This window comes from Notechis scutatus, chromosome Z, assembly GCF_049901735.1.
Source record: "Notechis scutatus isolate UNSWTSFEM ecotype Mainland chromosome Z, rNotScu1.2, whole genome shotgun sequence".
In the NCBI taxonomy this organism is placed as follows: Eukaryota; Metazoa; Chordata; class Lepidosauria; order Squamata; family Elapidae; genus Notechis; species Notechis scutatus.
Window position 1 is genome coordinate 79,452,664 of NC_142025.1, and position 71,343 is coordinate 79,524,006.

The 71,343-nt window shown below is 36.0% G+C and overlaps 1 protein-coding gene across 8 annotated transcripts; it reads right to left on the minus strand.

The window, feature by feature from the left end:
- Nucleotides 1–1,724: 1,724 nt before the first annotated feature.
- On the minus strand, nucleotides 1,725–56,287 carry CEP72 (centrosomal protein 72). 8 transcript variants are annotated; one of them, XM_087947652.1, is made up of 14 exons: nucleotides 55,846–56,283; nucleotides 52,206–52,330; nucleotides 51,265–51,457; nucleotides 46,258–46,372; nucleotides 38,109–38,287; nucleotides 36,497–36,588; nucleotides 34,568–34,619; nucleotides 30,735–30,826; nucleotides 24,140–24,272; nucleotides 21,882–22,084; nucleotides 20,369–20,495; nucleotides 18,051–18,156; nucleotides 11,251–11,278; nucleotides 1,897–2,018 (listed from the first exon to the last, which is right to left on the minus strand). In XM_087947652.1, the coding sequence occupies exons 1-13, from the start codon at nucleotides 55,946–55,948 to the stop codon at nucleotides 11,269–11,271; spliced, it is 1,530 nt and encodes a 509-aa protein (XP_087803778.1). In that variant the 5' UTR covers nucleotides 55,949–56,283; the 3' UTR covers nucleotides 1,897–2,018; nucleotides 11,251–11,268. The 8 variants fall into 8 exon arrangements, 7 of the variants coding, with proteins under 7 accessions (XP_087803774.1, XP_087803777.1, XP_026534146.1 ...); XR_015746011.1 differs by lacking the exon at nucleotides 11,251–11,278 and adding an exon at nucleotides 2,141–2,539 and having other exon boundaries at nucleotides 1,949–2,018; XM_087947648.1 differs by lacking the exon at nucleotides 11,251–11,278 and having other exon boundaries at nucleotides 1,725–2,018; nucleotides 21,882–22,057; nucleotides 55,846–56,284.
- Nucleotides 56,288–71,343: the final 15,056 nt, after the last annotated feature.

Here is a 71,343-nt window from a genome sequence, read left to right on the forward strand (position 1 = left end):
ATTTTCTCTTTTTCTCCCTTATTCTGTTATTGTGACTTTAACTTTTTCTGTTATTTGCTTTCCTTTTCATTTTCTCTGCCTAATTTAAAGTTTATCAGCTGTTATTATTGCTTTTAAAACTTTTGATAAAAATTATGTTTATTAAAATTACCTATGATTCTACAAATAGTCTTCAACTTACAGCCACAATTGAGCCCAAAATTTATGCTGCTAAGTGAGAAATTTGCCTGATTTATGACTTTTTTTGTCACATTTGTTAAGTAAATCACTGCAGTTATTAAATTAGTAACATGGTTGCTAAATGAATCTGATTTCTCCATTGACTTTGCTGTCAGAAGATTGCAAAAGGTGATCACATGACTTCAAGACATTGCAACCATCATAAATGTGAGTCAATTGTCAAATATCCAAATGTAAATTACATGACCATTAGGATGCTGCAACAGTCATAAGTTGGAAAATGGTCATAAGTCCTTTTTTCAGTGCTGTTGTAACTTCGAATGATCACTAAGTGAACTGTTGTAAGTCGAGGACTACCTCTACTTCAAACAGATTCATAAATATACTTGAACAGGTTTTTTAATGTTATTTTTAAGATTAAAAAGTAAAAAAAAAATCCCATCCAAGAATGCACAGAAGGATTTCAAATTAAACATAGGTATGAATTGTTTTATGAGATAATGGCAACTTCAAATCTCGACAAATAAATGTTCTGTCTTACATATTGGCAAAAAAAAATCAGAAAATAAAATACTAGCTAAATAGTCAAGACCTTGTTGAGGATCCAAACTTTGTCAAGGACCTTGGAGTACTCATCTCAAATGATCTAAGTGCTAGAGCCCACTGTAACTACATAGCCAAAAAGGCATTAAGAGTTGTTAATCTAATCCTACGTAGCTTCTTCTCTGGTAATATCACACTACTAACTAGAGCATAAAAAACATTTGCTAGACCTATACTTGAATACAGCTCATCAGTCTGGAATCCATATCATGTATCTGATATTAACACAATTGAAAAAGTCCAGAAATATTTGACAAGAAAAGTTCTCCGCTCCTCAACTCATTGCAGAATACCTTATGCACCAGACTTGAAATTCTACACCTAGAAAACCTAGAAATACGCCGCCTCCAGTCCGATCTAAAGATAGTATATAAAATCATACATTGCAATGTCCTACCTGCAAATGAATACTTCAGCTTTAATCATAGCAATATAAGAGCACACAATAGATACAAACTCAAGGTTAACTGCACCAAACTTGGCTGCAGAAAATACAACTTCAGCAACAGAGTGGTCAATGTTTAGAATACTCTGACTCTATGGTTTCTTCCCCAAACCCCAAAAACTTTAACCTTAGACTGTCTACTATTGACCTCACCCCCTTCCTAAGAGGCCTGTAGGGGGCGTGCATAAGCACACCAATCGTGCCTACCGTCCCTGTCCTATTGTTTTTTATTTTTCTTATAAGTATCTATCTCGTATTCAAAACTATATTTATTCTTATACCTGTATCTTGTAAGCGATTGACAAATCAAATAAATACTAAATACTAAAATATCGTATAACAATTTCAGTATTGTATCCATTGTATTACTAGTGTATGATAATTACAACTCTATCAATAATATGTGTAAAAATCATGATCCATATCTGAAAAATCTTTAAGGTGAATATCAATCCCCATAAGAGAACATTTGTTACTGAAATCTGCATTAAAATAATGCAATATTTTTAATAATCTAGTAAAATAAATGATATTTAATAACAACATAACATATCCTTCACAATTAAAGTCTTTTTCATGTCTATCACAACAATATTTATCATTTAGACATTCTTTACTCAAAATTTCTTTTATTATTATTATTCTCATTGTTTATGATTTAGAAGATAGAGTATCCATTGTTTTCTTTAACTGATTGTAGTTGCAATGTAGTTGCTCTATCTCAGCTTTATGTTTTAGATTCAATTCATTTAATTGTTTTAAGAGATGTTCATTGGTAGAAATCAATGTTCTGCAAAAAATAAAAACATCAAGTTTGATTTAACTGACATATTCCATTAGAAAATAAATTCGAGGCATGAAACCTACTGGGAAGAACAACCCTTTGCAATTAAAGCTTTGCAACATACTTACTGTAGATCACAGAATTGTAGTGATATAAGGGCCTGTGAAGATATTCTAGTCTAACCACCTGTGCTGGACAGAAATCCTCAAATTATCTCACACAAATGGCTGTCCAATTATTTTCAAAATCTCCAGTGAGGGAGCATCACTGCTCCAGGAACCAAATTTTTCCATAGTTTCATAGTTCTACTATTAGGAAGTTTCTTCTTAGTTCAAGTTTAAAATTTCTACTCATTGTTCTATCTTCTGGCACTACGGAGAACGAGTCCACACCATTCCAGTATGACAGTACTGCAAGTATTGGAAGACTGCTACTTAGGCTTTTCTTCTTAGACACAGAATCAAAGAATCACAGGGCTGGAGGGAACCTTGACAATCTAGTCCAACCCCCTGCCCAAGGCTGGAGTCCTTTTTTTAAAAAAAATTTTTGAACAAAACAATTAAAAATATTGAACATAGTGAAGTCAGTTTGACATAACTTTTGGTCAGTATCGTGTATATATATATATATATATATATATATATATATATATATATATATATATATATATATATATATATATATATATATTCCTATATACAGTTATTCAAATATATACATATGTACATTTGTTCGCTCATATATTATATTTTCCAACATCATTGGTCCTGTTTTCATCTGATACATTCATTTACCCTCTCAGCAACTCCTTTCCCAATGTAAGACCTTCCTTTCTGCTCCTACCAGTGATAGAATCTATCCCAAATTGCGTAAAATGCTGACTCATCTTTATTTTTCATTTCTAAAGTTAGCTTGTCCATTTCAACACATATCAAGATTTTGTTTATTACTTTGTCTTCACTCAGTATGTTTGACTCTTTTCAGTTCTGGGCAAATGCTATCCTGGCTGCAGTAATAATATGTATAATCAAATATAGCTCATCCTTATTGTAATTTTTTGACATGATTCCTAATAGAAAGCATTCTGGTACATGATCTAATTTAAAGCCCAACATTTCCTCTAACCACTTCCCCATCCTGAGCCAAAACTCTTGTGCTTTTTTGCAGCTCCACCAAGCATGGTAATACATTTCCCGTTCCACTGAGCATTTCCAACAATTTGGGGACTGGCTTTTATACATCTTAGCTAACCTGGATGGTGGAAAATGCCATCAATAAAACAGTTTGAGCAAATTTTCCTTATATGCAGTGGCCATGGTAATCTTTTTACTTCTTTCCCTTATTGGTGGCCAGATTGATTATAAGAAACATTTGATTCCGCTCCACACAGCTGGGTTAAGAAATGCTTAGACATTTTTGGAATTAGCAGCAACATCCAGAAATTCCCAAAGATTTCTATGAAGCTATGGCAAACTAAGTTGATAGCCTGTGGAGAACAGGCATGATATTCCGCTCTGAAAAAAAAATCGGGGCCGGCCAAAAGAGACCCCCTGCCGCGCGCCCAGGGAGCGCCCGCTGCTTTCCCTCACCAGGGCCGGGCGGTGGCGTGTTGCACGGAGGCTGGTCTGTGGCTGGCCCAGCTCCCTTTCCTGCCGCTCAGTGGCCTCCGCCGCACCGCCCGGGCTCCGCTCAGGTATCCGGCTGGGGATGTCAGGAGTTGCTACCGCCGGCGCAGCTCACACGGCTCAGTCCCGCGTTGCCTCGGGAAGGAAAGGCAAAACCAGGAGCCGCTGCTGCCGTTGCAAAGCGCTGCCGCGGCTCTTCCTTTTTGCCTTTCCCTTCCTGAGGCAACGCGGGACTGGAGTCACAGCGAGCCGCGCCAGCAACTCCTGACTCGGGGCCTCTGAGGGAGGGGAAGGAGGAAAAGAAGGTGGGGGGGAAAGGGGGATTCCCAAAAAAATCAGAATTCCGATTTTAATCAGAAGAATATCATGCCTGGGAGAAGAACTTGGTGAAGTTGAAATCAAATGAGGAATCTTCTAAGATGACCTCATTATCATCTCTGTTATTTGTACTTTTGATGGCGCCACCAACAAGCATTTTGAACAAAGTTACTTTGGCTATGAATTGGCAAAAAAAAAAGTTGAAAAATTCCCATTTGCTCTACATGGATAATTTAAAACTGTTTGGAAAAACAAAAGCTGAATGGAGCTCACTGCTGAAAAGTTTAGCAGAGACATTGAGATGCACTTTAGCATTGACAAATATGCAACAATTGCTATTAAGGCAGAAAAAAAATTGTTGAAGATGATGGATTCGAACATGATAATGAATAATTGATAAAAGCAGTAACACCAAAATAAGGGTACAAGTACTTTGGAGATTTGGAAGCTTCTGACCTGTTGCACAACCCAGTCAAGGAAGCGACTTCAACAAAATAAAATAAAACGAGTCTGGAAAATTTTGAGATCAAAGCTACATGGAGGAAATATCATAAAGGCAATTAACACAGTGCCTTGGCAGTGCCTGTAATACGATACTCAGCTGGAACAATTGATTGGACTCAGCTAGAACTTGATAACGTAGTTTGAAAGATAAGAAAACTAATGACAACGCACTATGCTCTGCACCCAAAAAGTGATATTGATTGATTGTACTTGCCTAGATCTCAGAATGGCAGAAGACTCTTACAGATGAAACAAAGAAGAAGAAAAATGGCTTAAATGATTACATAAGGAAGCAAAAGAGCCTCTGCTGAACAAGGTGAACAAGAGAAAACTCTTGAAAATGTAAGATTGAAGGCAGAATATCGAAAGGAAACAATCGAACATCATATTTCTAACTGGAAAAAGAAGTGTATGCACAGTCAATACTGAAGGACGTTGAAGGAAAGGCAGAAACAAAGCTAACATGGAGATGGTTGTGATAAGGGGTGCTGAAGAAAGAAACTGAAGGCTTCATTTTGGCTGCCCAAGAACAATCCCTAGAGACCAATTCCATGAAAGCAAAAATTCAACATGTTACTAACAATAGTAAACGCCGCTTACGCAACAAGAAAAAATGAAACAATGGATCACCTTATTAGTGCAGCAAAATGATTTAATCATCTGAGTTCCTCTTCTTTACACTTTTTCCAAAGTCTCAACATCTGGGCAATCAAAACTGGATGTAGTATTCCAGGTATTCCAGGTGTGGTCTTACGAAGGCTTTAAAAAGCGGTACTACTATTTCATGTGATTTTCATTCTATGCCTCTGTTTATATAACCATTGTATTAGCTTTTTTGGCTCTGCTGCACACTGCTGACTCATGTGTAAGTGATCATCCACTAGGACTCCAAGGTCCCCTCACATTATTTTTGAGCCAGTTTTCACCTAATCTGTACTTGTACCTTTGGTTTTTCTTACTGTTATGATATGTACAGAATAATCCTTGAGTAACAAGGATATGCACATGGAAAGGTTTATGAGAGTAGTTACGAATAATTATTCAGCCACACACAGACACACTAAATTGAGTTAAAATTTACTTTAAGAAATAGCACAGTCCAATAAACGGTCCAGATCATATACGTTTAACAGTCAAAGAATATTCAATTACAAAGTCTTCTTACCGGTTGCCTTTGTCATTTATGCTGTGCTTATACTTTGATATCTTTGTTTACTGTAAATGACAAAGGCAATTGGTAAGAAGATTTTGTAGTTGTAATTAATGCTTGTTAGGGATATACACCCTAGCAGAACGTGCAACGGCAGTTAGTCAGGCAGGCAGATATGTGAGATAAACGTTGTTGTAGCTTACATTCAGTAAAACAGATACACTGTGCCAGTTAAATAGTTTTTATTCCAGTCAGAGTTATAGCATAGTCAAACAGTCCATATATCATACACTAGTTCAGTCCATCCGGGGATTAATCAGTTGCAAAGTCCAGTGTTGAAAAAGAGGTCAGTAAACTTACAAATAATCAGTCCAGTAATATATCTCTTTTTGCAGTAGAGATATGAAGAAAGTCAAACCTCTTTTCTTCGTTCAGCAATAGCAGGGAAAACACGCAGTTATCACCATCAATCCATCATTGTCAGCAATCCAGTAAAAGCCAGCAAACAGTGAGCTCTCTTGCTCCCTCTTATGGTGATTTTACAACCGCACCCAAAATACATGTTTTACAGTTAAAGTGATACACACACTTAAACTCACTAACATAGTTTATATATATTATTTTACCCAAACTAAGTTAGGTAACCATGTTATTCCTAACATTCTCCCCTTTTGGGTAATATAATAACATATATATCTATTTACAACTTTAACCCATAGTTTTCACAACTTTCCTTGTGCTTTACTGGACCTTGGGCTTTTGTAAACTGATCAGCAATATTTTCCTCAGTCATGCAATATTCCAGTCTTATTAAACCATTTTTTATAGATTGCCTTACATTCAAATATCTAAATCAGTATGCTTAGATCTCGTTTTTACAGCAATATTTGTAGCCAACCGTATGGCTGCTTGATTGTCCTCATACACTACAATGGCATCATTAACAGTTATTCCCATATCTAATAACAACTGTTTATACAGAATTAAATCAGTACATAATAAAAATAGACATGAAAATTCTGCTTCCATTGTGGACATACTTATGTGTTGCTGTCTAATTGACCTCCAACCAATCAGTGCTTTACCTAATAGTATAGCCATACCTGAAGTTGATTTCCTAGTGTTTATGTCTGTTGCAAAACTTGCATCAGCATATGCACTTAAAATCAAATCATCTTTTGGCTCCAAATACAATGCATAGTGCATTGTCTTTTTAAGATACCTTAATATACGCTTTAGCGCTTGCCAGTGACGTTCAGTGGGTTCAGCGTTGAATCTTGCCAATTGATTAACGCCATATGCAATGTCTGGCCTTGACCAATTACTAATATACGATAAATTACCAATTAATGACTGATAAATAGTCTTATCGAATTTTGAACTTTGAGCATCAGTTCGGCAAAATTCCTGATTCATTGGAGTTTTTGCCAGCTTACAAAGTTCCATTTTATATGTTTTTAGCAATTGGTAAATTTTATCTTCTTGAGATATCTTATAGCCACTCTTGGTTTTGTTTATTGTCAATCCTAGATATTGTCTTATCTCTCCTAATTGCTTTAATTTTATCCTCTTACCTAATAATGATATTATTTCAGTAGCTTCATTATTAGTCTTTGTAATGAAAGCAATATCATCTGTAAACAACAATAATAATGATACTGTTCCATTAGTCTCTCTCTTAAATAAACATGGATCAGCTAAACCTGCTTTAAACCCTATATTGTTTAACTCCTTAACAATATATTGGTTCCATTCATAACAGATTGTTTTAATCCATAGAGACTCTTTTTAAGTTTCCAACAGTCATTATTAGTTTTATTATCCTTAATACCTACTGGTTTCCTTAAATATATAGTGTGCTGCAATGGTGCATGCAGATAGGCAGTTTCTACATCTAAATGATTTATGATATAGTTTTTCTTAGCTGCCCACACTAAAGCTGCTCTCAGGGTTGTTGCCTTTAAATTCGGTGCAAATACTTCATCATAATCACATGCAGTTTGATTAAATCCTTGAGCTACCAACCTAGCCTTATGGGTAACAGTCCCATTTTTACCAGTTTTTAATTTAAATATCCATTTGCAGCCAATGGACTTTTCACCTGGAGGTAATTTGGCATTTTCATAAACATCCATTTGTTTTAATGAATTTAATTCTTTCTCCATTGCTTTTTGCCAATTTTCCTGTTCCTTTGCAGGATACATCCTAAGTTCTTCAACAGTAGTTGGAACTTTACTAACTTGGCAAACTACACTTGCTTGGTACCTGTCAGGTGGTCTGGTTACACGTGTAGAACATCTAGGTATTACAGGGCTTACAGGTGGACTTTCATGTACTACCTGTTCCTGGTTATCTATTTCTTCCTCTTCTGGTATTTCTTCCTGTTCTGGTCCTATATGCTCTTCCTGTACTTCCTCTTCAATTGCGCTCTTCTTATTACTGATTTGTACTGGTCTTTTGTAGGTTTCTATAATTACTTCCTTATTTGAATCTTGATCCAGTTTTTCCCAACCTAGTTTGAATCTTGATCCAGTTTTTCCCATCAAGGAATTGTGCACTAGCACTACAGTAAACTCTAGATGTATCTTTTTCCCAGAATCTGTATGATTTGTGATTAGATTCATAACCTACAAAGAATAACCTTTTAGCCCTATGCTGCCCCTTTTTTCTCAGTTGTGTAGGGATATGCACCCATGCTGGTGCTCCAAATGTGTGCATGTAGCTTAGGTCAGGTTTTCTACCATGCCAATGTGTGAATGGTAATTCACCAGTTGTTGAGTTAACAACATTATTCAATATATGATTGCCACACATTATTGCTTCTCCCCACAAAGTTTCAGGTAATCCTGAATCTGACAGCATAGTACGAGCCATTGCTTGTATTGTTTGGCCTCGTCTTTCTATAAAGGCATTATGTTGTGGCCTATATGGTGCAGACTTTTTATGTCCAACACCTGCCATCTTCAGTCTATTTTGGAATTTATTGTTTATAAATTCCGTACCATTATCAGTTATAAGAGTTACTAATTTCCTTTAAGTTTTTCTTTCTGCAAATTTAAGCCAATTAAAGAAATTTTGATATGTTTCCGTTTTACTCTTCATTAGATAACAGAAACCATATCTGGAATAATGGTCCATTATACTTAGTATATAACGAGCACCTCCCACACTTGGTTTTTTAGGACCTATAATATCAGCAAATACGACCTCTAGAGGCTCTTTTGTTTTAAATCCATTAATTCTATTTGCTGGTATTACCTTGCTTTTTTCTTGACTACAAGCATTGCAGTGCAAATACTTACTGCAAGGCTTTAGTTTTATACCTTTAGACAATTCTACCGTTTGCTTAAGCATTTTAAAATTTATATGCCCTAAACGTCTGTGTAACAAATGTATGCATTCATCATGAGGTTTAACGTTATTATAAACTGTGTTAGCTACCTCTAATGAATTATCATTTAACACATACAATTCACCTTTTAAAGTTGCAGTCACTTTTTTACCTTCCTTTTCTATTATGCAGTTTTCTCCCCTAAAGGTAACTACATAACCTAGTTTAACCAAAACTCTAACCGAAAGCAAATTAAACTTAAGTTGTGGTACATATAACATTTTTACATTTTCTTTTATGCAAGAACAATGTGCTATACCTTCACCTTTAGCTTTCAGTTTCCAGCCATTAGCTAACGATATCTGCTGTGAACTTGTGGACATCTTAACAAATTTTTTCTTATCTTTCGTTATGCAGTGCGATGCTCCACTATCTACAACCCATAAATTATTATTCACAGTTTCGTTGCTATACATGGCTAACTCAAAGCATTTTTTATCCTTTTGATGCCTTTTAGCATTCTGGCTGGCTTTTTGGCTTTTTGCTTTCTTGCAGAATCTAGCCAAATGTCCTTTTCCTCCACAATTAAAACATTTTCTAATTGTATAGGCTGACGAAGATATTTTCTCTTCTTCTTGGGGTTGTTTTTCCCTTCTGAGTTGATCCCTTTCAAGCCTTCTCCTGGCTTCTTCAATTAATCTGCCAGTAATGTTGGTTAATGTAAGATTATCTTTTGGCAGTACTTCAAGTGAAGTTACATAGTCATCATAGCTCTCATCTAGTGAAGACAAAATTATATAAACTTGATGTAGTACTGTGAAGATAAGTTCTTTTTCATGCAGTTCCTGAAAAATTCTCTTCATAGTGTTTATATGACTCAGCATGTCTCCACATCTTCAAAAGAAGTGTTCTGAACAGTTTTCGTGTAAGATTTATATGTGCTCCTACACTGTCTCGAACATAAATCTTCTTTAAATTCTCCCAACATTTCGCAGCTGTTTCTTCTCCACGAATATGGACAAGCTGCTGGTCAGAGAGTGTCAGTCCTATTATACAGAGAGCTTGCTCATTCTTCAGTTGATATTCTTGTATTTTCTGGGCTTCATCCTCATTTTCCGGATCCCATGCATCTACTTCTGGTGGGTTTTGTATTATATTCCACAAACCTTCTCTGCGTAGAAGTAGGCTGCATTTCATAGACCATGAAACATAGTTTGTTCCATCCAGTTTGGATATTAGAGACAAACTTGGTAAATTGACTTGTGCCATCTTTCTCTGGATATTAAACTATAATTAATAAAACACAGCTGTCTGTTTACAGTATTGTGTAACTACACAAACTCTCACTTTATATAAGCCTGATATATCCTGGTTAGTTTGACTGTGCAGCTGGGCCCATAACCAGTGTTAGGGATATACACCCTAGCAGAACGTGCAACGGCAGTTAGTCAGGCAGGCAGATATGTGAGATAAACGTTGTTGTAGCTTACATTCAGTAAAACAGATACACTGTGCCAGTTAAATAGTTTTTATTCCAGTCAGAGTTATAGCATAGTCAAACAGTCCATATATCATACACTAGTTCAGTCCATCCGGGGATTAATCAGTTGCAAAGTCCAGTGTCGAAAAAGAGGTCAGTAAACTTACAAATAATCAGTCCAGTAATATATCTCTTTTTGCAGTAGAGATATGAAGAAAATCAAACCTTTTTTCTTCGTTCAGCAATAGCAGGGAAAACACGCAGTTATCACCATCAATCCATCATTGTCAGCAATCCAGTAAAAGCCAGCAAACAGTGAGCTCTCTTGCTCCCTCTTATGGTGATTTTACAACCACACCCAAAATACATGTTTTACAGTTAAAGTGATACACACACTTAAACTCACTAACATAGTTTATATACATTATTTTACCCAAACTAAGTTAGGTAACCATGTTATTCCTAACAATGCTAACTCAGTTTATGAGAATAAAAAGCCTCATGATGTATGTATTCATCTGCTCCATAGACATATGGCACATATAAATTTCAAAATGCTAAAGAAAACTGTTGAGTTATCTAATGGTATAAAATTAAAACCTTGTACAAAATATTTAAATTGCAATGCTTGCAATCAAGAAAAAAGCAACGTAACTCCTGAAAATAGGGTAAATGGATTTAAAACCAGTGAACCATTAGAGGTTGTTTTTGCTGATATTATTGGACCTAAGAAACCTAGTTTAGGTGGAGCCTGTTACATATTAAGTATAATTGATAATTTTTCCAGCTATGATTTTTGTTATTTAATGAAAAGAAAGATAGAAACATACCAGCATTTTGTAAACTGATTAAAATTTGCTGAAAGGAAAAAGAAAAAGAAAGTTATTAGCTTAGTAACAGATAATGGTACTGAATTTACCAATAGAAAATTTGAAGCCATGTTACAGAAAGCTGACATTGAACATAATGTTCTGCTCCTTATAGACCACAACATAACTCATATATTGAATGGTTTATCAGAGAAACTTTGGGGTGATGCAATAATGTGTGCTAACCATGTTTTGAATAACGTAGTGAATTCAACGACTGGTGAATTACCATTTACTCGCTGGAATGGAAAAAAGTCAGATCTCAGTTATTTACATACATTTGGAACCCCCAGCATGGGTTCATATTCCCACGCAAGTAAGGCAGAAGGGACAACATAGAGCGAGACAATTATATTTTGTAGGTTATGAAGCTAATCATAGATCATTTAGATTTTGGGAGCCATGTACTACTAATGTATATTGTAGTGCAAGTGCTAAATTTCTGGAGCATGTTGGCTGGAGAAAGCTTGAAAAGGAATATAATAAGGAACAGGATAGTGTTGTTGTTGAGACTCCATTGTTTACCGATAATCCTAATAATAATAATATTGATGATAAGATAGTGGAGGAATCCTCAATGGAGGAATCAATAGAAGAACTCTATGACTATAGAAGACAAGGATTTGATAGAGGAGGTAAAGGAAGAGGACATGCCAACAACATGTACTGAGTTGCCTAGGAGGTCAACTAGGGAAAGACGTCCACCTGACAGATTTCAAGCAAGCATTGTATGTCAGGTTAATACAGAACCTTCTAACTTCAATGAAATAAAACTGTATCCTACAAAGGATCAGGTAGCTTGGCAGGAAGCTATGAATAGGGAGTTAAAATCATGAGGATCTAAAGTTACCACCAGGTGAGCGTGCAATAGGTTGCAAATGGGTGTATAAGGTAAAGACTGGTGTGGATGGGACTATTACCCATGAAGCAAGATTAGTTGCTCAAGGATTTGCTCAGTCAGATAAGGACTATGGTGAAGTGTTTGCACCCAGTCTGAAAGCAAATACATTGAGAGCAGCATTAGTTTGGGCAGCTAAGAATATATGTAAAATAAACCATGTAGATGTTGAAATTGCATATCTACATGTACCTTTACAACATACCATTTATATGAAAAAGCCATTAGGTTTAAAGGATGATGGAAAAACTCATTATTGGAAATTAAAGAAAAGTCTTTATGGTCTAAAGCAATCCGGTTATGAATGGAATAAATGTATTGTAAAGAAATTAGTTTCAATAGGTTTTGAAGCTGGTATAGCTGATCTTTGTTTGTTCTGAAGATAAAAAGATGGTTTAATTTCTCTATTACTGTTATTTATGGATGACATAGCAATTATAACTAAAACTGAACAAGAAGCAAATGATATTGTTTATAGATTACAGAAAAAGTTCAGGATTAGAAATTTAGGGGAAATGAAGCATTATTTGGGTCTTGATATAGTGAAAACGAATAAAGGGTTTAAAATTTCGCAAGCCAAGAAGATTAGCCAATGATTAAAATGCTATAACATGGAGCATTGTAAATCTGCTAAGACACCAATGAGTAAGGAATTTACACATAGTGATATTAAAAATCCTATGCTTGATAAGGAAATATATCAATCCTTAATCGGTAGTCTATCATATCTGGGTAATTGGTCTAGACCAGATATATCGTAATGTGTAAACCAATTGGCTAGGTATAACGCTGAACCAAATGAAAGGCATTGGCAAACAGCTAAGCGAATAATTAGGTTTTTAAAACACACAATCCATTATTCATTATATTTAGAATCAAGTAATGAATTAGTGTTAACTGCATATGCTGATGCAAGTTTTGCTACTGATATAATGACTTGTAAGTCAACATCAGGTATAGTGGTAATGTTGGATAATGCTTTAATAGGATGGAAGTCTATTAGGCAACAACATATTAGATTATCCACTATGGAAGCGGAATTCTCATGTTTATCATTAATGTGTATAGAATTGATATATTATGAACAATTGTTGAAGGATATTGGAATTACTGTACGTGATCCATTTATTGTTTATGAAGACAATCAATCTGCAATTAATATGGCTACTAATTTAGCTGTTAAAACAAGGTCTAAACATACTGATTTGAGATATTTGAACGTTAGACAGTGTGTTCAGAATAAATTAATTCAGTTAGACTACTGCATGACTGAACATAATATTGCGGATCATTTCATGAAAACTCAAAGTGCAATTAAGCATAAAGAGTGTTATGAGAATTATGGTTTAAAGATGTAATGTATTATATATTGACCAACCCAAAGGACTTTAAATGTTTAAATGTTAGGAATTATTGGTTTATATATTGCCAATCCAACTAATTGATGGACAGCCACCAATTAGTTGGGTTGGCAATATATAAACCAACAATGTATGTTTGTAGCTTTAAAACAAAATCACTGTATTAATTTATACTATATTCCAATTGGTTGATTATATTGCAAATTACCATAAGAGGGAGCTAGAGATCAGAGCTTGCTCTCTCTGACATTCTGTCTCTCTGACATTCTGTCTCTCTGACATTCTGTTCCTATCTAAGGTTCTCTGTTGTATTTATACTGTGCTTATATTTTGATAACTTTGTTTACTGTAAATGACAAAGGCAACCGGTAAGAAGATTTTGTAATTGGATATTCCTTGGACTGTTAAACGTATATGACCTGGACCATTTATTGGACTGTGCTATTTCTTAAAGTAAACTTTAGGTCAATTTAGTATATCTGTGTGTGGCTGAATAATTATTCTTAACTACTCTCATAAATGTTTTCATGTGCATATCCTTGTTACTCAAGGGTTATTCTGTAAATATCATAACATTTACCCATATGTAAAACCTTGTTTTTCTTCACATTAAATTTTATTTTGTTGGATAATGTTCATTGTTCAAGTCTGTCAAGATCTTTTTAGATTCTTGTCTTCTAGAGCAGGGGTCTTTAAACTTGACAGCTTTAAGACTTGTGGACTTCAACTCCCAGAAATCCTCCTCCAGTCATGTTAGCTTAGGAATTCTGGGAGTTGAAGTCCTCAAGTCTTAAACGTGCCAAGTTTGAAGACCTTTGTTCTAGAGTGTTGGCTATTCCTGCCAGTTTAGTGTCATCTGCAATTTTGATGAATTCCCCTTCTATTCCCTCATCTAAGTCATTTATGAAGATATTGAAGAATACTGGGCCTAAGACGAAACCTGCTTACTTTCCTCCACGTAGATGTAGTACCATTAAGGACTACTCAATGAGTATGGTTTGTCAGCCAGTTACAAATCCATCTGATAGTGATGCTGTCTATCCCACTTTTTTGTAGCTTACCAAAGTGGTAAGTGGTCTACTTTGTCAAATGCCTTACTGAAGTCTAATTATACTATGCCAATAGTATTTTGCTGGTCTACTAATTTAGTTGCTTTGTCAAAGAATAAAATAAAATTGGTTTGGCATTATCTGTTTTTAACAAACCTATGCTGGCTAGTAGTTTTAACTTTATTTGTTTTTAGAGTTGATGTAGTTCCCATCTTCAAAAAAGGGGGAAAAAACAGACCCAGGAAACTATAGACCAATCAGCCTAACATCAATACCCGGGAAGATACTGGAAAAGATAATTAAAAAAAAAAACAGATCTGCCAACATCTAGAAACAAGTAAAGTAATAACTAGCAGTCAGCATGGGTTTGTTAAGAACAGATCGTGCCAAACCAATCTTATTTCATTCTTCAATATAGTGACTAAATTAGTAGACCAGCAAAATACTGTGGACATAATCTATTTAGATTTCAGCAAGGCATTTGACAAAGTAGACCACAACTTAATTCTTAGTAAGCTAGAAAAAAGTGGAATAGATAGCACCACCACTAGATGGACTCGCAACTGGCTGACAAACCGTACTCAATGAGTAGTCCTTAATGGGTCAAAGTCTACATGGAGGGAAGTATGCAGTGGGGTGCCACAAGGTTCTGTCTTAGGCCCAGTACTCTTCAATATCTTCATTAACGACTTAGATGAGGGAGTAGAAGGAGAACTTACCAAATTTGCAGATGATACTAAGCAGGCAGGAATAGCTAACACCCAAGAAGATAGGTTTAAGATCCAGATGGATCTTGACAGACTAGAACACTGGGCCGTATCTAACAAAATGAAATTCAATGTAGAGAAAAGTAAAGTCCTACCACTTAGGCAAGAAAAACCAAAAGAACACATATAGACTGGGTGAAACCAGGCTCAATAGCAGTAACTGTGAGAGGGATCTTGGAGTCTTAGTGGACAACCAGCTAAATATAAGCCAGCAGTGTGCAGCAGCAGCCAAAAAAGCTAATGCAATCCTAAATTGCATTAACAGAGGGATACAATCGAGATCAAGTGAGGTACTAATACCACTCTATAAAGCCTTAGTAAGACTACACCTAGAGTACTGCATCCAGTTTTGGTCACCACATTATAAAAGAGATGTTGAGACTCTAGAAAAAGTGCATAGAAGAGCAACCAGGATGATTAGGGGACTGGAGACTAAGGCATATGAAGAACGGTTACAGGAACTGGGCTTGGCTAGTCAAGTGAAGAGAAGGACCAGGGGAGACATGATAGCTGTCTTCCAATATTTGAGGGGCTTCCACAGAGAGGAAGGGGTCAATCTATTTTCTAAAGTGCCTGTAGGCCACACAAGGAACAATGTATGGAAACTGAACAAGGAGAGATTTAACCTGGAAATAAGGAGAAACTTTCTGACAGTGAGACCAATCAACCAATGGAACAGCTTGCCCTTGGAAGTTGTGGGAGCGTCATCACTTGAGACCTTCAAGAAGAGATTGGACTGCTATTTGTAAGAAATGGTGTAGGGTCTCCCGCTTGGGCAGGGGGTTCGACTAGATGACCTTTTAGGTACCTTCCAATTCTGTTTATCTGTCTGTCTCTGTCTCTGTCTCTGTCTCTCTCTCCCTCTCTCCCCCTCCCTCTCTCTCTCCTCAGTAATCTCAGGAAGAAGAGGCACTGGTGAGTTTTCTTAATCAGACTAGTGGTGTTAATCTGCCAGGACAAGCCCTCAGAGGGGTGGATCCCCAGGAACTTGAAGCTGGTGACACATTCTCCCATTCATGTATATAGGAGAGTGTGTGTGACCATTCTTTTTCCTGAAGTCCACAATGAGCTCTTTGGTCTTGTTAGTATTAAGTAATAAGTTATTGTCAGCGCACCACGTAGCTAGGCACTGCACCTCCTCCCTATAGTATCTTTTTGTATGAAGACTGATGCAAATAATGAGTTAAGCAGCTCTGCTTTCTCTCTAGTCTGTTACTTCCTTGCCATCTTCTCTCTTTAATACACCAACTGTTTCCTTGACATTTTTCTTGTTACTTATATGTTGAAAGAAAGTTTGTTTTTATTATCTTTGACTTTTGTTGCAAGTCTTTGTTCATTCTGTGCCTTTCCTGACTTCATCTTTGCAGATTTAGGCTATCTGTTGATATTCTACCTTAATTATATGTCCCTCTTTCCATTTTTTGTACTTATCCTTTTTGTCTTTCAGTTTATCAGATGCTGGTTTCTTCTTGGATTTTTTGTTTTTCTTTTTCTTCCCTAGCTGTTCATAATCTGTTATTGATTTCAAATTCATTGTTGTGTCATTGGTCCTCATGTGTAGGAGAATAAAGAGGTAGTAATCTGTGGGGTTGATTGTTTCAGTAAGGTACTCAGTTACATTTTAATTTTTGCTCCAGGGATTCTGTGATATCACTTAGTTTTTGGCAGTGCTTGTCTTCAAAGCTGGTGTATTAATATAGAGGTACTCCTGACTGAATGTAATAGGAACAGGTAAGAATAGAAAGAGCGGATTTGCCATTTTCTTTATCGTTATGTTGTATATTTTATCCTTTTGACTGCATTGTGTTGCTTCATTTTTGGGCTATGAATTGCTCAAAGTCAATTGGAAATGAGCGACAGCTAAGTTAAATAAAGTAAATAAATAAATAATTTTGCGTGGATGGAACTGAAGAATGTGGTGAGATCCCTGGGATGCAAAAATACTGTTAAATTTATTTATTTTATTCAGCGTCTGGCAAATACATGGACTTACAGTAGTTCAAATGTTAATGTCCAGTCCCCCCAGCCATTCAAGGACAGAGTGGTCTATGTTGAAAAAAAATCAGACATTGGACCGATATAAGCTGTTGATGGACATTCGGATACAATGTGATGGATATTTTGACCACAGTCACATTAAGAGGTAGAGACAAGACCCCACTTAAACAATGAGTCCTGACAGACACCATGTTGGGTATGGATCCTGTTCAGAGTTGACCAATGCTGGCAAGGAAGGTCAAAACTGGCATATTTTATTTAGGATCATCTATGTAACTGCCTGTATCTGAGTGTTCAGCAGCTCATTTGGCTTTCCACTGAATGTTGATGTCAAAGTTGTTAGACAGCTATTGAATGAGTGCCAGAGAGGGCTTTCTGGATTTAAGCCTGCCAACTGATAGATGAGGAAGATCAGTGTGCACAGGAAGAAATAGATTTCTCATAATTTGGTTGTACTCCTTCACTAAGGCTTCCTGCCTTCATAGAGGTAGTGATGCAATGTGACTCAAGACGGGGATAATTAATTAGGGGATAAGTAATTAGGAGTAGATTTTATGCAGCCGCTTATGATCCTCATTGTATCATTTAGTCTAGCATTGATCTTGCTAGTGTGGCAGCTATTAAGCCAATACTGTTAAATATTAGCATATAAGAGCAAAATTTGGGATTCAGTATCAGCTATCCTTACCTATGGCTTTCCTGTAACATCTCTGTCAGTTCTCGCATCTTGTTAAAATTTTGGAGATGTTTCTTCATACTAGCATTCTCATCAAGTAAAAGTTGGTCTTCAAAATCTAATGCAAGAGTAAAAAAAAAAAGAACTTGATTTACAAACACACAAATATTACGCATGGAATAGTTGGAAAACTAAAAAGGAAACAAACATGAAAAAGATTATGAGTTTGTTTATGAATTTCCACTTTTTATTTTTCTCCAAGCCAATTCACACAGGTAGTCATCTGGGTATGTACCAAGACTAGCCTGTGGTATATCTGACTTTTAGAAGAATCAACTGTATCATATGATATAGTACCATTTCCATTGATCAGCTATTCTGATCTTGACAGAATTAAATTCTGGTCACCAGGATACAAAACAATATTGAGACCATAGAAAGAGTGCAGAGAAGAACAAAAAGATCATAAGTGGTCAGGAGGCTAAACCGTAACAAATTTCAATTTAGTTTTTGTTCTTGGATACAAAGTGTGTTTTCCTAATCATTTGTGCCTACAATAAATAGAAAATAACTACTGTTCCACAAAAATTTTGCTTCTATGATCAGAGCACTGATATTTTAAATTTATCTGTTTTCAAGAACATTCTCAATTCACATTCAATACTGAGTAGATTTCTAGAATATTATGGAACTGTGAGAACTGTCCAAGATTTTATAGAATTTGCCAGAATTTCTAGAACTTTCTGGAATTTCCTAGAACTTTCTAACACTTTCTAGGAGTATCCAAAGAAATATAAAAGTACAGGTGTTACACCAACATTTTTGCTTGTCTAATTGCTGAGTAAGAGAATTGTGAATATTAATATTTTATTTAAAGGGCATCAAGAAGTTGTTTGCACCCAGCAGATGCATTTTGCTATGTGTATGGACAATTTATCAAGACAAGAGTGAAAAAAGTAGTCTTCGAAAACATCTGTTAAGATGTGTGAGGCCTACAAGGCATACTTTGGCATGCCTGCCAGGGATCAAGACAAGTCCTGGGCACCTCATTTCACATGCAAACACTGCAAAAAAAAAAAAAAAGAAGTAGAAGTGTTGAAGATAAGATGAAGAATTGCTGCTTACTAGATAAAATGCCAGTGATTTATTACCATTTTAAATAGTTGCAATTAAGAAAATTTTCACTGTTTTCAATGTTCTAGGAAAATACAGACTACAATATATATTTTATTCCCCATGGCAATATCTTGCACAATATTAGGTAATGTGTGAAATAGCAATTGTTAAAAAATTATATAATTCTGCTATGTTTACAGGCTGAATGGAGAAAAAAAAAAGAGAGCCATGAAGCTTGTTATTCCAAGAATTTGATGGGAACCAACTGACCACTCAAACAACTGCTACTTCTACATGGTGAACCCTTCCAATCATTAAACTGGCAAGAGTGCATTTCCTGTCATGTATCCATCCATTGTCCCGAGCACTATCCTGAGCTCCCTGGTACCATCCCTTCAGAGAGGAATCAGCCATCTTCAAGAGAGAGAAGCAACTCAGACAGCAAGAAAGACATTGCAGATACAGATTATAATTTCACAGATGCATCTGAGGAGAGAAAGTCATACTTCCTCAACCACAAAAATCACAAAATCAAAATTTTGTGATAAATATAGCCATTTTTGCATAGGCTTTAGATATAAACAATTGAAATATAACACTGATAAACTGGGAACAAAAATTGTGTTACAGTTATTACAGTGTTATATTTTCTAGGATCTTCCCGAGTATTGATGTTAGACTGATTGGTCTATAGTTTCTTTTCCCCGTTTTTTGAAGATGGGAACCACATCAATGGTTTTCCAATCCTCTGGTAGTTCCTCGGTGCTCCGGGATCTTTGAACGGTTTAATGGTTTTGAGATCACTTCTGCCAGCTGCTTCAAAACTCTGGGATGCATTAGTATATTTCCTTGATAATAAATTCTTGTTAACATTGATATTCAAAACATATATAATCAATTTTGACAATGTCAATGGAAAATGAAATTTTTCCTTAGATGAAGGGATTCTATGAGATCACAACTTTAGATAGATCCCATCTTTCAGGAACTCAAAGTAGAAGCAAAGCTTCAACAAACTGAACTTGTTACTTTGACTCTGACTTTTTAAACAAAGAAAAGATATTTACTTATTTCTATTTCTATGATACATTCAATATTAGTAAAACTAGCAATATGGTTTGTATTTTAGTATATATAGATAAAGGCTATAATTAATTTTAACTATAACCAGACAGTGAAAAGTTAATTGGAACAAACATTTTCCTAGAATTTACCAGTAATCTGTAATGATGCTGTATCAGCAGTATCTGAAATATGAATGCTTTCTTCCATTTTGAATTTATCAGCTTTTAAGCCTTCTTTTTCTTTCAGTAACTTATTTAAATGTTGTTTCAGTACACCCTAAGGTTAGGAGAGTAAAGAAAACAGATGAACACAATTAAATTAAAATTTTGTGACTAGTTAGAAAAACAAGCTGAAAATGAAAGAATCAAATTTAATAGAAATAAGTGAAAAAGTCTTCATTTAGGAAACAAAATTAAAATAAATATATTGGGCCTGCTTTATAGTTCAGTCCCATGAGACAAAGGAAACAAATTCCATGTTGATTGGCTGTCGCTGCTGCCTTCATGTCCCAATCCCTGAAACCGCTCATTCAAACTAGCAGCAAGCAGAAGGGCCATCCAGGTTGGGACCAAATGAGGCCTGCAGGGATGCTGGCCTCGTGGCAAGAAAGTGGCTGACTTTTACTCACTTTTACTGGCAAGGTTATTTTCCTTAGCTCTTGCATTGTTATAGTTTTACTACCATCTAAGTAAAAGATGGCCCAATTTTGCACATGGGCCAGCCTATTCTGGAATTCTGAAGATCTTTGAAAAAATAAAAGAGCGATTGGAAATGGGGTGGGGAGAAGCAATTGGCATCTGGGAGTTTAGCAAAGCAAGGCCAGTACCTGTGGAGACCCGCAGGGCAGGATGGGGAAAGAGGAAGCAACTATTGGGACACCCAACCAATCGCTCAGGATTAAACCAAAATGCACTGCGCAGCGCTCCCAGGTACCTCAAAATGTTTTTTTCCCCTATTGTTGCGGGGATGGGGGAAAAGCTGGAGCGACTCAGATGCCATTGTTGGAGATGGCGCTGGCGAGAGAGGCATCAGTGCTGGCGGGAATCGTGGAAGCTATGGAGGCCCGAGAAGCATCTGAAACACTGCCGGTGGACATCCACACTGCCGCCGCCCGCCCGCTGACCCGGGTCTGCAGCAAAGGCACTTGGCAGGTGTAGGGAGTCCTCCGCGCTCCGCCATGATCAGCCGTTAGGAGCGGTTGGTGGCGAGGCGTGGCTGCCCATGGGGCGCTTCTAACGGCAAGTCCCCTTGCCCTTCCTCCCCATTTCGCATGTTTTAAAATAGGCCTAAATTTGGGGGAGGGGCTTAATTTCATTTTATGCTTAGAAAACATGTGGGACTTCCTATTGGGGGGGGGCGTATTGTTGGAGAAACATGGTGTGTGTGTGTGTGTGTGTTTAAAAAGTTGGGTTTTGTGTTTATGGATTATATTAAATATTTGTAACTTTACATACCTGAAAATATTTGGAACATGTTGAAATAAAGTACAATTAAAACTTAGGCATGCTTAAGAAAAATGAACTGATGAAGGGTTAATAAGTTCTATTAAATTCCTGCCCTAGCATAGGATTATTAGTAATAGTATAATTACAATTAAATACACATCAATTCTCTCACACAAAAAGTTTTAAAGTATTAAAGAAAATACTATATTCTGCTCACCATATCTTTCTTAGTTTTGCTCAACTCTGACTTTAGATTTTTAATCCTGATGCTATATTGTGTCTCTTGTTGAGATAAACACTGTTGTAAGGCTTCTTTCTCTAAGATAAGTTTATTCACCTCTTCATTCTCTGTTGAAGAATGTTTCTCTTGACCTGCTGGCAGAGATTTCTGAACTGCAGACAAAACCATTTCCGCTTGAGCTGAGATGTAAAGAAATTTATCTAAGTCTATAATTAGCAAGAACAGAAAATTAAACAAAATAAAGTGCCTTCATAAAATACTGGATGTTAGAAAATTCATTTTCCGATTCTGTTGGATTGTTATAGATAGCGTGTCTTACTGTATATTATTCCAGCAAAAAATAGAACTGAGTTTTGATTGAAGTACCACTTTAAAATCAGTAAGCTGATTGCAAGATCAGTCAAGATCATTTGATAATAAACGTTAGTATTGATACTATTATTTTTCAGGAAAAGATTGGGTACTCTTATTAGCATTTGCATGTCTGAAGTAATTAATGTAGACAAAGAAAAACATTTACTTTACCAAAAAAAAACACCTCATAGGTAATTAAGGTTACCTAGGTCCAGACCTATATAATAAGCCACCAGTTCCACAGACTGGGCTTGAGAAATAAAAGGGGTGCTAAACCTTGGAAACATAAGGAGCCTTGTTGATAAAGGACAGCAGCAATTTAAAGAGCGCTGTGAAGAATACAGTCATCAAGCCAGAGACAGTCTGGTAAAAAGTCCATCCCAGATCATCTGGATTAGGAGCTGAATGGACTGAGCCCTCCAGCAAGGTACTATGTCTATGATCAGGATACAAGACCAGCAGTTCCCAATATGGCTACTGCACGGTAAGAGTCTTTCTTCTCTCTTGCCGACAATCTGCTGATGTTCTCTGGCAGTGCTCCTCCCTGGATTTGAATGGGAGCACTTAGGAATGACCCAAGACAGGCATGGACCCACCTGGGGAGGGGAATCTTGAAGATTCTAGTTCCCCATGGGAAGGGTTGGAAAGTCCCAGGGCTTTCCTCCTTTCCTTCCTCATCCTCCTTTTCAGCAGTTTGTTTTCTAAGGAAGTCTGAGTATTAACTTTCACTTTTTGAGTGTATTGTTTTATTATGCTTTTTGTCCTTAAAAGTTCTAGCTGTTCTTTTTTTTGTTTCCCTTTCATTTATGCTGCTGCTTAGAATAACTTCTGCTTTCCTCATAAGGAAAAATGGCATGTTTTGAGACGGTGAAATGCTTTCACTTGATTTACATCAGACTTTCACCACAGGATTTTTGCATTTTTTTATATTTGCAAAATATTCTGAGTTTATTTCATTTGAATTTTTCTTTCAAATGGGTGAAATATCTAGAAATACTTCTGATTCAGTGTTCTTTTTCTTTGTTCTCTGATCAAGTTACACAGAGCAACAAGTTATCTCATTACAGACAAGCAGTGGTAGTTGAAATATGAGAAAATACCTTCTGGAAACATGCAATTTTTAGTTGAGAGCTTTTTTAAAAAGTTTGATGAGATGATAATGGTTGTGGAAAATATGCAGAGGCATGTAGCTTTGAACAAGTTAGATTCACAAAAGGATACTGATATGAAAGTTGCAGACCAAAGGGATATAGACCCCTTGATTGAAGGGACTGATGGTAATATGCCTCACTCGAAATTACATGTCATTGCTCTCCCACCCCCAAGCCATCAAATCCAAATTGTATCTCCCACTGTGAGCTGTGCTAGAGATAACTAGTCAGGTTTTTGGTCACCATGCTGGCTATCAACTCATAAACAGACTGGAATAGAAGATTAAAGACCCATGTAATCCCATAAACCCAGAGAACTCTACTGCCAATCCACCCATGGCCTTAAAACAATTAGAGAGATTGTTATGAGAGGCTGTATTCTAGCCTCAGTTTTGATTCTCAGCCCACCTTCACAAACATGGAATTAAAATTGGCTATCTACTGAACAGCAGTCCTGTAAGACATTTGGAATATTTGATAAAAATAGTTATACTTTTGCATAGGCATCCCAGTTGGATGTCTCAACATTATGAATAGAAATTGCCTATTATTAAAAAGAATGACCGTCATCTGATAAGTGATATTCAACTTGTTATTTGCTGGGCACCCTTGCCTTGAAGGGTGATAATCTCAAATAACTTAGTTGTTAAAAGCAGAAGTAACCACATCATCAGAGAAAAGTAATCAAATCATCAGAGAGGGTAATTGAATTCCAGCATTCATTCTTACCTAAAAAAATCTCATTGTAATGGAGTGATTTGGAACCATTCCAGTATTTGTCAACCAAGTCAAGTAAACATTGCATGGGTGTTGCGTCATATACATTTTTATTTATCAAATGGGTTGTTCCTTGAGGTAGTGCCTTAAATGAAACAAATATATTACAATTTATTTAGTATGAACCTTATGTGCAGAAAGCAGATTAAAATAAAAACTAAATTAGTAACTAATTACAGTGCATGTAAAAATTAAATTGCAACTCGCTCTTTCACTTTTTCTGAAAAAACTAAATCTGAAAAAGATGGACATAATTTATAATGAGGTGGTTCACATAAAATGCACTATGGATTCTGTATTCCTTCTATTCCCTTTTAGGTGTAATATATTTGACTGAAGACTATCTTAGATACTTTGCACATAAATGTCATCGGATTTACAAAACCCAGTTCTTAATTCAATAAAGAGCATCTTTTTCAATAAACAATATTGTAGTTTATTCATTGACACTTTGCATACTATTTTAAAACTTCAGCTTCAAATGATTAAGAATTAAAGCACTGTATTTAACTCAACCCTGTAATACTCTAATATCTAGCCATATTTAATAAACTACTTTTCAAATTATCGGTTTCAAATGGAATATGAGAAAATGAATTTATAAAGCTAATTATTTCTAAGTTCTCTGGCCAATGGGTTGTACAGATAAATAAGATAATATTAAGAAATTATTACTTTTAAATGGGAATAATTAGTATACAACTATTGTGATTTTAGGAATGCCTATTCCCAAAGGGGGGCATGATAGCTCAGTGATTAAAGATGCTGAGCTTGTCAGTTGGAAAACTAACAGCGTAGATTCAAGAGCAGAGCATTGCTAACAGGATGAGCTCCCAGTGATGGTCCAAGCTCCTGCCAACCTAGCAGTTTTAAAGCATGTAAGTGCAAGTAAATAAATGGATACTACTTTTGTAGGAAGGTAACAACATTCCATGCGCTTTGGCATATAATAAGGCTGGCCACATGACCTTGGAAGCATCTTTAGACAATGCAGGCTCCCTTGGTTAAGAAAGGGAGATGACACTGCCCCTAGACTCAGACAGGACTGGACAGGGGAAACCTTTACTTTTACCTTTATTTCACAGAACCCAAAAATGCAAAATAATGAAATACATATCTAAACAACATGTTAAAATACCTATTCAATTAATAACATGAACCGAGTCAATCAAAGCCAGGTTAACATTAAAATCTTGAAACTTTTCCAAAAAGAATTTGTAATAGTGTTGACCATATAGTAATAATAAATTAATAAAATGAAATAATTTCTGGGGTTATCATTAAAAAGATACAAAAAATAAAAATAAAAATATATAGTATTTTTTAAACATAAACTATGCATAAAATTGACTGCAGGTGAAGATAAGATTATTTACCCCAAACAGTAAGATAGTTTATCCCAGGTATTTTTAGTTTTTAAATAAGAATTTAAATAAGTAGATATTTCTGCAGAAAATGGATGAATTGTGGCTGCTCTGAAAATGGTATCCAATTCTGGGATGTCACTATGTGGCCTGCAGGGATGCTGGGGTGCAGAAGCCTACTCTCCACCCCCAATACAAGCTCTGGAACATTAGAGATCAATAGAAGGTAAGTAGGTGATGGGGAGGAAATTACTGGACCTAATGGGGGTGGGAAGTAGGCCCAAGTCCTGTGGGGACCCAGTGGGTGGGAAAGCAAGCTAAAGGCTTGTAGGGATCCTGGAAGATGGGAAGAGGAGCACAAGGTACCTCAGTTGATGGGGGAGGCTCTGAAAGGTGCAGGCCAGTTGGGTGTGGGCCTGCACCAGCCCTCTTTGGCCATCCCCTACTCTGAGGCATCCCATGCTCCATTTAATAACTATTCAGTTGCTTAACTGCTTTGGGAAGAGCAAGAGTGGAGGTCACGTGAAGCGATCATGTAGGTGCATTACTTAACAATCATCATGATTTGTGACCATAATAGATAGGTTCAATTATGGTTGTAAGTTGAGATCTACCAGCATTTGGAATAATCATAGCCTTGAGCCACTGCATAATCTCATGGGACCAAGAAGTGCATAATCCCCTCATGAACAGCCAAACCAAGGCACTGGCTACAAGGGCAGTCAATGCTGTATTCACCTCATTAGCAGGCTTGGTCTTGTGCAGTTAGAATTAACATCTCTATCTCTTTCTTCAATTTTCATGTTCTTAATAATTGCCAGATCTCATTCTTATCAGCTAATCTTTTTCTTGACTTCAGTGTGCTCGATGTTGCCAGCTTGAAGGATGCTCAGGTATTTGTGATGATTAGCTTCATTCATGTAATATCTTGATTCCTTCAGTTTTCACTATTTTTCCCCATTTGATGGTAAGCACGACACATTTGTCTAGCCCAAACTCTATTGCAATATCTTGTCTATATATACAGTGTTGAGCAGCAATTCCATTTCAGATGGTATTTTTCCATACAGCTTCAAATTGTCCATGTAAAGTGGATGGATAATTTGGCAGGTGTTTTTGATGTTTATAGCTATGGCCCAAGTTATTCAGTATATTAACTTGTCCAACTCTATTGCCATTGACTAGCAACCATGTCTTTCATTATGTCATTGATATTTGCACAAAGCTTTTGATGTTTCTACTGACTCTACTGGCAACATCAAGCACATTGAAGTTATTTCTAGGCACTTAATTATCCAATCATGTGGCAGAGAATAAAATAACTTTATTTTATTTATTTTAGTTTGTCAAGCATGTATGAGAAAACAATTATAAGCATAAACATACATATAAACAGGTATAAGTATATACATAATAAATGAGTACGAATAAATGGGAACAGTAGGACAGGGACAGTAAGCTAGTGCTCTTATGCACGCTCCCTTACAGACCTCTTTGGAATGGAGTGAGGTCCATGGTAGACAGTTTAAAGTTTTGGGGCAGTGGTGGGATTCAATTTTTTTTACTACTGGTTCTGGCTTGGTGGGCGTGGCAGGGGAAGGATACTGTAAAATCTCCAGTCAGAGGTGGTATTTGCCAGTTCTCCGAACTACTCAAAATTTCTGCTACCGGTTCTCCAGAACTGGTCAGAACTTGCTGAATACCACCTCTGTTTTGAGAGTTTGAGCAGGGGTGGTATGCTACCAGTTCTGCCTGGCTCTATAGAACTGGTAGCTCTGAAGAGCAGCAGACACAGAACCGGTTCTGCTGCTTTGTGTGGCATAGCTGAGGTTGAAAAAGCAGTAAAAAAGTGGTTTTTCAAATGCTGCGGCACCCACAAGTAGCGCTTATTAGCTGTCCGGGTGGCACAGCTTTAGGTGTATTATGCGCGCGGAAAATGTAATCACCGAACTGGTAGTAACACCAGTTGAATCCCATCCCTGGGTTTGAGGATGTAACAACAGAGTCAGGTAGTGAGTTCCAGGCATTGAACACTCTGTTGCTGAAGTCTTATTTTCTGCAATCAAGTTTGGAGCTGTTTACTTTGAGTTTGTATCTATTGTTTCTTGTAATCAATCCATGCTACATTGAAGTTGGTCTTCCTTCTCTTGAAATTTTACAGAACTGTAATGTCAATTAGAAGTTGGTCTTTTGTTCATCTTATACAGTATTTGGGTGGTTTTCTGTCTGCTGAGGTAGAAACAGCTTGTTTTCAATTAGATGGACTGCATCAGCTAACACATCATTTAGCAATTTAAAAGTTGTTGGTAAGCAAGTATTAAGTCTGTAGTTGCCTGGTGCTCCCCTTTTGCTAGATTTTTTTTTTTACAAGTGCTGACCAATTCTTGATCTTTCTTGCCTTTTTCTCCACTATTTCTCCTGTTATTACAAGTTCTTTCATTTTATTTTTTATTTTTTTTCATATCCTTTAACAAAGCTGGGTTCTTATTATATTTCTTTGAATTATCCCATATTTTTGCCCCAAACTGCACTTTTCTTCCTTGTCAGGTGCTGACTTATTCGCTGCAGTCTCTCCATTGATGGGCTGGTAGAAATATTTTTTAATTAGATGGAAATTGCAGATTATGCCTATAATTTGCAATTTGAGCTTCATATCAGCTAATCTTCTTGGCTATATTTGTTATTTGCTGCTTTTTAAAATTTCTTGTGCTTGCTTGATCTATCTTATTTCTAAATGCTTTAATTGAATAAGTTTCCTTTGGTCGTCTTGTTCTTCAACTTCTTTTCTTGCATCTGTTCTAGTTACTACTTTAGTCTAGTAATCTAGTTTAATACTTCTTCTAGCTTTTTCTTTGGAAAAAGCTTCAATACAGCCAACTTATTCTGTTTGTGTGCATATGCGCATACATGAACATGCACACATGCGCATATGCCATTCAAGATACTCAATTATTCTTTGCTTCAATTCTTCTACTAGTTAGAGGGCTTTCTGAGACAAAGGAAAGGGTGCCTAGTTTCCAAATAAAATTTCTATGTCTCTGCTGGCTTCCTCCACTGCCAATTCTCTTTGGTTTGGCTGTATAATCTGAATTATTTTTTGCAAGGCTTTGATTTCTTTGCCATGGGAAGATCTTTGCAATTCTTCCAATTCTACTTCTGTGAATACTTTATTTCATATTATAAATAGACGCTGATTTGCTAGCCTCTGTTCTGTTATTTCTGATTCTGGATGTTGTTTTTTCCAGAACTGGTGCATTCATTTCAAATATCCTCTTTTTATTGGACTTGATCCATAATAACAAATCATTATTCATTTGGTTTCAATCACTGTATATTTGCAATAGGTAAACACTTTTTTTTTCAATAGTTCTGCAGTTGCTGGCCATGGTTGCTCAGCCAACAGTTCTGTGGCCCATTTTTTATCAGATGTCCAGGTATTCCAACATCTATGCAGTTTTTGTTGATCCAGATGATGACTGAGTCTGTGTGGGCTTCTGTAATATGGTGATTCTGTAATTACCATATTTTAAGTGGTTTTAAAAGTTGGCTCTTTAAGTATGTTCCTCTTGAGATCACAATTCCATTGAGAAATTTTTTTTTAAAAGTTACAAAATTAGTGAACCAGTCAGAGGTGGTATTTGGTGGTATCTCCGAACTACTCAAAATTTCCACTATTCGTTCTCTAGAACTGGTCAGAACCTGCTGAATACCATCTGACACTACATATACTCAACATATAACAACTTATCAATGTCAACCAGATATATCTATATTCCATATCTTACCCCATTTTCTATAAATTCATTTTTAGTACTTGTTAATCAGCAAAAGTCCAGCAAAAGTTAACAAAAACACCTACCAACTAAGTGTAAAATCCCCTTTTCCATTTAGCTTAAATACCTCTCATCCCTCTCTCGAGGACTTCACAAACCCTCAGATGAAACATTTCCTTTAAAAATATAGCATGTGTTTCAATAATTCACCTTCAAAGTCTTGTTTTGTATTTGAAATTAGCACTTAAAATTATTTCAGAAACCATTTTAAAGCCACTATGTGTTGTCTATTGTGAAAAATTGCAAAAAAATTTTTTTTACAAAGCTGAAAAGATACAATTTTCAATCTTTTTACATGGATTGAAAGAAAATTCATTGGATGGGTAAGTTTGCAATAGATTTTTCAATCTTAAAAAAGAAAACGAACAAAAATTAAAGTTCCAAAATGGTTAATAAAAAATGAAGTTTGGTTGAACCTAGAGCCCATAAAGGGCTGCATATATGGCTATAATATAATATAATATAATATAATATAATATAATATAATATAATATAATATAATATAATATAATATAATATAATATAATATAATATAATATAATATAATATAATATAATATAATATAATATAATAAATATAATATAATATAATATAATATAATATAATAAATATAATATAATATAATATAATATAATATAATATAATATAATATAATATAATATAATATAATATAAATATATAATATAATATAATAAATATAATATAATATAATAAATATAATATAATATAATATAATATAATAAATATAATATAATTAATATAATATAATATAATATAATATAATATAATATAATATAATATAATATAATTAATATAATATAATATAATATAACATAATATAATATAACATAACATAATATATATGACTCCCAGCTGATTGCAACTGACTGTAAAAATGTTTGTTTATCTACTATCTACTCACAAAAATATCAGCTGTTTGAGTAAGTATGTTTAATCTCTAGGTCTCTCAGTAACAGAGAGGATTTCAGCAATCTGGATCTCACACCAGCTGTTTTTTGTCTATAATGCCCCCACAAATCTGCAGAGCAGAGAAAACTGTGGATGTTAGTTTGCCCTGCCTCCACAAGAAACCTAGATTAGGAATATACATGATCAGTTTCTTGGTTGCTAACATACAGTATATTTTACATTTAACCACTTACTGATTGACCTTACCCTACAGTTAAGAATTTATATCAAATTTATTGTGGATATTTTTGCACACATATGCACATACAGTCACCTGCACCCAACACATAAAACATTATATGGGATTCAGCAAGTAAGGAAAGACTTACATTATATCTCAAATTTGCACATTTATTTTAAAAAATAGGACAGATAACTTACACCTTTGCCATTAAATCTCTGTTCTTTGAATCTAGATGCTTTTTGAACCGGTCCAACCATTTTCCGTGAAATGAGTAATGATTCATTCACTCCTGATGGGGCAACAAAAAGAAGAAACACATGGCTATTTAAACATTGCTTTAAGTGGAACATCTGAAATACAGTAGTTAAGTTTGTTGGGTTAAGAGTGACTAGAATTAGGAGATGAAACATTCAATACAATCAGATTATTTTCATAAAAAAATAAAATATACTTACCCAAAGCAACCAATTTATTTTAAGATACATCAAAAATTAAAGAAACAAATAACTAAAGTGTACTTTAGATTTCTAACAAAGCATCAGCAGTTTCCTAAACAGCCCTGAGCAAAAGCAAGACAACAGCTTATTTGTCTTTGGTTTACCACATTACAAAGACAAGATAAAGGAGTAGGTAGACACAGCATGAATTGCAGCATGATGTTGGGATGTTTTTGATAAACCCATCTATATAGACTTCTCATTAGTTATCCCTTCCTACTAGCATGGGAATGTCAGGATGTCAACTATACTACAGCATTGATTAGACTTGGACATTTTATATCCGGAATGGGACAATCGGCTGTGCCACATGGCCGTGGCCACTTTACCCCAGTCCCAGCCTACTACCGCGGGAACCCATCCCCGTCCCTCCCTGCCCCAGATACTTAACCCCAGCCCCATTGCCCAGATGATTCACTGAGGGCATTCCTCCCCTTCTACCACTCACCTGTGCTCCTCCCCACCACTCTTGCCCTGCCATTTTTCCCTGCTGCCTTGTCAAGGGCAATGCGCAACAACATTAATTACCAGAGGTGCTTCCCCACATGGGACAATTAGGCACAAGCATCAGATTGATGCACTGCACTGCCTACCTGCCTGTCAACCTGGTTTTGTTGACAGCCCAGAATTCATCCAATGATGCATGAAAAGCCTTGCCTCTGGCCATACACAGACCGCTCCCATTTTCCAAGCAGGGAGCAGCTGCTACGATGTGAAAGGTGTGAAGGAGGACAGTGGATGGAGAGTGGGAGGAGATATTTGCACAACCACTTCTGAAACATCTTGCCAAGATTACTGTAGAGACCATTCCAGGTAATTGCCAAGCATTAATTGAGTATCAAAGGCATTAAAACAAAAAGTGTGTCTCTGTGTGTCTTGTGTCACTTCCCTTCTCCTAAAAATCACAAGTTGGCTGCACAGGTTTTCGCCCACTCAGGAGCAGAAAAAGAAGAGTCTCTTTGCTCCTTTGGAGGTGAAGCAAGCCTCTGAACATACACAGAATGCTTCCCCTTCTTCTAGTCCTGGATGGGGGATACCCTGCACAGCCAGTACAGGGCTTCTAGGGGAAGGAAAGAGTGCACAGACACACAGATATTCACATACACACAAACACACACACACTCTTTTTATTTTAATGCCTTTGAGATTGTTTTAATGCTGGGCAATTACCTGGAATGATTTCTATAGTATTCTTGCAAGTTGTTTTGGAAGTGGGTGTGCAAGTGCCTCCTCCCTCCCTCTGTCCACTGATCCCCCACCCATGCCTCTCGCACTGTTGCAGCTGCTCCCTGCCCAGAAAATGGGGCAATCTGCATTTGGCCAGAGGCAGGGCTGTCACACATCACTGGATGAATTTTGGGCTGGCAACAAAACCGGGGTGGCAGTATAGTACACAGATTAAGAAGAAAATAGATGGAAAAATTCAGAAAGTGCTAGATGAGATTAAATTGAAAGAAAGAAAAAAAATCACAAGATCACCACAATATACTTAATCAATTAAAATTATTGCAACAACAACTCTCCATGTTGATTATCTGAGACATTGAAAAGAAACTGAAATATACAAAACAAAAATTCATTGAACATGCAAATAAACTAAGGAAATGGTTGGCACATAAATAAAAAAATACAAAAAAGGGAAAAGATTTAATCTCTCTGAAAAATTACAAATCAATTTCTCTTGTTAATAATTATTACAAATTGTTAACTTTAATCTTAGCTCAAAACTTTTAAGGGATTACATACATGAAGACCAATGTGGTTCTCTACCCAAAATATATCTAAAGGACCATATAGAATAGTCTTGGATATAATTGAACATTAATAACAATACAGTGGCAAACAGGTTGTGTTAACTTTTTTTGGATGCAAAGAAAGCATTTGACAATTTGAATTGGGATTTTATGTTTAAAGTAGTCAAAAAGATGGATTTTAGACTGAATTTTTTTTATAGGGGCTGAAGTCCATTTTACACTCCAGAAGACCTGGATTATGGTGAATGGAAACCTGACAAAATCCTGTGAAATTCAGAAAGGAACAAGATGGGGTGTCCTTTAGCCTCCTTATTATTCATCTTGATGTTGGAACTGTGAAACTAAAACATTAGACAAAATAATGGAGTAAAGGGATGACAAATTAAAGCACATAAATATAAACTTTGGACCTTTCCCGATGATTTGGGTTTCATTTTGCAAGACCTGCTGGAGAATATTGAACATGTAATAAAGAAGCTTTAAAAATTGTAGAAATGGTGGTGTTGAAAATAAATAAACAAAAGGTGACAATGCTGGCAAAGATTAGAGAAAACTGGAAAATAAAATAGGATTTAAAGTTGTGAAAAAAGTAAAGTACTTGGTGATGACTCTTAATAAAAACATAGTTATATAAGTTATATAAACATAGTTATGTTAAAATGTGGAATGAGATAAAGTGGACTTATTCAGATAAGAAAAAGTATTTATCACTAATGAGGAAATTGCTGTTATTAAGATGAATGTAGCACTAAAATGTTATTTCTTTTTCAGACTATACTGATATTGATCAAAGACCTTCCTTTGAAATAGTGGCAGAAAAATATATCCAAATTTATTTGGCAAAAAAAATAATCCTCTAAAAATCGAATATAAGTTCCTACAAGATGCCAAAGAAAGTGATGGCTTGTCAAACCTCAGATTGTATTATTAAGTCTATTGTTTGATATGTTAAAAGATTGGATAACTTTGAAAAACTCAGAGTATTAGATCTTGAAGGTTTTGATTTGAGATTTGGGTGGCATGCTTACTTATAGTATGATAAGGTAAAGCTTTAGCCTGATTTTAAGATTCATTCTATTACACGATCCATGTATGGTAGAAGTACAAAAGAAGATTGGCTGTTAAGGTACCATAGGAAGCAGTACATAAGTTATCACCACAGGAAGCATTACATAGAAAGGAGATGCTACTGGAACTTAAATCAATGATGTTTACTAATACTTTTATTCAACTAATATTGAAAACTACCGTGTTTCTCATATAATAAGGCCGGGTCTTATTTTTTTTTGAGCCTCCCAAAAATGGCTAGGCCGTCTTTTCGGGGGTGACTTAATTCCCCCCCCCTTGCATCTTCGGGCGGGCAGGCGGCGATGGCTTGGATGTTGATCTCAGCGTTGGTGGGGCACTTCGTGTCGGGGTCAATGCAGGCACCATATCCGGGTGTGCAACAAAAGTACTTCCTAACGGCAAGCCCCCCCCACCATTCCCCCCCATTTCGCATGTTTTAATATAGGCCTTAATTTGGGGGGAGGGGCTTAATTTCATTTCATGCCTATAAAACATGCTGGGACTTCCTATTGGGGGAGGCCGTATTGTTGGAGAAACAGGGTAATTCTAGATTCAGGCATAATAAAATCAATTTAGCCTTATGCATATTATTTTTGATATTAAAGATCAAAATTCAAATAACGAATTAAGATAATATCTGTTATCAATTTGAATTTTGTGTGCATTGAACATTGAAATGAAGTACACCAAGCACACTTGTATATAATCTACCTTTATCAGTTGTTGTTCCTTTCAGTGTATTTCTGTCTTCTGACATGGGGTTCTAAGGGGGAAAAATGATATAAACATAATGCTTTAAATTGGAAGAAAAATATGTGGTTTGCTGGAGCCTGAATTACAAGCCCAAGAAACTTACTATTAGGCACACTGAGCTGGAGCTGTTCTAAGTTCTAATTCAACCACATCTGGAGCACAGATCAATTTTGGGGATTTTTAAACCTCTAATATCTTTCTTCCTAATATGTATCTATCTATCTATATGTATGCTACATATATCTATATCTACCTATATGCTACATATAGATAGATTTCTATATGTTATATTTCCATTACTTATGGTGTTAGTGAAACATATGTATATTACATTAATAGTTAAACAACAGTAGTGTTTGTCTTAGAAAATAAATGCATTTATGAGACAAAGAGAAAATGGATCTATATACCTTCACTAATGATTGCAAAATTGCCACACACTGAAAAACCTAAAAAAACTTGTAAAAGTATATCTTTTTTTATAGACAGGTAACATACAGTTAAAAACTTCTTGAAAAATTAACTATAATCACGTACTTCAGACAAGTAATACCTGCATTTTCCCCCCTGCTGGTGTTTGTAAGAGCCTAAATTCCAATTCCCTGCTAAGAAAAATAGACTCTCTTATTTTCTTTCCTATATCTTTGCACCCTCACTGGTTTGTATTTTAAATTATATTCTCCTTGTCTATGGAGTTTGTATGGTTCCACAAACATTTTAGCTAAATGAGAAACCAAGCTTGATTCCCCTAAAATATGTTACCGTATTTATCGGCGTATAACACGCACTTTTTTCCCCCTGAAAATAGGGGGCAAATGATGTAATGCGTGTTATACGCCGATATAATGTTAAGAAGCCTTCGGTGAATGCTGCTGGGATCGGGATCAAGGACACAAATGAAAGAAGGGGAGGGAGGAAGCAACCGAAGCCTGTCCTTCTCTCTGGGTCAGCTCTCTCAGTCGCTCTCTCGCTCCTCCACCAGCACAGGAAGAAACTGCTTCAAAGAAGCGGGGGCTTTTCCTGTCGCCGCAGCTTCCCTGAAGCGCCCGTTTCTCCCCACCCCCACCCCGTCCGCCCGCCCGCCCGCCCGCCCACCCGCCAGCAGCGGCCGCGCGCTGGGTTCAACCCAGTGCTCGTTCTGCCTGCCTGCCTGCCTTCGTTAATGGTTGAATCGGAACAGCTTCGGCTGAGTAAAAGAGGCGAATAGTTATTATTCTCAGCCGAAGCTGCTCCCAAACAATCAGAAACTAAGGCAGGCAGGCAGAATGGGACACTGTGGATTGAAGCGCGCGGGTGGGAGTGGGGGTGAAACGGGCGCTCGGAATAGCTGCGGCGACAGGAAAAGCCCCCCGCTTCTTTGAAGCAGTTTCTTCCTTGGATGGTGGAGCAGCGAGAGAGCGAAGCCTCCTTCTCTTCTCTTCCCCCACCTCCAGTCCTTGCAAAAATTTTCTGCTTGAAACCGGTCCCTGGTACAAAAAAGGTTGGGGACCACTGATTTACCTTATAAGTGGTAATAATATTAATAAAAAAAAAGTTCTGAGCTACCCTTATTTTGCTTCAAAGTTTTTATTTAGAAATTTAATTTTTTTTCCTGAAATTTCCCTCTTAAAATGAAGATGCGTGTTATACGCCTGTGCGTGTTATACGCCGATAAATACGGTATTTTAAAATTAGTAAACAGTAGCATATTTGTTGCTGTAGGAATATAAATACTTTTTTAATGAGACAAAATCATGGAAAATGCTTTAAAATTATGGACATTTTGCAGCACCATTGACTGTTTTCAATATCATGAAATAAAACATATTTCTCAGAAATTGTGTAATAGTTTAAAAGATTTCATATAGAAAGCAAGCACAATGCCAATTTTTAATTTATTTTTCTTACCTGAAATAAACATTTCTTTTGTAATAGGACAAACTGGGGAAGGGAGAACTCTGATTTCCACTTCTTAGGATTATCTTTCATTTCATAAATACCTTAGGAAGTAATAGGTTAAAATAATAAATTGATCTACAAAAGACACCTAATCTACTACACCATGGATGATAATAATAATACTATATTCAACACTTTACAATCTGAAATTTCCCATCTCATATTGATTCCAATTTCAGAATAAAAGCAATAAAACTAGGTATTGGGTTTATTGTGAGGAGCTGTTCTGATCATCAAACAATGGGCCCAATGAATTAACTCCTTTTTTTCCTGCCAGAAAGTCAGACAAAACTTTTTGTATCTCAAAGGAACATTCCCAACACACTGATTTTAGCTACAAAAAAATCGTTTATATCCATCTGTACTCCAGATTCAGTAACAGAAAAAAAGTGGGCCGTGAGAAAATTTTGGTGGGCCGCAGAGAAATCTCACCCCCAGACCACCCTCCCCAAAGCAAATAATCCAGGCTGTGCAGAAACACAAGGCTACGACACCCACATGGCCCGCGGGAACCCTTCCTGCCCACTCACTCCTTACCCAATAAGCTTGCCTGCTACATTGCTATTTTTCCGACCATCATCTGTTCTGCTGTGCCAGGAGATTTAGATTAGCTAGGAAGCAGGAAATGGTTGGATTTATTGCTTTCTAGCTAGTCTTTAGATCTTCGGATCTTCTTTAAGCACAGCCAAACCTCCCTTAGGACTGAAGGTTTTATTATTCAGTGCAGACTTACGGCAAGCAAATTTTATGTGACAGACTTAGCTAGCTGATGGCAGATAGATAGATCACCGAATGATTCTGTGAGCAACTCAATCTGCCCTGCCTGCTTTGCCTGATTTTGGGTAAAAGTTGCTCTTTTTTAAATAAAAAATTCATTATTTATATCAATATTTATAATATTTACATACAAGCCATGCCCAGGCAGTCACATAATCACCAAGCCACATCCACAAATTAGGCCACGCCCATAGACCCAGTTAGTGGTCCCTGGGATTTAAAATTATGAGTTTGGTGGTCCCTGAGGTCCAAAAGGTGGGCGACCCTTATTCTAAAGGACAATACCATAAATATATTAATTATCACATTAAGTAAGGCTTCATCTTCAGGTGACTAAATGGTACTTCACAGTTAATCAATTGTCATTTTCTGTTACTTAGCTTTCTTCCCTATGGAAAGTGTGAGTTTTGTCCCATCAGTACTCAGACAACTTATGGAATTCTCTGATAATAGGACATAAAAATAAGATGAGACTCTTACTAAGAGATGGGTTGTTCTCACAAAATATGGGAAGAACACAGTTGAAATGCTATTGTTGAGAGATTGTATACAAGATGTAAAGATATCCAATAACGTGCAGATAAATATAAGAATAGGCCCAGTTAAGTGAATCAAGGATTCTTATGCCTCTGTATAATATATTAAATTTTCTATTGATTCTTAATAAATTCTCAATATACTATCAATAGTTCAGTATTGAGAATATTCAATGAATCAGAATTCTTCAGTAGTTCAATGTTATAGAGAATAAGGAAAGAGAAATCTCATTTTAAAAACTGCATACTTTTTAAATTGTGAAGTTCTACTTCAGGATTCTTTTTAGATGATACACTTATTTCTGCATGTTTTCTTAAATCCCATTCACATTTTGCTAAAAGACGTAAGGCTGCTTCATCATCTTCATCCACTGCCAGATACTTTTTTGACATAGAATTAATATATTCAACTCTTGGATGAATAAACCTGGAATGAGAAAATATGGCACAATAGCCTAAATCAAAGAATTATTAAGACCACTCCCATCAGCACTGACAGGGCAAATCACATTTATAAAATGTGAATAAACCTTAGTTCTTTCTAATTCTGATGATGTTACCTAGTTTGGTAATGAAATGTCTGCAAGAAAATAAACAGGCTCAGAAAGCACCAAGGACCCCACATATGACACAATTTAATTCAAAGCAACACTTTTGAAATTAGAAATCTGATCTGAAATCTAATGACAAAATGATCAAAAGATCTAGAAGTACTATGCTATACTAAAATGATAATTTTACAGCTTAAAAAAGAAAGCAATAAAATGGAATGTGCCAATAGATATATGTATAATAAGAATCAATGAAAATTTAAAAAAAAATCTTGCATAACATTAGAATTCAAGACTTTAAACAAAGCTGAATGCTGGGAAATCTGATGGAGAATTTGACACACATCCCATAATAAAGCAAAGGGATGGCATTCCATAATTCTACAATTATTAATGTATTTTAATTGCATTAAAAATCTTTTAAAAATTATAAAAAGCTGTAAGAAAAAAGCATAGAGAAAAGTGATCAATAAAAGAATCAGTTATTTTGAGAGGGGGAGCTGGCGTCGCGACGATACGGCATGCGATCTTGGAGGTCTGAGATCGCTGCCGATATCTTTGCTCCTGGATGGTCCAAACGGATCTAAATCGTCCCGAAGAGACGGTGAATGTAAAGAGCGCATCCTGTCGATCCCAGGGATACCGCAAAGTCCCTGGTAGATCCAGGAGAAGCTCTTTTTGCCAGTGGCAAAGAGGAAGCCATTAAAGCTGCTGAAGTTGGGACAGCTCCAAAACAAAAGAGAATGGAAAGAGAAAGTGTGCCGGTTGGGTGAAAATTTTTTCTTTACTTTAAGATTTGAAAGGACACCCTAAGGAAAAGAAAGAATCTGTAAAAGTTTTGACAGAAGTGATTAAGTGGCGATTTTAAACAGGAAGTCAAAGTAATATTTTTTTTTATTTTTTTTTCTCATTGCTGGATTTTTTACACATGATTTTATATTTTGAAACTGGACTGGTTTTTTTTCTTCCACCTATTCTTTCTCTCCTTTTTGACTTTATAACATTTTAGGCTAGAGACTCCCTTCTAATCATCTTTTTTAATATGTTTTTCCCTTTTTAATTAATTTTTATTATATCTTGTTTGGAAAAGGAGGAGGAAAGTGAAAGCAGAAGAAACCTTGTAACACTGTCAACTAGAGGCTTGGAAATATTCTATGTCTTTTTTTTTCTTGACCAGACAAAGCTGAGAAAGAACTGAGACTTCTTTTCAAAGACATTGCCTGTTTGATAAGATAGAGGGAAGAGCATGGGAGAGTATTATTGCAGGCGCTCTTCTGGGTTTCTATCAATAGCTGGAGGCTGGTGTTGAAGTTTATAGGAAAAAAAGGTGATAAGACTCTGGAGAAGAGAGTTATAAATTTTAACAAAAACCTTGGATAACCAAACAAGGTGCAGTGTGCTCTTTTTACTTTTTTTAAGCTGGGCTATTTCTTACTTTAACAAACCCCCTCCTTATTAGCTTACTTTTTGTTATAGCTATTTGGATCTTTGGCCTTTTGGAACTTGTTTTTGTCTTTCTTTTTGTTTTTGATGTCTAATTTTTTACATTTGCATTTTATTTTAAAGGAAAAGCTTTAGTATTAATGATTTCCTTCCTTTTTTTTTTTTTTAAGGGAGTAATCTCTTTTCTTTTTTCTTTCTCCCTCCCTTGTATTTTTTTTTCTATTTACCTTCCATATTGGGTTTTTTTTTTTGGTGGCTTTCTTTTTTTTGTTATGCATCCTTTTATACCTGAGACTTTTTAATTGGATTAAGGTGTTGAAGAACCTGAAGAACTTTTCTCTTCTTTAGTTTTTTATTTTCTATTTTTCCACCTTTTCCAGGATTTAACAATGTTTTCTTTTTTTGTGTGTTTATGGTCTTTTCTTCCATTTTTGAGTTTTTACTGCTGTCTAACCAATCGATTGGATTAAGGTATACAAGAACCTGAATTAATTTTTATTATTATCATTATTGTTATTATTTGGCTTCTTTTTCCCCACTATTTTTACTTGGAATTACAATTGGTTATTTCACAAGTGGATTAAGGTCTAGAAGAACCTGAAGATTTTGAATTATCTGAAATGAGTAGGAAACTAACAGCCCCTGGTTCCTTAACTTCTACTTCTTCCTCTTCACCATCTGGAGGACAACGCTCAATACAGACGATGTTACAGAAATAAATATTGAAACAAGTACTTGGGCAGATCACAATCCAATGACAATTAAATGGAAAGGACAAAGAAGATCTAGATGGATGTTAAATAATACTATATTAAAGGAAAAAGACTTCATCCAGTGGATGGAGAAAGAACTGGCTTTCTTCTTTAGAGAAAACAAAAAAGAAGATATATCAATCCAGAACGGATGGGATACAATGAAGGCATATGCCAGAGGTTTGATAATAGACTATACAAGGAAAAGAAATACCATGAAAAGACTAGCCTCTAAGGCATTAGAGGATGAGTATAAAGGACTTGAAAAAGAGCTACAGAAAATGCCACACAAAAAGGACATTAAGTTAAAAATGGATATAATTAAACATAAAATGGGACTAATGGAAAAAGAAGAACTAGCACAGAAAATCAGATGTGCGAAACAGAACTATTTTGAAGATGCAAATAAACCAGGTAGATGGTTAGCATATAAATTGAGAAAGGAGAAAGAATCAAGGAAAATATTGCAATTAAAGATGACCAAGGCCAAGTTTGCTATGGTAGTAAAGAGAAGAAGGAAATTATACGAGACTATTATGGGAAACTATACACACAAGAGAATATTGATGAGGAAAGAGTTAAACAGTACTTACAGAATGCTAATCTACCCCAGATACCTAAAGAGATTGAAACAATGTTAGAAAGCAATATAACGATGATGGAGTTAACTGAAGCACTTAAGATGCAAAACAATGGAAAGGCACCAGGCTCAGATGGACTTCCGGCAGAATTTTATAAAACACTACAAGAATCGTTGAACCTTCTGTTGCTAGAAGTTATGAATGAAGTTATGTTAAAGAAGAAGATACCTAAATCATGGTCAGAAGCTTATATTACACTTGTCCCAAAAGAGGAGGCCGATCCATTACAAATCAAGAACTATAGACCTATTTCCTTACTAAATGCAGATTATAAAATTTTTGCTTCAATATTGGCAGAAAGACTTAAAAAATACTTAAACAATTTTATCCATCCTGATCAAACTGGATTTCTGCCAAAGAGACAAATTAAAGACAATATGAGAGTAATCTTGGACACTTTGGAATACTACGAGGCACACCCTGAAAAACAAGTGGCTTTGATGTTTTTAAATGCACAGAAGGCATTTGATAATGTGAATTGGCGATTCACGTTATTACAGCTGGAACAGATGGGCTTTGGTAAAAAATTTATTCAAGCAATAGAAGCTATATATCATAACCAAACGGCAAAGGTAATGATAGAGGGAGAACTGACAGACTCTATTGATATAAGAAAAGGAACAAGACAAGGGTGCCCACTATCACCTTTGTTGTTTGTGTTAACCTTGGAAGTGTTAAACAGAAATATTAGAGAAGAAAAGGATATAAAAGGGATGAAAATTAAAAAGGAAGCATTTAAGTTGCAAGCATTTGCAGATGATCTGGTTTTCATTTTAGAAGACCCACTAGAAACAGCATCAAAATTGATAGAAAAGAAAGAGGTATATGGAAAGGTGGCTGGTTTGAAAATAAATAAAGATAAAACAAAGATCTTGACAAAGAATATGCTATCAAGACAAAAGGAAGAACTGGCGGATGTATTGAAAATTCAGGTCACGAATAAGATCAAGTACTTGGGGATACATTTGACAGCAAGATGTAGTACACTAAAAGAGAATAATTATATCAAACTTAAGCAGCAGATAGCACTAGATTTGGCGAAATGGAAAAATTTACAACTGTCATTAATAGGGAGAATATCAACAATCAAGATGAATATACTACCCAGAATTTTATATTTGTTCCAAACAATTCCAGTTAGGCTTAGAAAAGATTATTTTGAAGATTTAAATAAAATTGTGTTGAAATATATATGGCAAGGTAAGAAAGCGAGAATAAAGTTAAAACTTTTGCAAGATGCCAGAATAAGAGGAGGATTTGGTTTGCCTAATTGGGAGTTGTATTACCAAGCTGCAAATTTGATGTGGGTTAAGGAATGGATAACATTAAGAAATACTAGATTGTTGAAATTAGAAGGACATGATCTGTTGTTGGGGTGGCATGCTTTTCTATGGTATAAAGGAACTAAAACACAGGGGTATTTTAGAAGACATTATATACAGGAGTCTCTGTGGTTAAACTGGGAGAAGACTAAAAGACAATTTTATTTGAAAATTCCAGTCTAGCTATCTACTATTGAAGCATTTTCTTATCCTATAATATATAAAAAGGAACAAACAGTTAGATATGATGAACTATTGAATGAAAAGGGTGAACTTAAATCTATGCAAAAAATAGAGGAACAAGGTATAAAGATGAATTGGTTTTCATATGCGCAAATACATTCAAGGTATGACAAAGATTCTAAAACAGAAGGTTTCTATTATAAACTGACTGACTTATATAAGATTTTGACAGGTACTGATGAAAAGGTGATTAAAAAGTTGTATGGATATTTATTAGAAATTAAACTAGAAGAAGAACAAGTTAAAGAAACTATGATTGCTTGGGGGAAGAATTTTGGATATGGGATTGATCTAGAGAAATGGCAAAAATTGTGGTCTCAAAATTATAAAATGACAATGTCAACAGCATATAAAGAAAATTTGTATAAGATGTTTTACAGGTGGCATTTCCCCCCAACAAGAATAGCAAGAATGTTCAAGAACAAATCTGAAAAATGTTGGAAATGTCATCAGATACCTGGCTCATATTACCATTTGTGGTGGACTTGTGCGGATGCTAAAAAATATTGGACTAAAATCCACACGTGGTTGGAAAAAATGACAAAAAAGCATATAGATTTGAAACCAGAGATATTTTTATTGGGAATTTTACCTGAAATATATAGTAAAGAATTGAAATACCTGATTGTAAATGTATTAACAGCGGCTAGGATTTTATTTGCTAAAAATTGGAAAAATGAGAAAATACCATCACCGGAGGAAATCATTAAGAAAATATTGGAATGTGCTGAAATGAGTAGATTGACATTTGAAATCAGAGAACAAGATGATAAACAATTTTATAAAATTTGGGATCTATTCTATATGGTTAGACAATAAAACATGGTAATGAAATATGTAGATTCTTAGAAAATAATAAATATATAAAGATGTATTCTTTTGTTATTATATCTACAAAATGTTTGTAGGATAGATGTGAGATGATAATATGAACTGTCATAAAACAAATTAAGTAAAATATGGATCATTTCGTAAAACATGAATGAATAAAAGTATAGTCAAATGATTCATTAACAATGATATTAATGTATTTAATATTTGATTGAAAATATGAGAATATATACAATGTAATTGTAATTGAAGACTATGAAATGGAAGCACAAAACAATTTGTAAACCAACCGACACACTGTATGTATATATATGGAAGATGGCATGATGTTTTTATGTTTCGTTTGTCTATGTTTGTCTTAAAAACCAATAATTTTTTTTAAAAAAAGAATCAGTTATTTCATAATTATTAATTCATAATTTCCATATCCTATTATACCTTATGAGATTAAGATACTGTGATCAACATAATTAATAAAATCTGTCCAGATTTGATAAAAGAGTGATTCTTGCCTCTGAAAGTATACACCTCTTTATTTTTTATAATGAAGTAATTTTACATTTTAGTTTCGGGCAGTTAGGGATGCTACCTAACAGTACTTTCTATTCCAAACATTTGGCTGATAATAATAATAAAGGTTCAGATAATAACTCCTGCCATGCTCCTTAATGGAGGGGTATAACATGTACCGTTTAGTCAATTACTTTACCATCACATGGATAAGCTCAGGATCCAAAAACAATGGATTGAGCAATGGGCCTTATCCAGCAACATGAAACGTAATGTGTAGAAAACCAAAGTTTTACAAGTAGGCAGGAAAAATCAAAGGTACAACTACAAATTAGGTGAAATCTGGCTCAAAAACAGTAACTCAAAAACTTTAAGAACAAATGCAAGTAAAGTCATAACTGAGAAGGCAGCAACAGACAATAAATGCTGCCACTGAAAAGAATTTTTTAAAAAAATTTGAACCATTTATTTGGGGGTTCAAGAAGATTGCATAGACTAACAACAAACAATGACATGACAAAGTAGCAACATTGATGCCTTGGGAAAAAAACATTTGCCAGCAAAGAAGAAGTGATGGGAATACAAAATAGACAAAGTTATAGAAAATGAAGAAGATAAGGTCCTCTGAGACTTTACAATTCAAACAAGCAAGCACCCACCTCAAAACACCTCAGACTTAACAATTGTAAAAAAAAAAAATTGGATAGTGGATGCTGCAGTACCTTGAGACAGCAGAAAGAACTTGAGAAAATCATAAAAACTAAAAACTATCAAATAAAAGTAGAACAATTGTGTAAGAAGAAGAAAGCAAAGATATTATCAATAGTAATAGGCACCTTGGCAGGGGTGAGATTCTACCGGTTCGGACCGGTTCAGTAGAACCAGTTGTTACAATTCTGTGCAGTTTGGAGAACTGGCAAATTGTGCCCTTAGATGGCCCCACCCCTCTCTGCCCTCTTCTCCCCTCCCCTCCCCGCCCAGTCAGTTCTTATTGTGTATGTACAACATCGCAACATCACTCACTATATTCTCCCCCACTGCCCTACCCCGCCCAATCACTCCTTATGGTATTTTTTCCCCCTCCCAACAACCAGCTGTTCCAATGATCAGCTGTGCCAGGATCCTCCTTGCTGTTTTACTACTTCACCCAGGCTTCCCTGAGGCCCACAAGGCAAAAAGGGCTTGTGGAGAGGGGTGCTGTGCGCCCTCCCAGCACTCCTTTTTTTGCCTCCTGGGCCTCAGGGAAGCCTTCTGGGAAGCTGTTTTTGCTCCGAGGAGGCTTCCCTGAGGCCCAGGAAGCCAAAAAAAAAAAAAAGAAGAAGGTGCGGGGGGTGTTGCAAAAACAAAGAAAAATCCACACCCACCCAGTCACATGGCCACTCCCACCTAGCCACTCCCACAGAACCGGTAGTAAAAATATTTGCATCCCACCCCTCCACCTTGAGTGTAATCCCAAAATATTTGGAGAACCATCTAAATACGATTAGCATTGCTAAACCACCATCAGTTATTTGCACAAGCAGTTTTACTTGGAATAACATATCTTAAATCCTATGACCAAATCTTTAATATTATTAAACAGCAACATTTGCCTACCCCAGGCACTTGGGAAGGACTCGCTGGTTGTATAAAATGCCAAATCCAGTCTAAACATCCAGGTGACTGTGCAACCAACTATATTATTATATTATAACAATATAATAGTATAATAATTTAATATAAAATATTGTATTGATTTATTTTATATATAATATATGCAATATTATAATAAAACAAAATAATGTAATAATATTATCTAGCAAAATTGGCTAATTACTGAAAGTTTAGAATCAAGACCTGAAGCTTTAGAATGTATCTGGTGCAGCCCAGATAGAAGAATAGTACTGGAAGCTCCATTTTTTAATTTTTATTTTATTTAGATGTAAAGTTTATTTTTAAATCTGATTCCAAAAGTGTTTCCTAGCTTTTGCAAGCCTGGCTTGAAAAACAAAAATAGAAAAACAATCTCATTGCAATAACATGAATTCCATTAGAATTTCAGTGATGGTCTCCAACATTTTCAAAACTGTGATATTGTCATTTCTTCATTTTATTTTTTTAATACCTGCTAGGTTTAATTCTTTTGGCTAAAACTGCAGATTTCTTGAATGTATAAGCGTAATCAGAAGTAAAATGCAAAAGAGATGCTTTTCGGTCACTTTCTGTTACAGGGCAATCATCTAAAAAAAAATCCAACATGACAATCAGTTATACAGATACTTTGAACACAATGTATAAATCCAAACTAGCAATTTTAATTAAACTGTTATTAAATACATTAATAAATAATATGAAATAATATTAAACATTATTTAATAATTTTAGAATGTGTATTTCAAAAAATAAATGACAGTGATTTTTTAAAAAAATATACATAAAAATAAAGGTACTATTAAGGAATTAAATACATATACATGTATACACACACATACATATACACATACAAACACACACACAAAATACCGTACCTATTATTTTTACAAATAACACAGTGAATTGAATATATCCAATATACCTTCATCTTCCTATTTTCCCCATTATAACCCTGGGAGATTAGTTGGGCTGAGATAAAGTGAATGGCCTAAGGTTCGCCAGCTGGCTTTCATGACTATGGCAGTACTTGAATTCACCATCTCCTGCTTTCTACCCTGGTGCATTAACTACAAAACCAAACCTTCAAAATCTCAATTACAGCCTTGTTTAGTCATTTGCAGTCTCATGTTATCTCAAAACATTTTAAATAGGAACTAGGAAATAATTAACCACAAAAACTGACTCATACTGGCATTTTATTGTTCTGCTTATCTCTCTATAAACAGAAAATCTAACTCATCTTAACAGAGTAATCCAATATGAGAATTGGAAGGAATCTCAGAGGTCTTCTAGTATAACTTCCTGCTCAAACAGTACCATTTGAGACAGATGACTGTCCAATCTCTTAAAACTTCCAATGATCAAGTACTCACAATTTCTGGAGGCAAGGCATTTCAGTGTTCTTACCATCAGGAAATGTCTCATTAGTTCTAGGTTAGACTTCCCTTTGATAAGTTTCTATCCATTACCATCCACCTTCAGGTGCTTTGGAGAATAGGTCAATCTCTTTTCTTTGTGACAGCTGCTTAAATATTGGAAAACTGCTTTAATGTCACCCATAGTCCTTGTCTCAATACATTTCCAGTTCCTAGACTAGACATTCCCAGCTCCTAACTGGACATTCCCAGTTCCTAGACTAGATATTCCCAGTTCCTGCAAATGTTCATTTATTTCATTTATTTTAGCCTCCAGTCCTATTTAACTTTGTTGCTCTTCTCTGAACCTTTTCTATGGTCTCAATATCTTTTTTGGATTGTGTGACCAAAACTAGATGAAGTGTGGTCTCACCAGTGCAGTATAAAGCAACAGTAACATCTGGTGTGATCTTGATATTATCCCTCTATTGAGGGAGCCAAGGACTGCATTGGCTTTTTTGGCAACCGCAGCACACTGCTGGCTCATATTTGGTTGTCCATTAGGACTCTTAGATCCGTCTCACATTTACTACTAATGAGCAAGCTACCACTTATCCAATCTTTGTATTTTCTTGCCTAAGTGTACAACTTTAGTTTTCTCACTGAACTGCATTTTGTTGGATAGGTCCCAGTGCTCCAGTCTGTTAAACCCCTTTTGGATCTTGAACCTATCTTCTAAAGTGCTGACTATTCCCCCCAGCTTAGTGTCATCTGCAAATTTTATGAATTCCCTTTCTATCCACTCATCTGAACCATTTACTGTGCCTAGGATAGAACCTTGACGTACCCACTGCATGTCTTCCTCCATGTAGATGTAACTCCATTAAAGATTATATGTTGAATTCAGTTGGTCAGCCAGTTATGAATCCACCAGGTAATAATGCTGTCTAACCCACATTTTTCTATCTCACAAAATAGTACAGGTAGTCTTCAACTTACAAACATTTGTTTTGAGATTGTTCAAAATTACAATTAAAATGACAAAAGGACCTATGACCATTTTTCACATTTACAACCAGAGGTGGTATTCAAAAGGTTCTGACCAGTTCTGAAGAACCGGTAGTAGAAATTTTGAGTCAGTTTGGAGAACCGGCAAATACTACATCTGACAGATTTTACAGTATCCTTCCCCTCCGACGCCCACCAAACCACGCCTACAGAACCGCTAGTAAACAAATTTGAATCCCATCAGTGCTTACATCTATTGTTGCATCCAGGTTGTCAAGTGATCAAATTTCAGACGCGTGGTAACTGATTCATATGTATGACTGTTCTAGTGTCTCAGGATCATGTGATCACCTTTTGTGACCTTCTGATAAGCAGTCATTGGGGGAGCCTATTCACTTAACAACCTTGTGACTAATTTAACAACTGCAGTGATTTTCTTAATAACTATGGAAAGAAAAGTTGTAAAATGGGGCAAAACTCACTTAACAATTGTTTCGTTTAACAATGGAAATTTTGGGATTAATTCTGGTCTTAAGTAGAGGACTATCTGTATATATGTTGTGATCTACTTTGCCTTAATAAAGTCCAAGTATATTATCTTCAAAGCATTTTGCTTACCCATTAATTTAGTAACTTTGTTTTTGACAAACTCATATTGGCTTCTAGTAATGATTTTGCTTGCTTCTAGAATGTTTGCAGATCTGTTGCTGATTGGTCTGTAGTTTCTTGGATCCATTTTTTTCCTTTTTTTGAAGAAGAGAAACCACATCAACTGTTTTCCAGTCCTCTGGTAGTTCTTCGGTGGTCCAGGATCTTGGAATTATATGAATCAGTTGGTTCCAAAATCACATTTGCCAGCTTCTTCAGAACTCTGGGATGTAAACCACCTGGCTGATTTGAATTAATCTAGAGTGGATAGGTATTATTATTTTGTTGCCTCTTTTGATTTCTGATATTACTTTTCCATCTTTTCTGATATTACTTTTGATAAATTGGACTCCCCCCCTTTTGTGTGTAGACAGATGCAAAGAATGAATTAAGCAGTTCCACTTTCCATCTACCGCCCATCACCTTCTTGCCCTCTTCTCCCATTAGTGGATCAAATGTTTCCATGACTTTTTTTTGTTCTTTACATGTTGCAAGAAGCTTTTCTATTATTATTCTTATTGACATTTATTGCAAGTTGTAGTCTATCCTGAGCCTTAGTTTTCCTGACTTCATCTTTGCAAATTCGGGTATTTGCTGATATTCAGTCTTAGTTATGTGCTCCTGTTTCCATTTTATATATTTGCCCTTTTTGTCTTTCAGTTTATCAGTTATTTATGCAGCAATCTCTTGCGGGGTCTCTTATTTTTCCTTTTTATTGGTATTGTGCTTGACTGGGCTTCTATAATCTGTTTTTCAGAAACTTCTTGGATTGTTTTTCCATTAAAGATTTCTATTTATGTAATTTTTCTAAATTTTCTCTAAATTTGTTGAAATCAGCTCTTTTAAGGTATGAATTCCAATAACACATGGCTACTCTTGCAAAGTTCCTGTAATCAACTCCTTCTTATCATTTTATTTTGGCTAGTGAAAATTAAATCCAGTGTAACTGACCCTGTAGTTCTCTTCTCTACTTTTTGAGAGGCATAGATGTCTGCTTGGTTCCTCAGAAATCTGTTTGATCTCCCACTAGGTGCAGAATTTGTCTCCCAGTTGATGTCAGGATAGTTGATGTCATTACTATTGTGTTGTGCTTTCTGCATACCTTTAAATAGCTAGTTAGCCAAAAATTCATCTATTTCTTCTGATTGGTTGGGTGGTGTGTAATATATACTAATGGCAATGTCATTTCTTTTCCCTTTTATATTAACCCAAATGCATTTAAGGTTTTCATGATTGTTTTGCTAAATTTCTATAGAGGTATAATTTTTTTTATATATTGCGCAACTCAACCTTCTCTTCTATTAGTTCTATTTTGTTTTGGTTTTTTTTGAACAATTTGAATCCTTCTCTCTGTATGTTCTAGTCATGGGTTTCAACCTGCTGAATTTCGGTAATGGCAGTAATGTTATATCTGCCCTCATGTACTACGATAAAGTTCATCTGGTTTGTTACTCATACTCCTCCTAAAATAGGAAATATAGGAAGCAAATACGGGGGACATTAAAAAAGATTCAAATGTCTATACACTAACACTCAGTGTTAGTGTATAGGCATTTGGGTCCTTTTTAGTGACCCTGTGTTTACTTCTTCTATTTTATATTTAAATTCCCCTTCTTTCTTATTATTGGTTGATTACCCTTTGGATTTATATTAGGAATTCGCTTCTGAAAATTTGTCTCCCTCCCTCTCCAATTTTAGTTTAAATATCTTTGGATACAGCTAGCCACTTGGTTTCCAAAGACATTCTTCACAGTTCTTGTGAGGTGAAACCCATCCCTTGACAAAAAGCCCCTCGTGTAGATATTGAAGATCTACATCTTCAACTAAATCACACCATTTTCCATGATAGTTTTCCCCCCCACAAGGGGTTATATAGTTGTAGTATACACTGGCCAGCAAGGAAAGGTACACAGCTTTCTGCTGGAGGTCAACATTTCAAACCTATATTTCCTATTTCATTTTGACTAACACATCTAGGAAAACAATCTGTTGTCTTCTAAAGCCATGGAATATTTGGTTCTTCGGTTTTATTTTAGATATATGGCTGCAATACTGAAAAAAACAGACAATGGATTCCCCGAACTATTCTACAGTGGCTTTGAAAGTTAGTTTTTTCTGAGAAAAAAAATCTTTACTTCAGAAAATCTCATAAAGAGATGGTGTCTGTCTATGGTGGATTGTGAGTATCAGGCTAATGGTTCCTACATCTATTCTTCCTCTGCTCCAATCTCCTCAAACAACTAGATATAATTATATATATTTACATCTACCAATATTATATGCAAACATAACCCACCAGAAAAAGAAATGGGAAGATCTCTATAATTGTCTCCTGCAACTACCTGAAATCAGCAAAATAAATTGTATGTGCTGGAATCATTCAAACTATAGATAAATTGTTAAAATTTCAAGTTTAATCCATAATCTAGCCACCTGACCAACAGTAAAATTTATGCAAGCCTACTTACCTAACTGTTTGAGATTAGGAAGCATATGTACAACAAAAAGGCGATAATCTGATTCATTTTTAACAACAGGATTCAGTCGGAAATCCACAACTTGAAGTGCAGTTAAATTGTGGAGTCGTAGCACTTCTGATAGAGAGGAGATGTGATTGAAGTAGAGATTGAGCTTTTCTAAGTATGTGAGATGTTTAAGGCCCTGTTTTAAAATATGAATAGAGTCTTCCTCAGTAACCCTTACTCTTGTAAAATGACTAAAACAGAATTGTGTCATAACATCTTCTTTTTCATACATATGTTTTATAATACTCGTTCAGAAAAGGGGAAAATTTACATCATGCAATTTGCTCCCCTTGGCACTCCATCACCTTCTATATCTACATATAGTGGATGCCTCTTTAAAGATGATATCTCAAGATGAGAATTAGAATAATGCTTATTTCTCAGAATCTCATCCTTGTCAGATATTTCAGATGTGTAGGCTGTTAAATTATAGATCAATTTACAGTGATCCATACAAGTCAGTGAACTTTATTGAATTTTCAATATATATGCATAAATACAATCTAAAATATAATCTATTTTAGTCCCAAGACTAAATGAAGAGAATTATGTTAAACAAATTAGTTCAAAAATATTATACGTGTTCATTTATTCATTGAAGAAAATTGCTCACCTGAACTAAAATAAATACTTTAACACATAGGGAATGCCTTTTATTTTTCACATTTTAAATATCTGCCTCAGCAGTCCCTTTACTACTTGTTACAGAGTAATTTTATTCTGCACATATGGAAAATCTCTATACGTTTGCTTTATTATATCAGAATATTTTCACGTCAAGATCATTTCAATTGTTAAGTGGTAAAACAGATGTATTTAATAAATCCAAAAATAAAATCCCCAAATATACAATGGAAAATATACAAACTCCCTAAATTTTTTACCTCCAGTGTAGTTAGTGCATTGCGTGAGAGGTCAAGAGATTTCAGATAAACAAATTTTTTCAAGGAGTTTCCTAAATGACTGATCCTTTCATACATTCCAGGAAGAGACAACACTCGGATATCAGCTGAAATGAAACATTGCTGGCAATTTAATATAATGACTTACTTTTGACAGTCCTTATAAAAAAAAGGGGGGAGGGAATCAGACATATACAGCGAGTTGGGGGATTTTAAAAACAAAGAATCACCAGAGGATATTTGTAGCTCAGAGTTGAACTAGGTAACATCATCATAATTCCTTGATTGGGGTGCTGTTTATGGCAAGGAACTACTAACTTAGATAATCATACCATAAACAGTGTCCTAATAACAACCACGAACAACACTCCCTCCAACACTGACAGGGCAAGCTACACAATCATATATAGGCACACACAGAGAACAAATTCCACCACATTTTAGCATTGATTATATATTATCTAGTTGGGTAATCAAGCTTAAAGAGCACCAACGATCTCACAATCAAAAGAATTGTAAGGCATGATTTTGGCCATTGCTTCCAACTTCAAATTAAAACATTCCAGATAAATGACTATCTACTCTCTATTTTCACATATTTACTGAAGAGAAGCCTATCATTTGCTTAGATAATAATTGATTCTATTGCAAAGTGATTTAACAATTAGTATTTTTTTCTGCAATATTCAATTAAATTCTGCCTATACTTCCCTGAAATCCATTACAGGTAGTACTCACAACCATTCATTTAGCCACTGTTCAATGGCACTGAAAAAAGTGATTTATTGTTTGCACTTACAACCATTGCAGCATCCCCATGGTTATGGCCAAAATTCAGGCATTTCACTATCTGCATATATTTAGAAAGGTGGCAGCATGCTGGAGTTATGTGATGGCAGCCTTCCTATCCAGCTTCCAACAAGCAAAGTCAATGGGGGAATTCACTTAATGACCACACAATTCACTTAAAAACTGCAATTATTTGCTTAACAACTTTGAAAAGGTCATAAAGTTGGATGCAACTCACTTAAATAACCACCTTGTTTAGCAATGAATATTTTGATCTCAAATCAAGAACTAGCTATATGCCTTCTACTGCATTCTGGAACTGAAATAGGACTTGCATACACATACATACCGAGACATACACGAGACACACACACACACAGATATACACAATCATACAATTATTTTACAAAAAAGAATAGAAAAGAAAAAGCCATAGAACCCATGACTGATATTCAGTTTGTAATCTCTTATTCTAGCTTAATTTCCTCATGTACCAACCTAGTTATTTCCCATTTTAAACTTATGTACCTGCTTCTGCTTTTTAAATGAAGACCATATATTTGCCTCTAGGTTTTTTAAGCCAAATCATTTAAACAATCAAGGTAGTTCTGCATTTTACTAAAACCTTTTGCAGCGTTAGCCTTCTCTTCCAATAATGCATCATCTAAAATCTGCTAAACTTGCCCTTTGCTAATTCATCCAGATCATTAACAAAAACGTTGAGAAATAGACAACTCAGGACTAAACCTTGTGGTATTCCACTTGATGCAATAGATAAACGTGGAGACTGTGGATGGGCAAAATAAGAGGCAGAAATATTATATATGCTCTATTGATTTATGTAAAATAAAAGTGAGATATATAGGTAATAATTTAAAAAACTTTCAGTGAAGAATAAAATAGCTAATACTTTTTAAGAATCATAAATTATATTTTCAACAATGTTTTTGATTGGTTTCTTTAAATTTGATTTTTTAAAACAATTATGTAGCCATTTTCTCATCCAGTTCACAGATCCAATCATCACTACATACTTTGTCAAACATTTTCTTGAAATTAAAATGATTAAATTTATGGCAGAGTGTCTTGTTATCTGAGGGATCAACTATCTCAATTAAATTTAATCTCCAACAGATTATTCCGGCAGAATGGATATGCTCCAGATCTCCTCAAGTTGAATACTGCTAAATTGTGGAATCAAGTAAATGCATCTTCTCTGTTGCTGCCCCTGCCCTCTGAAATAGCACCTCCCCCAAATGTATAATGCCAATTCCCACTGAATTCCACAAGATCCCTAAGAGCTGCCTGTTCCCAGATTATTTGACTTGGAGCTTCTGTTACATTTTTATTGTATGATTATTTCTTGTCCAAGCTGCCATTTTATGTTTTAACTATTTTAATTATGTATTTGTAAATCACCATATGGAATGGGCACCCATAAATAATAAATAAGTTTTATTAAAACATATATCCTTCCAAGGCTCCAGAAACTTTAAGTGGGTAACAATAAGATTAAAAAAATAAAATAACACCCCCATCTAAGAATTAAATTGGTCTACACTGACTTATGGAAAGTGGACATCAAATGAGAAGTTGCCAAAGATACTTTTTTTTAAAAGGAAATAACAGAGATGGCAAAAAATGCATCTGAAAATACAATTGTTTACAATTTTGGATAATGTATTATATTGTTGTACTCAAAAGAAATCAAAATATATATGCTACTGCTGTTAGTTCAATCTTGCCAGCTTCTATCAACTTAGAGTTCACTATGAAAAGATTACAGAGATGCAATTAATGACTTATTTTGGATTTTCTACTGTATTCAATGAGAAAGAAAGAGGGAAAGGGAAGGAAAGGAAGAAGAGGAAAGGAGAGGGAGAGGAAAAAGAGAAAAACAGTAATGGGCGGGAGGGAGGGAGAGGAGGGAAAGGAGGCAGAGAGCCATTTCCCACTGACAACACTGGGAAACCTGGGTAGGCGGAAGTGCCATTGAGTTGGCCATGCCCACCCAGGTTTTGTGGCTCCCATGTTTTCTTTTCTATGGGAAACGGGTCCAAATGGCTCTTTGAGTGTTTAAGGTTGCAGAACCCCTGGTATAGGGTCTCCTGCTTAAGCAGGAGGTTAGACTAGATGACCTACAAAGCTCCTCCCAACTCTGTTATACTATTCCTATTCACTTTATAATACTCACTATAAGTTTTAATTGTACCTGGAAGCAGTCACACATGAAGATGAAAAATGGCATCATAATGCCTATTATTCAATTTAGCTACTTATGTCAGATGTGATACAAATAAGTTGCATTTTGTGTGATAACACCATAATTTTGATATCAAAGGGATATCAAAATTAATCCATAACGACACCACTAGTTGTTGTGGCATTCACTCACAGCATGCAAATTGCAGTAGTCGTGAAGCCTTAAATACAATTCACACACAGCATTTCTATTATCTATTTTAAAATCTTCCTAGACAGAACTGCCCTTTAGCTTTCTTGGATCCCAAATCTATCGAAAATACAATATATATTGCTCTCTTACAGGACGATTGCTTCATATTAAAATGAGCCCGATTCTTCTAATTCTTAAAAGAATTGAGAAATACTAAGGAAGGGACATTCTCATGAAAAGATCATTCTTCCCCCTATTAGGAAGCGACCTGTCAAATAATACAACCGAATATCTTCATTGGTTTTCTCTATTTCCTCTGCCCGTCTTTTGCCGCTTTTGATCATCTCTTCCTAATAAGAGGCAAAACGGCGACTAAAAAAAGCCGCCTTCTCTCGCAGCCATGATCCAACTTCCCATGCCCAAAAGGTGGATGATCACCGAGATTTTGGCGCCTCAGGTTGACTCTTTCTCGAACATCTTCTTCAGTCAGCAAGATTCCGAGTGCATCCGTGGTTCTCAAATAGTTATGTACTCCATACATAACAAACTGTAACTCCGCGCAGCCGACAAATCAAAACTAACGCCGCAAGTCAACGCGGCAGCCTTCAAAACAAAAGAAACTGCGCATGAGCCCGATCGAGCTGAGGAACCAATTTAAATTTGTATGAGTTTGAACTGTCCTATGGAAGTGCTCAGCTACTCAGTTAGATTTTTCTCCAGTTCCTAGGCAACGGTACGCAGGTAAATCCACTCCACGCTGTTCGCGTATTCCGAGGGGTGGTTGCATAGATATAACTATACAGAACATCCAAAATGACGAAGATTGGGAGTCTGCACAGTCTATGCACAGATACACAAACAGAAACCACTTTATTTTCTGTAAAAGACCTAAGAAAGAATGAGGATATTACTTGACATATTAAGCATAACTTCATTTTTCAAAACAAAAATTAGTGACAGTTAAAATGTGTAGCTTTGGCTGAAATATTGCTTACTTTTTGATCTGATTATATCTAATTTCCATAGAGATGGGAAGGCCGTAAGAGAATACAATCGGTTGTAATCCATTTTAAGCAACTGGTATGATAGTACTATTTTAAAAGTGGAGCTGCCAATCTACTTTTCAAATCTACTCTTTCAAATATTATATAATCTTGATTTTAATTTTTGTCTTTCATTATACCACATGTAAATTATTATTTATTTATGCCAATTATTTAATACCAGTATTTTATTGGAATCATCGGGAACAGAAAATATTTGTAAAATATTCATTTTAATGCCTTGCAATTATTTCTAGCCAATTTTTCTCCATTTTTTTTGTTAAATGAAGTCACCTCAAGAACTGCTTTATTGATAAAGGGCAATGATTTCAAATATTTGTGGGTTTAGATTCTTTCCTAAAATCTGTATTTAGATGCTGTATTTAATCTCAGTGATACTTGGGCTTCTAACTATCCCTAGCAAAATGTTACATTTTAGAGTTTGAATATATAAGTTCAAGAAGATTTTAAAGGGTGTGGGTGTGCGTGTAAGCATGTATGTTTGTATATAGGTATATTAATTTGTGTGTGTATGTGTATCCAATTCTGTGTAGTAGCAGAATTTAACTTCATAATTAACACACTTCAAAAATATGGGACAAAAAAGATAACTTTGAATTATTAATCAGGAAGAAAAACAAGATTTTATAATTATTACTGACAACTTAGCACGTAACTCCCATGGAATGTAGCAAATGAAGTTTGGAAATCATTCAAAAGGAATAAAGTGCAGTAGAAAAGTAGGAATTGAATAAAATTACAGGGATGAAAAGTCCTATCCAATTTCAGGTGATCAAAATCCATACTTTTTTAAAATTTAATAGATTTAATTTAACTTAATTTAATAATTTAATAGGTGGCCTATCTGAGCTGCTGGGCCTAGTCTCATTCTCTGGGTGGGCATCAGCAGCATCAGTGAAGGTAGCAGAAGTGGGATGGACAGCAGTGGAAAGAAGAAAGACAATGGCAGTCCCAGTGGTCTTCCCAGGGAGCATGTCTAGGACCCAACAGCATCAGCCCTGGCAAACTAGCTAAGCAGCCATGCCTAGGCTCTGCTTGCTGGCAGGGGCAGCAGCATTGGTGGTGGCAGCAACAGCAGCCCACATGGAATTGAGGGCCATTGTGACATTTCTAAGATACAGGGGATACTGTTCAGGAAGAGGATTAGGGCCTGAAGGAACTATGAGCTTGCTCTTATGATGAGAACCTAAGGGTGGCTAGTGTATCTATGTGAATGTTGGTAACCCTTTACCCAGAGTGAGAGTCAAGTGAAGGGTTTTGAATGAGTCAGTCCTCCTCCTTGCTGGTCAATGAGAAAGACTGGACAGAGAAACGTATGGCATATTCAGAGCCTAGACAGCATTCAGATGGAAGCCCAGAGATTTAGCTGCTGCTGCTGAATGCCAGATTGGTCAACAACAAGGCTCCCCTTACTGAGGAGGAGTATGCTGATCTGACATGCGCCACCAAGGCCTGACTGTCACCAGTTGGGGGGCAGGGTTCCCTTCTCAGAAGTATGTCCAGACAGATTTAGGGTTTGGTACCAGCCGAGACCTCAGGACAGGAGAGATCGGGTGGCAGTAGATATTTGCTCCCCATATTTCTGGCTGTAAGACCCTGTTTCAGGGATCAGATGGGATTGTTGCTAATCTACCAACCTCTCTGCTACATAGCAACTTCTTTGTCTGAACCTTTAGAGGCCATTTCAGTGTTGTCATTAGATTTCCCCAAATTTATGGTTCTGGTGACTTCAATCTTTCCTAAAGTCAGCCTTAGAAATGGCTTAAGAGTTCTTAAGAGTTCATCTCTATGACGACCACAGGCCTATCCAAATTATCATAGGTCCAACTCTGAACCAGAAAGCAGCTACAGAGCTTCTTAGACCACTAACTTTTACCAACAATTCATCTTATCATTTGCACAGATCACAGTCCCCATCACTAACTTGCATAAGACAAAATTGGTAGATAAACCTAAACCCAGCCTCTTAAATGGACTTTGGAATGCCAAGCAGCAGTTGAGAAGCTCAAACATCTGTTTGCAGCCAAACTGGTCCTGAAGCACCCCAATCCAAACACCCTTTTTGTCATCTAGCCTGATGCTAGCAATGTGGATGTGGGAGCTATGTTGCTTCAAAAGAATGAGGGCAGACAGGTAGAACCTTTCACTTACACTCCCAGGAAATTGTTAGCAAACAAGCAAAGGTGGGCAGTATGGAAAAAGGAGGGCACTCCTAACATGGAGGCACTTCCTTAAAGGGAGCAAAGTGCCTTTCAAAGTATGGACTGACTACAAGAACCTAGAGGCACTAAAACCCCTTCTAAGCAGGTGCAATAGGTGCAATACTTTAACTGCTTCAATATCACATTGCACTACCTCCCAAGAGGGGGGAACATCTGGCTGATGCATTATCAATTCAATTGCCCTAAAGCAGAAGTAGTCAAACCTCTACTCTCATCCAAACAACTGGTGGTCCAAGTGACCACCCAACGCAAGTGAAAGAAAACCAACAAATTGACAATGAGGTGATAGCTGCATTTAAAACTGCCCTGAAAGATGATAAATGGTTTCAAAGTCATGGAAACATTTGTTCAATCCAGGACAGCCAGGGTGAGATCTAAAATATATGTACCGGAGAGCCAGAGACATGGCTAGTGAAAAGCCATGACTCCAAGTCTACTGGACACTTCAGCTTTGTAGAGAATTTACACTTAATCAAAAGACAGTTTTAGTGGCCATCTCTGAAAAAATAATTGAAAGTCATGTGGCAAGTTGCCCCATCTGTGCCTCAGCCAAAGCCCTGGGCTCCTTCAACCAGCAGAGCTTTCAGTACCCTGGAGAGAGATTTCAATGGATTTTATCATGGAGCTTCTAGAAAGCTCTGAGAATACTGTTATATGGGTGATAACTGATTTATTTTCTAAGCAAGTGCATTTTGTCCCCTGTCAGAAGATCCTTTCAGCATGGGCAAACTATTTTTGCACTATGTCTGTAGATTACATTGCACTCCTATAGACAGAGGGGTGCAATTCAAAAGTTTTGGAGGGCATTTCTTAAATTACTGGGGACTGAGCAGGGGCTGAGTTCAAGATCATCCTCAACTAATGGGAGGTATGAACATATAAACTCAGTGCTGGAACAATATCTCAGATGTTATATCAATTATCAGCAAGATAGTTGGACTGATTTGTTGCCCTTTGCTGAAGTGGCATACAATAATTCCTTGCATAGTAGCACAGGATTTGGCCCTTTTAGAGTAGCTACTGGACAGGACTTCAACCCTATGCCTTAACCTTCCCAGTCGTGTCACTGAAAGAATGGGTTTTTCAACTGCGAAACACGTGTCAGTGGTGAGAAAGGCTCTGGCAAATGCTCGCGCGGCATATAAGAAGCAAGCCAACAAGAAGCGTCAAGAATCCCAGCCATTTAAGTTTGGTGATCAAGTTTACCTTTCCACACACTTCCTGCAACATTTACAATCATCAAACAAGCTGGGACCTAGGTTTATAGGGCCTTTCCCAATTAAATGGATCATTAACCCAGTGACTGTAGAATTAGAATTATCCAAGTACCTTTGATGAGTTCACCCCATGTTTCATTGCAGCTTATTAAAGCCTGAGGTCACTTTTCCCCTTAGACCTAAACCTCTACCAGCCCTGGAAACTTTAATGATAGAAGGGGAACAACACTTTGAAATCTGGGAAATTCTAAATTCCTGTAAGCATAGGGGAACCCTTCCGTACTTGGTGCCATGAAAAGATCTCCCAACAGCTCACAGAATGAATGGATTGACCATCACCTGTTAGAGCTCCTAAACTTATCAAACACTTCCATAACAAATGACATTTCTCTTGTTTATGTTTCTTCCTGACAAATCCAAATGACATTTCTTTTGTTTATGTTTTTTCTTTCCCTGTTTGTTTTGTTCTGTTCTCCAGGACTGACATCGCTGTTCAGGGAATAGCATGTTAGGCCCACCATCGTGTTCTGCCATTCTATTGGAAGGTGGGGGAGGAGGCTTGCTGTATTTTTATTAGCTTTTGTTTTTGCTGTAACTGCTTGAGAATTAGGGAGAGGGAATGCCTTCGGAGACAGAGCGGACTCCCTTCCAGCCAGTTCCAGCCTGATTTCAAGACCATTGTGCCCTGAGGGTGAACTCTTATCTGCCTAGCACCTTGAGGTTTCCATAACAACCTTGTGGCATCATATTGGCTGCTGGTGGACTGGTCAAGAGTTTGGTTTGGGGAAATGAAAGAATGCTGTGTCAGACCCCTATTGGGATGCTGCCTTTCTGATGGGCAGGGAGCCTGGGTGCGTTCTTTAGTTTATAGCCTTTTTCCTGGTGCCTATCTATTCTATACTTCGATTTGCCTTCTTGGGAATATAAGGGAGGAGGGCCGTCTGCTTTGTCTCAGCTCCAAAGCCTCCAGCAGGCCACGCCTGAAAACAACTCCTTTTTTAATTTATTTTTTATTATACATTTTTCTTTGTTATACATAACGTTTCTATTTCTGCAACAGCAGTGTACTGTTAGTATCAAATCTCTTCTGAATACACATAAATATTATATACACCATAAATATACCTATTATTCTCATAGTATATATAACATAAACTTCACTTCTAATCACCTTATACAATTTAATCTATAATCAGTTTTTGACAATTGTATAATTCTTTTGTATATCCAAAAATTTTGGCCCATACTATCATAGTTTCTTTTACATGTTCTTCCATTTTAAAGTTCAATAAGTAGTTATATATTTTCTTTATTAATTTAGCATCTGTTCCTAGAAATATCTGATCTAATTCTAGGGGTTCTTTATAGCAGGGATCCCCAACCTTTTCGACGTCGCGGCCCGGTTCCGACATCAGCTGGGCGCCGCGCCCGGTATCGGCGTCAACTGGGCGCCGCCATCTTTATGACGAACGGCGCTTCGGTGACGTCACGGAAGCGCTGTTTCGTCATAAAAAGATGGCGGCGCCAGCGCTTGGTGAGCTTTTTCGGGTAGAAATGGCTTTCTACCCGAAAAAGCTCACCGAAGCGCTGCCGCCATCTTTTATGACGAAACAGCGCTTCCGGTGAGCTTTCTACCGAGCGCTTTTTTACCAAAAAGATGGCGGCGCCCAGCAACCAGCGGCCCGGTAAGGGTTGTTCCGCTGCCCGGTACCGTCCGCGGACCGGCGGTTGGGGACCCCTGCTTTATAGAATCCATATATTTCTCCATCTTTCTTATGTGTCATTTATATTTAAATATGTAGCCACCAAGCCAAATTGATTCCTTGAGTTTTTAGTTTCTGTTTTGATTTTAAGTCCCTTTGTTCATTTAGAATATCTTTATACCTTATGATTTTTTTCCTGTACAAGAGCATTTGGATGTATTTGCGCTTCCATTGTAGATAGCCAGATCGGTATTTTCATGTAATGTTTCTGTTTGATTCTTTTCCATACTGAAAGCAGAGCATTCCTGATGTAATGCCTTTGGAAATTTCTATGTATTCTACTTTTCCCATACCACATAAGTGCATGTCACCCCAATTGTAAGTCGTGTCCTTCTAAAGTCAATATTCTTTTGCTCCTCAAGTTTATCCACTCTTTCACCCATGTGAGCGCTGAGACCTGATAATACAGCTCCCAATACAATAGTCCAACTCCCCCTTATTTTTGGTGTCTTGTTGCATTTTCAGTTTGATTCTTGCTTTTTTGCCTTGCCAGACAAACTTTATAATCTATTTATTTAAATCCTCGGAAACTTTTTTCCTAGCTTTATCGGAATTGCTTGAAATAAAAATAGCAATTTCAGTAAGATAATCATTTTTGTTGTGGCTATCCTTCCAACCGACGACAACTGTAGATTTCTCCATTTTTCCAAGTCTGTCTTTATTTGTTTTATTAATTTAATGTAGTTGTCTTCAGGGGTGGGATTCTATCGGTTTGCACTTATTTGCTAGAATTGGTTGTTAACTTTCTAAGCAGTTCGGAGAACTGGTTGTTAGAAGAAATCTCCTTTTGTTTTTTTCCACTTTACTGGCCTAATCCTGTAGGGAAGGCATTCCTTACATTCTGGTGTTGTAACTGCCTCTCCGTTGACCTTTATTACATTCTTGGCAGGACTAGACTTCCTGTCTCCAGAGCTTCTCTGGAGTTTTTTTTTCCTCTTTTGCTGATACTTTGCTTATGTGGAGCCCAAAATTGACATATGCATTACACTTGGAAACTTGACAGCTTGACTTTCTTAAAGGAGAAGGTTTTTTTTAAAGTTTTTACACTGCTATTGGGAGAAAATACTCTCCTGTTGGAGTTAGCACTTTAAGAAATAATATTCAAGCAGAGCTGCTGGAAAGAAGCTTTTAATGACAAGAAACCAAGATGAGTGACATTCAGCAAGGCTTCTTCTAGAAAGATTGAAATTCAAACATGAGTTTACATACCCTTTCTGAGTTTTGGTCTAAAACTGGTTTTGGGTGAAGTTTAATTCTGTGCTTGGTGACATTTAATCCTGTGTTTATTGATAATTTTCCCTATTCAGCTTTGTTTGGAAGGAAAAAGATTAATCTCTGTTCCTGAAAAGAAACTGGATTGAGAAATCTGGATAGTTCCTGTGTCTATTTGTTCTGGTAATTGGTTTAACAAGCAACAGCTACTGTTGTGATTTAATTATTTGTATTGTGTTTGAATTTTTCCTGCCCTGGTTTCTTTTTCTATCTGAGGAGGGGAGGTCTTCCTTCATTTTTTAGTGGTATCTGGCACTGTCCTTTTGGGGTGTACTTCCAAGAAGCAGGATGCAAGCTTGGCACTGATTTTTTTACTGCCATCACCTTTGAGTTTAAACATGGCAACGGAGACAAGGTAAGTTGTGTTGCCATATTTGACCTGTAAGACTCAGATTTTTTTTTCTTCAGCTGAAACCAGAACAACATAAAATGTTACAGGTTTTGGTTCAGCCAAACCATGATCTAGTTAGAACTAAATTAGTTTTTCAAACCTTGTTAGAAATTAGTTTCCTAACTCTAAGTCTTCTTATATTTGTTTTGGGTTTAAAACAGAACACATCTTACCATTTTATCTACATCCTATGAATCCATACTTTGTTTTATCCTCAGGTACAAATCAGGGAATATAAACAATGTAGCCAAACAATCTGAAACATTATATTAGAAATTATAATTGCTCCCCAAATTAAAACATGTCAAATAGGCAATGTATGCAATCTGAGTTATTGAATATTCTGAATATTCATGTCCTTAGATAACCAATCAATTATTTATATTGAATTTACATACCCAGAAAATTCACATATATGTGACAAAAGTATCATTCCTCTAAACTAAAACTTAATCCTACATATCATAATTTATAATCAACACCCGAATAATGGTTAAGGAATATTAGGAGTAATGTGTAAGTATCTGTATATATCAATCAATGAGAGCAATTTTGTGATATTTTAGTAAAATCAAATCAGTCAGTGCAAAATTGCATTCTGAAACTAAATCCAATATTAAATTATCTCAGACAATAAATGCTCAAAAAATTTATTTAGAATTGGGGGAAACCATTTGACAGCATCTTTTGGGATGTTTTTCATAGCTACAGAACTAGAGATATTCTAGGTAATAATTAGGATAAAATTGGAGAGAGAAGTATAAGATTCTTTAACTTGCACCCCACCGTGAGCTCTAGTAAAATAGCATTAATATGAATTTTGAGAAAATTAAAATAGGGATAAAATATTTGTTTCCAAATACTAACTGTAGAACAAATCATAAGCTGGTCATATGCAAGTTCCCAGTTAAGCAAAGGAAGAAGACAGCCAATCAATTTTCACAAAATCATACCCACCATTTTCAAGGAAAACATCAAGAATTGATTTGAAGTCCTGAACCACATTAATAGAAAACCAGAAGAGGTATGGAATGAATTTAAAGAAGTTGTTAAGAATAAATATGATAAAAGAGTAGCAGAAATTAAGGAAGAGGAGAAAACAAAGTAGATCATGGAGCAAACCATAGAAAGAACAAAGCCAAAAAACATAAATATTTCAAAAAGGAACTTAACGAAGACTTTCAGATAGGGGTGGGATTCTACCAGTTCGCACCTATTCTCTAGAACCGGTTGTTAACATTCTAAGCAGTTTGGAGAACCGGTTGTTAGAAGAAATTACTGGCCTAATCCTGTAGGGAAGGAAGGAAACATTCTGGTGTTGCTTACAGAAACTGCCTCTCCGTTAACCCTTATTACATTCTTGGCAGGACTAAACTTCCTGTCTCAGGAACTTCTCTGGAGTTTTTTTCCCCTCCTTTGCTTGTATGGAGTGACCATTCAAAGTTACAATGGCACTGAAAAAAGTGACATGACCATTTTTCACACTTATGATTGTTGCAGCATGCCCACAGTCACGAGAGGCCAGGCGAAGAGATGCGTGCCTCGATGTGAGTGATATTGAGTTGGCCACGCCCAGCCAATAACATGACCACGCCCACCACCTAAGCCACGCCCACAGAACTGGTTGTTAAAAAATTTGAATCCCATCCCTGCTTTCAGAAATTTGTATTACAACAATATGTGTAAAGATACTGAAGATGGAAACAGACAAGGAAAAACAAGGAAAGTCTTTCAAAAGATCTTTGAACTCAGGTGAAGGCTGCAAATTAGAATTGGTATGGAAGATACGGATAATAATTTATTCAAAGAAAGAAAGATGGAACACTCTGAATAAAGTACAGATGTCAACATCCAAAATATCCTTTTTTTGGATGGAATACTGCATCAGTGCTGGTCATCAAAATATAAAAAAGATGTTGAGACTCCGGAAAGAGTGCAGAGAAAAATTACTAGGAGGCTGGAATCTAAAACATAAGACTTAGTTCATATAGATTGTTCTTCATAAAGTATCTAATGGAATTGAAGGGGATATCATCAAATCTGCAGATGACACTAAGCTGGCAGGAATACCCAACATCACAGAAGAAAAGCTTAAGATGCAAAAAGATCTTGACAGACATGAACACTGGGCCCTATCTAACAAAATGAAATTCAGCTTAGATAAAAGTAAGGTTTTATATTTAGGCAAGAAAAATCAACTATTTGGGTATAGACTAGGTGAAACTTGGCTTAATGCCTGTAACTGGAAGACACATTTTGTAGTCCTAGTTGACAACACTTAAATATGTTTTTGCCCCTGATTTAGTTTGTCAGTTTCATCAGCACTTACTTGTCAAGCCATGGCTGACCAAGTTCCCAGCCTCCCACCCAAGTTGTCCTGAGGAATCTCTCAAGGATGAGTTTAACCAGCCCCTTTGGATTACTCCAAAGGGAAGCTGGGACACTCCCCTATGATGGGCCTTTCACATCTGACCTTCAGTTCCTAGGAAGGGGAGGAGAGGGAATCTGGAAAAATACTTTTGTGTTACAACAACCGTCAGATGGGGGGAGGGACTGTTTGAGACTGTTTCCCTTCTGCCTTTTCCAAGTTCCCATGAGAACTCAGATTTCGAAGACACAATGTAGGAGAGAGAAAGCAACAAAGAAGAACCCATGGAAGGGGGAACCATAGTGGAGAGGTGAGTGATGTAGGAGATGAGCAGGTTGAGCCTGAGGGAGGGAAGTCAAATGCATCATCAGTCTGGAGTCCCTTTGCACTTACAAGTCCAGCTTACCTTGAATTTCATTTATTCTTATCTACTGCCTATTTGCTTTGACTGTTAGTATTTCAGATTCTTGTAGAGAGCATAAGAATGCAATAAACCTCTAATACACTATATTTGCACTGCCTAGACTTCCTGATTTTCCTACACCTGACAGGGTTTTTAAAAAATCCTTATTTTACAGTATGTGTTAATAATTCATCACTATTATATAATATTTAGAAATTAGAAGAGAGTATCAGAAGTTTAAATTTACCTCTCATGACACCTCAATAGAAATTTACCATGTAACCGTTGTACTGTCACTTCTTCAGGTGATAAACATACATTGGTGGTAATAAAGAAGAGACTGTGGAAAAGAAAAATAGTTGTGTTTAAATGGGAAAATAAAGTTTATTTTAAATATATTTAAATCAGAAAGTATAGTGGAAGCTAAAATTTAAGTTATGCAGAGTCGTATGTTCTCTCATATTCTCTTATTTATGTATTAGGATTTTTGGAATAAAGTTAATTTGAATATTGTCTTGTGGAACCTTAATGACACTAGATCAATAATTAACTGGAACAAAAACTCTAAAAGAGAATCTAGATATTTTGGTGTTATAGGAAGCGCATAAAAGAAAAGAGGACATTGTCTTAAAAATCCCCACACACTTTCTTCATGAAGAATGGTTTTTAAGGAATGGCACCCTTAAAGGTCAAAGGAACAGCAGTTTGAAATAAAAAATTTCCAGGTTTTACAGCTACTAATTCAACTAGGACAATGAGGATAAATTGTGGTTATAAAATGGGATTACAATTATAATTACAAACCTACAGCAATCCCGAGAGGACAAAACAGATCAATTTTCTCAGAAAGGAGCACCACCATTTCTGAGCCACTTATCTTGCAAAACTGGTTTTTAGTAAAGGAAAAGATCAAGTGACCTGAGTGTGGTAGAATTTCAAACAGGTAACTAATAAAAAAAATAAACAATGAGGTGGGATCTGCCAAATGATGTTATTGAATTACTTAGTAATTGAGAAAGAATGAAGTCTTACAAAAGGATATTAAGAAAGTGAGAAACAAAGAATCTTATCTGTAATGTGATAATTCAGCTGTGCATGACAAATAAAAATCAGGAAATTAATTTTTAAAGAAATATTTTATAATATTTTATTTTTATTTATTTTCTCTAAAGAATCTAGAGACTTTTAGGCAGATTTATTTTTTAACAAAACCTTGGAGTAAAAATACTTTTTCTAGCTTTAACAGTCTTTTTTTTACAAAACAGCTGTTATTTTTCCAAAAATCTGAAAAAAACAAAAACATCTCAAATGAGACATCCGAGCTGCAAAAATCCTGACAAACTAGTCTTCCAAATCTATTGTCTGCCTTCTAGTGGTTAATTAGATTTTTGCAGGATTAGGTCTAATAGCCACAACTTAAACCTGATTAAAAAAGAACTACATGATAGAATGAAAGAAATAAAAACAACTGTTTGTTTATTAGTATTGAAAAGATTAGAGCATGTAGAGAGTGTACCTAACTCAATTTTTGATATTCCTTGCTGCTGAACTGAGCTCCAATGTAACCTAATGCTCTATCTGTAAAGATAAAGCCTCCAGGCTAATTGCCAAGTATCCTTGTTTGTAACTTTAAATGTGTATTCTCAGCAAACATAATGTGTGATAGCACCCCCTAACAAACTCTTTTCCACTTTCTGAGATTCATTGTTTTCAGAGCGCTGAGAAAATAATGAGGTTTGCATGAACTAATGATATGAAATAATGTTTCCATACCAATGATGATCTATGCAAGTAATATGTGTAGACTATAAAAAGAAAATAGTTTTAGTAAGTGTGTGCGCCTGCTTTTCTCTCTGCCTTGCTGCTTAAGGTGGGAGATTAAAGGTCACCCAGTTTTGCTTTGATCAAAAATAAAATTATCAGTTGGATTTATCACATTCTGAGCTACACTCAAAAACCTTACATATTTTCCTGGCACCCAATGTGGGGCATCACAACTCGAGGGCAACATTTCCTTGGGGTGACTCCCTTTGAGCCCCATTAGTCGTCATCATTTTTGGACAGACAGAAAGCCTTCTTGTTATCTCTTGGAGGAAACTGGACCTGGAGAATCTCGACATCAAGAGTGCTCCCAGGGCCCTTGACCACCAAGGACAGAGGACTCTGCTGTGAGACGACAAGAAGGCCCTGGCTAAATCGAGGCACTGAAGGTTTAGGAGGTGGGAAAATGGGAGACCAACTTGGTGGTGCCGAGTATAATTTTATTAGTGGGGGGAGTAGGAATTGTTGGTCTGGCCACCTTAAGAAAAATATGTGCTCCTTTAGAATGTGTTTTTAGTAACTGGAAAGCATTGAAACCCTGGGTGACTAGTAGTCAATAAGTTTTAGTAAAATAATAATAATAATAATAATAATAATAATAATAATAATAATAATAATAATAATAATAATAATAATAATAATAATAATAATAATAATAATTTTATATATATATATATATATATATATATATATATATATATATATATATATATATATATATATATATAAAATAATAATAATTTTAAAAATAGTCAATAACCTTTTGCAACAACTTCTGGTCCACATATATTCTTGGTCCACAATTTCTGCCATGGTCAAAAGAAGGTTCAGTGAATATTTTATTTTATTTTATTTATTTATTTGATTTGCCAATTGTTTACAAGATAATAAGTATAAGTGTATACATAGTTGTGAATACATGAAATGGGTACATATAAGAAAAATAAAAGAAGAATAAGAGAAACAATAGGACAGGGACGGTAGGCACGTTGGTGCGCTTATGCACGCCCCCTACAGACTTCTTAGGAAAGGGGTGAGGTCAATAGTAGACAGTCTAAGGTTAAAGTTTTTGGGGTTTGGGGAAGAAACTACAGAGTTGGGTAGAGTATTCCAGACATTGACCACTCTATTGCTGAAGTCGTATTTCCTGCAATCAAGTTTGGTGCGGTTTACTTTGAGTTTGTATCTATTGTGTGCTCTTGTGTTGTTATGGTTGAAGCTGAAGTATTCATTGACAGGTAGGACATTGCAATGTATTATTTTATATACCGTGCTTAAATCAGACTGAAGACGGCGTAGTTCAAGGTTTTCTAGTTCTAGAATTTCAAGTCTGGTGGCATAAGGTATTCTACAACGAGTAGAGGAGTGGAGAACTCTTCTTGTGAAATATTTCTGGACTTTCTCAATTGTGCTAATATCAGATACGTAATGTGGGTTCCAGACTGATGAACTGTATTCGAGTATTGGTCTAGCAAATGTTTTGTATGCTCTGGTTAGTAGTGTGATATTACCAGAGAAAAAGCTATGTAGGATTAGGTTAACAACTCTTAATGCCTTTTTGGCTATGTAGTTGCAGTGGGTTCTAGCACTTAGATCATTAGAGGTGAGTATTCCAAGGTCCTTTACAGAGCTTGGTCATCAACAAGATCTTGACTATTCAGCTTGTATTTTATTTTCTGATTTTTTTGCCAATATGTAAGACAGAGCATTTATTTGTTGAGATTTGAAGTTGCCATTTGTTTGACCATTCTGATACATAGTCAAGATCTTTTTGTAGGGTAGCAGTATTGTCTGTGGTATTGAACAGCTTTACATCATCAGCGAAAAGAACGCAAATTGCTCTTAATATGATCACAGAGATCATTTATGTAGAGTATGAAGAGAGTTGGTCCTAGAACACTGCCTTGGGGACACCACTATTGACAGGTACAGAATTTGATAGGACGCTCCCAATTTGACCATTTGTTGTCTGTTTGCCAGGAATGCTTCTATCCAGTTATTCAGTTGTCCAGAGATACCATAGGATTTTATTTTTAGGAGTAGTTTGTCGTGTACCACTGAATCAAGGCTTTACAGAAGTCTATGTAGATTGCGTCTATTGCTTTGCCCTGGTCGAGTTGTGTCGTCCATATGTTTTTGCAGTGTAAGAGTTGCAGATTACAGGATAGTTTTTTTCTGAAACCAAATTGTTTATTGGAGAGTAGGTTGTTTGTCTCTAAGTGGAGGATGATGGATTGGTTAATAATTGATTCCATGACTTTACAGGTGACGCAGCATAAGGAGATTGGTCTGTAATTTTCAACTAGGCTTGGGTCTCCCTTTTTGAAGATGGGGATGACTGTGGCTTGTGACCATAGGTTAGGCAAGGAGCTGGTCCTGAAAGATTTTTCAAAGATTATGCTTAGAGGTTTGGCTATGGCAGTGGATAGCTTTTTAAGAAGTAGGCACATATTCCATCCGGTCCAATAGATAGAGATGGTTTTAGATTGCATAGTGCTTTTTCAACCTTGTCTTCTGTAAAATCGATATGTATTAGATCATTGTTGTTATCTGTGGTACGGCTAGGAAATACTGGGCATGATCCATTGCTGTTTACAAATACTGAGCCGAAGAATGTGTTAAAGATGTTGGCTTTAATGGTGTCGTCGTTGCAGTCTTTACCATCAGGTCCTATCAAGGATGGGATGGACCTTGAGTCTTTTAGTTTGTTGTTTACAAAATTGTAAAAAGCACGGGTGGAATTGGAGCTTAGAAGGTTTTCCTCTTGTTTAATGTGATAATTGGTGCATTCGGTCTTTATCTGGTGGCATAAATTTTTGTATCGGCTTTTGAAATTGGCAATGTGACCAGATTTGTTTTTCCGCCAGAGTGATCTCTTTTTGGATTGAAGTTTCCTTATTGTTATGGGTAATCTGCTTTTTGTTTTGTTTTGGGAGTTGTTGTTGGTACATATAGTTTGATGACTCTTTTGACTTCAAGTAAAAATATGTTGTAATGGTCTTCAACAGTATTGCATCCAGTGAATAGAGATTGCCAATCAAGGGATGAGAGATCGTTGTCTATAAGATCATAGTTGCCTTTTTGAAGTTACAATTGGAGATTACATCATTGTGGTGATTTTTGTGTGGGCGTATGTTGAGACAAAAGTCAATCATATTGTGGTCACTGCTGGAAAAGGGTTCTTTAGTTTGTATTCCGTAAATTAAATTCAAACTATTGCAGAAGATGAGATCGAGGCAGTTGTTTAGTCTAGTGTTGTTGGTTACTAGTTGTTCCAGTCCCAGATTTGTAATAGCATTGTAGAAGGTTGTGTGTATGATTTCAGTTGTACAATCATTTAGGGTCCTGTCAATATGAGGTAGATTGAAATCACCAAGAAAGATAAAAGGGTATAGGCAGGATGCAGCCCATGTTA

Coding starts and splice junctions, on each gene's coding strand:
- CEP72 (XM_026678361.2), bottom strand. CDS start 55,948: ATGTATGGAGTACATAACTATTTGAGAACCACGGATGCACTCGGAATC. Junction 46,373..51,264: donor TCCTAATCTCAAACAGTTAG/GTAAGTAGGCTT, acceptor ATTTTTTTTTAG/ATGATTGCCCTGTAACAGAA. Junction 24,273..30,734: donor AGAGATTTAATGGCAAAGGT/GTAAGTTATCTG, acceptor GTTTCATTTAAG/GCACTACCTCAAGGAACAAC.